The following is a 71,041-nucleotide window of genomic DNA, read 5'->3' as shown; positions in this document are numbered from 1 at the left end:
AGGGCTGAATATCTGAATCAAAGAAATTAGTTTCAGAATCAAAATTGTTAAAAAAATCCCTAAATCTGTTGCAGGTCTTGGTTTGAGTTCATTGTTGTACTGATATCATTATAATGTGGTAGCAGCAACGACTGAATATCGGAAGACGTTGCAGTAATAATTGCATTAAAGTTGTCAAAAAATGAGTTTATCTGTTGCAGGCCTTGTATTGTACCACAATAGTTGATTGTGATATTGGGCAGATCAAACAGTCTTGCACTCTCATCATAGGTTGATTATCCGAAGAAGATGTTGAAGTAGTATTGCATCAAAGGAAAATGATGTATTGTTGGGTAATGATGAAGACGGCGGCCATGGAAGCTGCAAATCATGATAATGATCCTTTAGAGTCGTTGGAGTACTTGTGGAGGCCTCATGATGATCATGATCATCATCATATCGCACTTTCTTCTTCTCAGTACTTGGGCTTTCTTTATTGGATAATGCATACTTTGGTACTTTTCTCAAATATTTAGAGTCGTTTCTTTTGATCTTGCAAATAATATAATCACCATGACCTTCATCTTCTAACCCATTCAAACTCACACCGCCTAAGGAATATTCGTGCATGATCCGTGCCTTCTTGGCATGATTGAGCACTTGTCGTTCTTCACATCTGCTTCAAAAGTCAACATCTTCTTGATATCAATAAGCTGTTTCTATCTATTATAAATTTCTTTAACCTTAGTTTTTCTAGCCCATGTCCCACACCCCGACTCTCCTTATCGCCAATTTTCTTCAACTTGGTAAAAAAGTAGATAACGAATTCCTTCTACTCGTATGCCACCATTGATCTTCTTTTCTAAATGGGGTAAGTGCAAAAGACACCCCTCTATTTTAAAAAAGTTGTAAATAAGGGTTTTTGAACAAGAAAATTGGCATATGCCGTGCATGTGACCAAAAGTTAGCCTTTAATACCAAAACTACCCTTTTGTGCTACCCAAAATGCCCACAGTGGGTTTTTTGCACACTTTTGAAAATACAGGGGGTTTTTTTGGAAACATGAAAATAATTTTTAAATTTTTTTATTCTCTCCTCTCTAAATAATTAATTTCTAAATATTTAATATATATAATAACCAAACTACCCTTTACTCATTTTCTCTCTCATTTCTTTATATAATATATATAATAACCTTATTTAATTAATTTTATTTCTATAAATACTCTATATATAATACACATATATATATATTACTCATTATATTCATATTTCTCTCTCCTATTTATATAGATATATATATATTTTTTCCTTTCTTTAAGTTTTTTTTTTCTTATTTGTATTAATTAATTTTCTTTCTATAAATAATCTATATATAATACACATTATATATGTATAATACTCATTATATTTATATTTCTCTCTCCTATTTATATTATATCCCTCATTTTTATATATAATACTTATATATATATATATATATATATATATATATATATATATATATAATACTCATTGTATTTATATTTCTCTCTCTTATTTATATTATATCCTTTATTTCTATATATAATACTCATATTTATGTATTTTATTTATGTTTTCTTTCCCTGTAATGCTTTTCTTTTTATATTTTTATATTTTATTTATTTTCTTTTCTCAATATAATAAAATTTTTCTTTTCTTTTTTTTATTCTTTTTTTTTTTTTTTTTCTCTCTCTCTCTCTCTCTAAAGATTTTTTCTCTCTCTATTTAACTGTTGAGCGGCGTCATCTCCACCGGTGGCATCGCCCTCTTCCACTAACGCCCACCCAATTCCCCCCACCTCCGCCAAAATTTCGCCGTCGAGCTCAGTTCCATCGCCGCCATCCTCCACTGCTGTTGCCCCACACCTTGTAACTTCTTATATTTGTTCTGACCCACAAAACCCTCCTCTAAAATTCCTCAATCAGAACGGCCAAACAGTATTCGTTGACTAAAACTCATACTTGGTCGAAGAGAAACATCCGAAAATCGAAACCTACTACGTTCAATTCACCACCAAAGTGAGCGATTTATACGACCTTCTTCACCACGCGAGAGAGCAAATTCGAAAGGAGTGTAAGCTCTTTTCGGATTGCAAATTGGGAATTATATTCTGCTTCCCAATCATGTGTACGAAGTGGGTTGGGATGTGATTTTGGTGGATGAGTAAAGTGGGAATTTTTCGGCGGCACGGGGGTGGATGGCCTCGATATTCACCACCGGCATGCTAGCAAGAAACAAGTGAAGAAGCGGCAGAAGAAACACCCATGTGTTTGTGCAGGATGTGAATAGGGAGGTGGAGAGATTGCTTCCTTAGAACAAGACTTCCTGTTTGTTTAAATTCAGTCAGGTGGGTTCTTCCATTATATTCCCACGTAAGAAAATGTTTCAGTTTTGAAAAAGCCCTGAATCAATCCTTCAAATCTTGTTCTGGAAGATTGCTTTGGATGGATGGTTGAATATATACTAGCAGCTTGCCTCAGAATTGGTATATGTAGAAATCTGTCTGACTCTGTTTGTGTTGGTTGTGATCTGTGTTTGGTTGGTTGTGATCTGAGGCTGTGAAGCTGTGGAGGTTGTGTTTGGGAAGAAGAAGTATAGCCCCTATTTGTGTTTAATCACCCAAAACGATACCGTTTACAATTTTGTATACTATTAGTGTTTATTACCCAAAACGACGCGGTTTAGAATTGTGTCTATTTGGGTAATTTCAACTTCTAGCAATTTATTATTATTATTGTATAAAGAATATTGGGGGGTATTTTCGTATATTTACACATCCCTCTGACAAGAACTCCTTATTTGCATAATTATGAAACTACAGGGGTGGCGTTTGAACAATAGGAGTATTATTTGCACATTTTTAAAATAAATGGGTGTTTTTTGCACTTACCCCACGCATGGGGCATTCATGTAAAGATCAATGTCCAATATTATACCCTCAGGCAAGCTCGTTCCCATCACTTTACTTCTCAGGTAATAGAGGATTTCATCTTTTGTGGGAAACATCTCTCTCAACTGGGTTATTCGTTGCCGTGAGAGTTATGTGTTGAAAGAGTGTGAGAGTTGTGTGAATCTCTTGACAAACGGAATGACGCTCTTAGATCACTCTTGAAGGCTTATGATTTAATTCCATTTATAGACTCTCATACTCAATCCATTCCTTGGTGGACAAGGATTACAATTTCTAAAATACTTTCCTTGGTGGAAAATGATTATAATTTCTAACTCTATAAATATAATATTATAACAAAATACTAATTGCACGAATTTAAATTCTAATTACCTATACAATTTGCTTTTAACTTGGGAAAAAATATATACTCCTATATATATATATATAATCTCTCCTTATTAAATTAAAAATTTTACTAAATGACTTATTTTGCTTTTCAAATATCTCAAAAAATTGTATAGAGAAAAAAAAAAAAAAAAAAAAAAAAAAAAGCCAATTTCTTTTCTTTTTCTTCTTTTACCTATAAAGTTTCTAAAACTGATCATATTACATAAATAATATTCTAACACACCATCAATGCATTAATATACATGGGATGTTTACGTTTTCATGTGACAAACGATTTAACCATAACATCTTTATCTCCAATGTCAGTTGTATGTTTTATTGATAGATTTAATATTCCTCAAAGTGACATTTTAGAGCAAGAAGTGATTATTGGTGTGGAGGAGGTAAATACACAAGACTTCAAGTATTGCTTACATTCTATTGATTCTAACAACTACTTCATTATGGGGCTTTAAATTGAGAACTCATTACATTTCTGAAGACATATCAGTGAGAACTTTTATACACAGTTGTTCTTAAGAGTTTAAAATTTTCGAGACAAATGGTTGTCTATAGTTTTAATGTTGAGAGGTGTTGGTTCAATACTCTGTTCATGCTATAGAGGCTCACATGACAATTCATTACATTTACAATACTTGTTACATTTATTAGTTGCTAATGATCCATTGATAATGTGAATTTTTGTTGCAGGCTTGACGTCTATTGGAGGCTACTTTGGTGTCGAAAACTACTCTGATCGACGTTTTCGTACTCAAAAGAAAAAACAAAGTAAAAACTCTGAGGATTCAGACAATAGATCCATGAATGACAAAGACATTCTATGAAAATTCAGTAACGAGTGGACGACTGTGCCAAACTTTTCCTTATATGTCATTTTTATGTCAATTGCTTCTTCTTCTTTTCTTTTTTTAAGGTAATTTTGAGTCTATGTAGATGTTTTCCATTAGACTCAAATATCGGTTTTGAAATTTTGTTTTGGTGGCAATTGTGGTAGTCAAAGGTGGTGTATGCAAAATATGAAAATATCTACACCACAGTATATATTTTCCCATACCTTTGCTGCAAGCCTGCAATACATGCACCCAGTTTAAGCAAATCACAACCAAATTATTCACAAGCCATTGCGGTAAATATCCTTAAATTTATACAAATTGTTTGAATTTCCAGGAAAAAAAAAAAAAAAAAAACACTATTTGGGAGATTTCACTCCCTCACAACCCATTTATTAGTTGTGGAATTGTTAAATGTACTAAATGCATGTCAGGTTTTAATGTAATCAAATCCTTGTATTCATTTTTCGGTGCATATATGTAGCATTTAGGATCAAGCATACGGAAGAAGTGATTTTTTTTTTCACCACATATTGAAGCTACTGTTACTGATACGCAAGAAAAGGGAAAAAATGCAGCATTAAAAACTATAAAAGTAGAAACATATAACAACAATGAACAAAGAAATTATATTGAACCGTAAATCCAACCCGACCGATCAATTTGATCTCTTTTCTTCACGGTTTGATCCGATCCGATTCGATTTCAAATAGTGTGGCTGCCAAACCTAATTCTAAATATATTAAAAGCGCTTATAAATATGATTTGGTTGATTGATTCTGACTACTCTCATCAAATTAAATTCAATCTTAATATTAATCATCTCTATTAGGTCTGAGTTCGTCATTGAATAAGGATATGAAGAATCTCGTAATTGCAGAGTTGAATTGAACCAAATGATTCATTCATAATTAGTTTATTTTAATTTCACGATCCAAATTTAATTATAAAGCTATTAGAATTGATTTGATTTCAAAATACTCCTACACTAATTTAATTCGAACTATGTGCACCCCATTGTCTCATGATTGGGTACGCAAAAAGATTTTGGATTGAAAGTGCTATTAGAACCAGTCCGGTTCTTCTCCTTTGTTCCGGAACTTCCTTGATTCACATCAGAATTTGGGAATTCATTTTTTTTTTTTTTTGTTTCTCGCTAAAGAAATCTGTCATTGTTTATGGGAGGGTTGAGTTTATATTTATATTTTTTTGTTATCAATTTGAGTCGAATACATTGACATAATTCACATTGTTATTCATGGGTATTCAAATAAGATTATAAACATAAGTGAAACTCGAATTTGTTCAAATCTCTCTTTGAAACAAAATCATAAAACTTTCATTTATTCCTTGCATTTAGTAAACCTCAAGAAACCCTCTTAACTTTTCATAAATTCATCAAATTATCCCATTTCCGTTAATTTATCATCAGATGTGTCATTATTTTAAACAATGTTAAAATTTAAATAAAACAGGTAAAATCATAAATAAATAAAAAAATCCAAAATATGCATAGTAATAACATCTTATTTTCGTGAGAATTAACTTTGCATCACACAACCATATTTTACATGCAGAACATAGAAATTATTATTATTATTATTATTATTTCATAGAAATTAAAATCATCTCACTAATGCGTAAATGTCACATGTTTTCTTTGTTGATCCATTTGATGGCCCTGAGTCACGTGATCAATAAATTTTTTTTGATTAAGCCTTGTGCCTAATGATATATTTTCTATGTCGTGAAGATTCAAATCCCACAAGAACAAATAAGTGTGCAAATTTCTTGTCAATAAAAAAAATAAAAATTAAATTAAATGATTTGACTTAGCTGCCCATTGAAAAACTGTTTACGATTGTATGCATGCAGGAAAAACAGTAATATTAAAATAAATAAATAAGTAAAATCTGCTGGCTAGTACATAATGAAGTGTCAAATTGGAAGAGAGAAACAAAACAAAAAGATATAGTCAGACCAGGAAACAATCACAAAATACGCTATATTTCACAAAGGGCATTCGCATAAAATTACATATACAACATTAACCACAACCTATTTTCAAGAATGAATACATTTTACAAATCACAATCAGCGGCAGACTTACAGTTCATGATTGTATATATATGATTCATCTTGTAAGAAAGAGCCCAGCTCCAACCAAACCCAACCATAATGTTAAAGCTACCCAGAATGCTTGGTTCTTCTCCAAATCAGTAGGTGGTCGCCACACCAAAAAGTCCCCTAGATAGTCTCGGCTTGACGGGAGCTGATTCGTCGTCGACCCACTTCGCCTTTCGTCTTTGTCCTTGTATTTATCAGTCCATGTTGCTGCATAGCTGAAACAGCAAAGTTACAGAATCCCATCAACTTAATTAAATTGCTGAAAGTGATAATAATCAGATACCATGAAAAAATGAGAAACACTGGGCCAATACAAGACCTAAACAACACAATTGACAACCAAAATGCATTGTCTAGGTTCAGAACAAGGAAGGAAATATTCAGAAATAACTTTAATGAAGAATGACATCGAGACAGTCTTCTAAATCAAGTTTTAGATGGTAAAAAATCTGAATTAGATGTCAGTTGAAATGACATAGCATTGCAATTATACCTTCTAGTTTTGTCATAACAAAAACCAATATCTGAAATTGTAGTGGTCACTGGAAGTCTTCACTGCACTGGGCATATATATCTCACACAATTATCCTGATCGGCTAGCTAAAGATCCTAATATCTCAAAACCTACCATATTTTAGGACCGTGGCCCCACACAAGTACCATGAAGCTACATCAAATGTTAATATCTATAAGAAATTGCCACATAGGAAGTAACCGACATCTCAGTAATAGTGATACAGCATGTTAATTTCCCAAGAGTGTTCTTATTTCATCATGTGGGATCACAGTTGGACATGAAGTATTGATGGGAGTTCCGGATGGAGGATCTAAAGAAAAAAAGATTAAAACAACAAGAAATATGAGTCATGAAAATTTATGGAGAAACATACTGCTGAACTGGGGGAAAAGAATGGGCCAACATTTGACAGGATGAGCAACAAAATGGCCAAACCAACGGAGTACAATTTTTTTGACCCATTGTAAAAGCTAAACAGTAGGTTATGTAGGCATCCACAGAGATGCAGATTTCGAGGAAGTCCTACATTGTAGTCCAACAACATAATTAAATGTGTAAGAAATGGAAATCAAAGAATATCAAAGAATTCCATTAAAAACACAAGCAAAACCGAAAGAAGGAAGATTGTGCATATCGCTAAAGGAACAACTGATAGATCCCGTGTACCGGTTAAATTAATGTGCTTCCTGTCAGCCTAGGTTTAATGTTTTCAAATAAAAAAAGAAAATTTAAATGAGAGGGCATTGATGACATAAAAATGAAGCTTCTGTCATTTGGTATGTGATATTGATTAGCTATGGCATCAAATATACTTTTACAGTAAGAGCTTAATAAGGTCCGGAGAAGCAAATTATTCTCCATAAAGGAACCTCAAAAGAACAAGGAAAAGCTATTTTCCTACATTTCAGGATTACATAGTAAATTTAGCTGCAGACACAGTAATAGCATGGGTTTTTTTTATTATTTTATTTTATTTTATTTATTTATCTCCCATATGCAATTATCCTAAACAACACTCACTTATAAAACCTTAGTTTGATTAGAAGTAGGTGTAGTTACTGCCAGCATACTAATCTAGCAAAACACATCCCTAGTAAATAAATTAAGGAAAAGGGAGAAAGAACTCCATTTAAGATACACTGCAACTTTGTTGATTGAGGTTGAGAATTCAAAACTTGGAAGTGAGTTCAAAGGAGTTGAAAATACTTGTTTTGAAAATTTTGAGAACACGTAGAACAAAATGGTATTGTATAATCCAGTCATGATACCCTGGTTTTAACATGGGGGCAGACAATAGTCAATTGCCAACATTTGGATGCACTTGGGTACAGGTGCCACATGTAGGTGCACAGTGCACCTGCCCCTGAACCCTATATGTCAGTCCATGTAACATAAATTTATGGAGTGCCTTCAACTTAAACCAAATCATTCTTCCTAACTAGTGCAGTCATTGATCTTAATGGCACAAGGCCATACCATCTTAGCTAGCTTTCTCACATCTTGTCCTTCCTTGGTGCACCTCTAGGTCCTATTGGGTGCAATGAACATCGGGGGTTATAGCTCTTCTACTGAAACATCAGATTCTAAAACACACTTCTAATAGCTCATAATTTTAAAAGTCTGGTTATAAGCAATTCTGTAGTCAACATAAAACTAACCCCTACTCTAGTTTTTTCCAACTAAAATTAGATTATTAACAAATAAGATACGCTATGCGACCTCTTCCTAGATACGCTGACCAGCTCATCTGAATCAATGCAAAAATAAGGACTCAAAGACAACTTTATGTAAACCCATTGTGACTGGTAAAGTTTTTTGTCTCTCCTCAATGTTTTTCTATGCCAAGTATAGCTCTTATTGTTCCCAATTAAATCATTCTTGATTTACATCTAAACCAATGAAGTGCTACGGAAGACCATACTTTTGCTGCTCCTGCTATTAGAGCCAATTGATGCTTATTAAATAGACCTTTATGCTTCAAAGCTGTGAGACATCCTATACATTCGCCAAAGCAGCAAATATCTATAGTTGATATTAATTACACAGGAAAATTAAATAAAAAAAACCCAAAAACTCACCTATCATAGCTAGAACCTATCAGTGGTATGGTTACCATCTCCTCCTGGGATATCTTGAGCTTAGGTGCTTGCAAGATGTAGCGAAGCTCTGAAGCTTGGCGTCGGATGCTGACACTGGGATGCTTCTGTTCTAATTGCTTGTATAAAGCAATGCAATCTGCATGGCGGTTATTGGCTTCATACGCCATAGCAAGCCATATCTGTATCTGAGAACCAGAACCATAGTAGTCACATCAGTCCATAATCAAAAGAGATCTCCAAAAGAGACCCAATTTTTCAATTATCGGACCAACCTCACCACCAAACAAAGTCGGCCTGGGAATGATTGTGAGGGCACCTTCCAGGAACTCAATGGCACGTCCATACATACCCTTCCCATAAGCCCTCTGACCCAAATCGAACATCAACTGAGCTGTCTTTCTCCGCTCCACTTGCTCCTTAGCCACCTGTACTCTCATACAACAAAAGTTCCTATTTTACTACTAGCAACATAAAAATAATGCTAAGTCATACAACAACTTTGTATCTGTGCCACTGAATCTTTTGAGAAAAAACAATGACATCCATGGTTCAGCCATAGTACACCATTACATTAACTTTGACCTCTAAAATGAGGAACACAACATCTACATAACTTCCCATGTAAATAAGTTACTAACAATGTTGTTTGATAATCTAATATTGAAACACATTAGCATAAAAGAAAAGAACAAAAAGAAAATGCAAAAATATTTCTCTTTCCCTGATCGGTTCCTTAGGCCTTGCTTGGAATGTAACTCAAAGAACAGTTTTTAGAGAATTTTCAGTTTTTCAGATTGAAAATCCGCTTGGTTTAGAAAACTAAAAAACAGTTTTGGTTACTCTTGGTTTTCAAGATAAATCACCTAAACTAAGTCAGATATCAGGCTGCTTAGCCAGTTCGAGTTCGAGCTCGAGCTCCAACATTTCTCATTGAACTTGAGCTTGAGCTTGAGCTTGAGCTTGAGCTTGCCTCAATTGACTCGCAATTCTGATCCTGATCGCAAGGTCAAACTAAAGATTGTTAAGGAGAAACTTAAAGTATAAATTTTAAACAATTCTTGATAAAATGAGCCATGTTCAAGAATCTTGCTGAGCTTGTTCATAAGCCTAAAGAGCCAAGCCATGGGTTGTTCAGGCTCAACTAGTTCGTCAAAAAAGACTCGAGCTTGATTAGCAACGAGCACGAGATGAGCTTTGATGAAGCCGAGTCCAAGCAATTCATGAACAACTTGGTTCATTTGGAACCCTAGTCACAGTTATACTAAGTTTTGTTTTTCTATTCTTTCTTCTCACTAATCCAAGTAACAAAAAACCAATTAAGCTTCAAATTGTTTCTTTCTAGCATTTTATCAGCAACCAAACGTAAAATAAGAAAGAAAGCCACTTGCAACGATTTATCAAGTATGTCAACACTAAATAAACAAATACTATCAAACCTTTTCGAGCTCTTTTCTCACTCTCATCCTCTTCTCCTCCTCTGTCTCTTCTTTGAACTCCCCTTCACCATCCTCCATTCGACTCTGCAACTCCTCGGCCTTCCTCTCCAACTCTTTCCTCTCTTCAATCTCCTTCACTCTCTTCCTCATTTCCTTCTCCCAATCAAACCCCTCCTCTTCCTCCTCCTCGTATCCATTCCCGTCGTCGTCGCTCGAACCTTCGGAATCCACCGCGTTAACCTTCGAATTCACCTTCCCTCGAACGCCAACTCTCTGATTCCGAGTCTCCTTATCCGATTCGAAGCTTTTCGTCGCCATAGAAGCGTGCGACGCGTTCGTGTTCGCGATGTGGAACAGGTTCAAGAGGACATCGGCGGGCACCGGGCGGAGCTTGCGGTCCGGTAATACGATCCGAGGCGCTATCACATCGACTAACAGAGCTGTGTTTCCGATCACCACGGCCATCGCGGCGGAGTTTAGAGAGAGAGAGAAAGAGAGGGGAGAGAGAGAGAGAACTGAGAGATATGGAGCTCCCAGCTGCGAAGGATCGGTGGAGATATTTTGTTCGGTGGAATTGAAAAGACTGAAATATCCATAATTTAGGATTTGTTGTGGTAATGAAAATTTGGGATTCGAGCGACGTGATGAGGGTAGAATTGTCTAATGGAATGTAAACGTGTCGCTGTGGGAACTGTTAACAGTCGAGTTTTCTTGCGGGCAAGGGGAGATTGTTGATTGTGGCAGTCAATCACGGCGCTGGAAAATCTCATCCTCACACGGTGTCGTATTATTGGCACTTCAATATGGTGGTGTGCATATTCTTGTGCTTTCCTCAAAAGTGTTTTTTAAGAACATAAAAATAAAATAAAAATAATTAAAAAATGTTGCAATTTTTTTACTTAAAAATTGTTTTTGTTTTATTGGTTAGTTTTAAAATGTCATTTAAAATTTATTATTATTTTCTAACTATTTATCATTACAATAATCATTGTTACAGTGTGCTAAAATGCGTAAAAATATCAAATTTTGGTTTTTATTTTTTGTCACCATTCACAAAAAGTTTTGGCACTATACAAAACCAAACCATTTTTTTTCAAAGTGTTTTTTCTACTGTCATTGCTACATTAATTGACAAAAACAAAAATATCAAAAATAAAACGCGTTAGGGTCGGTGTTTGTACGCGGTATTATTTTTGGTTTGTGTTTATACATGTATTATTTTGTGTGTTTTTGTTTTTATCGGCTACCATGTGGTGAACAGTAGATCAAACGTGTTTAATAAAAATTATTTTATTTTGCATAGTGCTAAAAAGTTTATTGAATAGCTGCCAAAAATAAAAACATCAATTTAATATTTTTATATGTTTCCTTACAACAACTTTTGGTAACAATAATTTTAAATAAATAAACAAACATTTTAAAACTAATCATTATATTTTTTAAACTTACAATTATTTTTTATCAAATATGTCTTTATATTATTATTTTAAAAAATCTTACAACAAATGAATATTAACAAATGATTACTATTTAAAATATTAAATATTATATTTCAAATTAAACAAATTTATTTGTTTGTTTATTTTCTTTCCCCACAATAACTCACACTTCAACTTTTATTTGAGAGAAGTTCAAGAAAATACTCATTATTATTTGAGACGTGCAAGAAATACTACTGGTCCAATTTGTTCGAGTTACTTTTCCAACCCGTCTACAGACCATTAAAATTCCAGGTCCCACTTTATTGGCGCTTTCCCTGGGATGAGTCGTGTAAGTCGCAACTTCTTTACAAACACCGAAATGGTGGCTTCTTCTTCTGGATATCGGTGAGTGTTGTCTGTGCAAGACAACAACTATAATAATCAAGCACCAACCACAACCATACCTTCTCTTCTCTGCAACTACTTGTTAGCTCACCCAACATTCATCCATGGCTCTCACTCTTTCCAATCTTCAACCTCGCTTCTCATCTCCTCTTCACCACACACAAACATCTCTCAACACTCGTCCCAAACTCCTCCATTTACCCCCCAAAACCAAACTCCAATTCTCTCTCTCTTCGTCTAATCGGCGATTGAATTACATTCTTCCCCCAAAATCTGCCTCCATTAATGGGTTTTCTGTGCAAAACAATCCAGAGGGGTCTTCGAGAGACTACGGAGAAGAAAATGTTGAGTTTGGTGAGAGGCTGCGGAGGTGGGCTGGTTTTCTTCGATCAATTTTGCCTGGTGGAAGCTGGTGGAGCTTCTCTGAAGACGTTGAAGTGGGACTTGTTGCAAAACCGGTGACTGTCGTGCGAGCGCTTCAGAGAATGTGGCAACTGATCGCCCAAGATCGTTTGGTTATTATCGCGGCTTTTTCTGCCCTAGTTCTTACAGCGGTATGGCATTATATTTGCTTCTTGTTTGTTGTATGTGTGTATGTATATGTACTATATAGTATAATTTATCTTACTTAGTATGCCATTTGTTTGATAAAATGTCAGCTTAATATCAAATTAGCAAATTTAGTGACAATGTAGTTATATTTGCATGATTATTCGTGGTTATGCAACCATTTCCTTCGCAGTCTTTGTATGGATATGGCCTCCAAAACACTTTAGCAAACAAGTTAGTCGGCACCTTTTACAATATGCATAACTTCTTTCGGAATGACTAATGGTGTTCTTAAAAATGGAAATCGAATGAATTTCTTTTCTTGTTATAAGTATTTAAGGATAAAGAAAATTTTAATGCAAAGTGATCTGAAGAGAGAGAAAGGTGATACTAGAGAGAATTATGATAGCATAGAAGAATTTTGCCCAAGGAAGATCCTCAGCTAGTGACCAACCTCGTTCTTCTAAAAAAGTAAAAATTGACCTAAATTCCATCTCTAAAAATAAATTGAAGACAAATTAGATGTTGTAATACCAATTGGCAAGAATATATTAGGAGAGTGCCATTTCAAACAGGCAAACAGACCTTAGTGAGTTCATCATCCAATGTTGATTTTGTCATTGCAAGATGTTGGGATAGTTAGACTGGATACAGGTTTAATCTTTGATATTCTTTTGTAAAAATAGTTGATTGGAGGGGATGTATCCATGTAGTCGACCCCAACTAGTGGCGATTAAAGTATGTGGTGCAGTGGCTTTTTGAATGATGATTAAAGTGGACAAATAATATAAATTGGTCTTCTAAGAAAAATATATGAACGTAATTCATCGATCTAATATTTCTTTAGATAGCTGGCCATTGATCATGCCTGACATATATATTGCACAGCAGAAATTCAACTCAACAAAACTTAATCCCAACTTATTTGGGTTGACTACATGGATTCATCTTCCCCAGTCGGCTCTTTTTAAAGCCATTGCAGTGGAAAATCATGCATGAAAATTTTCTAAGGTGAAAAAAGCTATCTTGAAGTTAGTTATCTGAACCATTTTCAGTTTTGTAGTTTATCTTAACCATTTTCGGTTTTATAGTTTCTTACTGACACACCTAAATTACACTTTTGTGGTTCAGCTTTCCGAGATTTCCATACCACATTTCTTGACGGCATCAATCTTTTCCGCACAGAGTGGTGAAATCATGGTGTTCCACCGGAATGTGCGCCTTTTAGTTCTACTATGTTTCACTTCTGGAATTTGCAGGTTAAAATCTTGTATGATCAAAGCTCCCTTCTCTTAGAAGCAACTAGTGAATGAACCTTTATCTTATTTTCCCCTTCTGCTTATACCTCAGTCCTAAAAATTTATTCAAAATCATATTTCAGACTCATATTAATTTCTATTGTAGTAATAACAGATTCTATTCTTTTTGTATATTAAAAAATTATTCACAATTTATATAGTTGGCCATTTCATATCTTTCCTGTCTTGCAGCTTACAAACCAAAAAAAAAAACCTAATTTCATTGAAAAGACATTTAAGCAAGTGAACCTATGCGTGCCTAACCTACTTACAATGCTAGGTGATAGGGCTCCTAGGCAACACAAGGTTTTAGACTTTATTAGTTTTTGTAGGTGTAAATTTTTGCTTACTTTTCCATTTAGTGTTACCCGATACCTTACTTTTTAGGTATCAGAATATTGATCTAAAACAAATTTTGTGTTGGAAGTTGGAACTTTCTTTCTCTCTCTTTATATATCTGTGTGTGTGTGTGTGTTCTTCTATGGATTCATTAAACTTTCGATGAAAGAAGATGAATTTCAAATAAATAGGAGTGAAGTGTGATGCATGTGAGAATGTTACAATCTGCCCAGGCATTTTTCTACATTGATGCAAATTCATTTTGATCTCTAAAATGGTGTCAAGGTTTGTGGAGTAGATTCTAAAGTACACTGCTTGTGTTGGCTGGTATGCATTATATTATATATGGATAATCCTGCTAGATCTGTATCATTCCATGGGTTTGATTTAAAAATTTGTTTTCTTGTTTCTACTCTTCTTGAAATTTGTTAGTAGATAATGATCTCAGGAAGCATTTTCATTTTCATACTCTCTCTTTAAAATTTTGTACTTTTGACCATTGCTTGCTTACAAAAGTACAATTAGAAACTGATGTGGTGACAAACGGCACACTATGCGTACAACATGTTTAACATTACAATTGCTTAAGGAAATTACTTAGGTTCCTATGCAACGTGCTCTTTTGTATGCTTGCGTAGGCACTTACAGATGACTGAGCTTTAGCCTATACTTTGTGTTAGGACTTAGTGTCATAGGTTGGCAAATTTCGTAACAAAAACCAGAGTTTGTACTCTTTATTTTATTGGTGAGTCATTTAGATAAAGTTGATTATCTCTTGATCCATTGGAGATGACTCATGAAGATGATCAACAATGATAGAGATGCCAAGGGTAAGAAGGTAATTTGAATAATTTTGTTGATTACTCATAATTAGGGTTTATCATTGAACATTGAGGGCACATTTTTTCATATTTTGATTTGATTGCTTTACAATTAATTTGCATATAGGAAGAGTTCTAATTGTTTTTTAACCTGATCTAGTTGTCCGTGTCCACAACGGTGTGATTGCATAAAAATCAGTTTATTGTGTCAATATGGCAAAAACTGTGTTTTTGTTCGCAGAGGGATTGGTCCCCTGTAGAAGTATCAATCCTTCAACTGCTGAGAGCAAGGGATCAATCCCCCAAACAAGGGTTCTATCTCTGGCTGCTGGAAGTTAGGTTCATTAAACCTATTTCTTAGGACTACTCTTTCAAAAATCTATATATACATTACTAAGTTTTTGGAAAACACAAGAGGACATATATATAAATGATTTTGATGCAAATTATCACATTGAGATTTTTCATATATCAGTATTTTTGTTTGTCGCACATATTTTGAGAGTTCATCTAGTTGTGATAGTATTCATTGTTATTCTTAAGAACCAAAGGAATTTATATGTGGAGAATAATAAAGCTACGAATCCCAAAGTTGTTCGTCAAATTATAATTGGTGGTTGATACGAGGTGTTTGGCATTATACTAGATCAGGTAAATCAACTTAGGTAGTTCTTAGGGGTAAGAATCTGGACCTTGAGGTTGTATTCTCTTTATTCGTAGTGGATTATTTTACATCAGGACACTGTCCTCGTGGGTTACCCATCAAGGTTTTCTACGTAAATTTGGTGTGTTTATGTGATTGTTTTACTTTGATTATCTTCTCGTATTTTAGTAATCGGATACAACAAACAGACACAAAATCGAAGGATTCACACTCATAATTGGTTTAATTAAAACTTAAATTCAAAATTCAGTTACAGGCAGTTAGGGTTTCAAAAAATCTACAAAGACATATTCACCCCTTCTCTAGATCTAGTTGGGCCTTGCACGACTATCTATCAGAGCCTCAGGTTTTGGTCCTGTGATGTGCTTCTCATATATACTGCAAATATATTTATTCAATAATTTTATCAGAATGTCTAGGTTTATTCATTTGTAAAGAAATAATAAGGTGAGCCATTTTGAGTTAGGGTACTTGAAGAGTTCTTCATATTAGCATTCTTCTTTGAGCTGAATATTTTGGTTATATGTATTTTATTATTGGGGGAGAGAATGGAATACAAAAAGCGCTAACCTAGTGGATGAGGGTCGCCATTGCAGCATTTGTGAGGGCAGCCTTACCTTCAAATGCGAAGAGGCTGTTTCCCCTTTCGAACCTGTTGCCTCCAGGTCACAATGGAGCAACCTTACCATTGTGCCAAGGCCCGCCCTCTTATCCGATTCACTATTTCATATTATTATAGCGCCTGAATTAGGTAACATTGTTAAAAATAAGAAATATGATTTATTTGCAAGTATGATGCTGGATAAAAATTTGGTCCTGATCATATTTATGAGGTGGGTTGTTCCAATTAAGGGTGCATTGGAGCATATAGGAGTTACAAATTAGCAGCCGAAGTATAGAAATTTCCTTCCTGAAAAAGGGCAGCCTAGTGCACGAGGCTCCCACCACTGCGGGGTCTGGGAGAGTCAAATGTATGCAGCCTTACCCGTGCATGCAGAGAGGTTGTTTCCCGTTTCGAATGTGCAACCTCCACGTTACAATAGAGCAACCCTATCATTCCTTCCTGTCAAACGCAATTCTTTGACTCAATAAACATGTAAATGTTTTACCTAACGGGAGCCTTGGAAGGTTAGATGTATGCAGCCTTACCTCCACGTGTAGAGAGACTGTTTCTCGTTTCGAACTTGCGACTTTCAGGTTACAATGGAGCATCCTTACCATTCCTTCCTGACAAATGCAATACTTTGGCTTAAAAAAATGTATAAAGCAACTCCCTTTCATTTTGTCAATTGTTTTAAAATTGTGCATTGTATCAAACTTTGTATTATCCACAAGTAGAACGTGAGCTCTATATAAATAATGTGACCATGCTGATGACCTTATGCTCTTTTTATTTGACTTACAGTGGCGTACGAGGTTGCTGTTTTGGCATCGCAAATATGATCCTTGTGAGTTTATATATCATGATTTAACTATTCAAAGAATCTTAAAGGTTTTTGTTCTGGCATTGCTTATATGATGTGTTTCTATCATGACTTAACTTTTAAAAGACACTACCCAGTTGCTTTTCAAAGAATACTTTTGTTTAAGAAAAAGTATAGCAGGTGTAATTTTTGTCGCATCTTGGATAAATGAATGGTGGACGTTATATATGGACTGGCTGTCCTGTTACACCATTCAGTTTTTGGTTGTATGGGTTAAGAAGGAACTTGTAATCCCATGAAAGTTCCTGGACACTTTGACATCTTGGTATATGATTTTGAATATTATTCTAAAGGTATTTGAGTCGTTTCTCATCCAAAAAGTGGGCAACATATGTACTTTCTTGTCTTAAACATGGCTTGGCCATGTGGATGGTTTCAATGAAATGTACAGATCTTTTGTTATTCATGAATCCAAACTTAGTAAATCTTATGAAACACCTTTTTTAGGATATAATTTGAAAATTTTTGGTAGATTAATGGCTTCAATATTGATACCCTTCCACATACAATTTTGCAGGTCAAGCGAATGAGGGAAACCTTATATTCCACTCTTCTTTTTCAGGTTAAATACTTCCATTTCCATGTGCATCCATTACTTGTATACTTCCATTGCCACATGCATTTCAGAGATATACTATCTGGATTCTTGGTGCATTGAATAATTTGTTTTGATTTTACCTCCTTTGTAGGATATTTCCTTTTTTGACTCTGAAACAGTTGGTGATTTGACAAGTAGGCTTGGGGCAGATTGTCAGCAAGTAGCACGTGTTATTGGAAATGATCTTAATTTAATACTACGCAATGGTCTTCAGGTATCTTTGCTAATCAAATAACCAATGTCTGTTCATGAGTTTGTCTAGAAGTTGAGGAGCTCATTCATTATCCTTTTTCAGGCGACAGGTGCAATGATTTACTTGTTGATTTTATCATGGCCACTTGGATTATGTACATTGGCAATATGCACTACTCTATCAACCATAATGCTGTTATATGGCCGGTAAGATTTTATTTTGTTCCCTTTTTGTATGTACTATGGTGTCTTGTCATAATCTCAAATTTGCCTCACTACAGATATATAAACATAAATTTGTGGATGGGAGATGTACTAGAATTGAATGTTTCTAGGATAAGCAACAGTTATACTAGGATTTATGAATGAAACTGAATCTAAGTAATGCTAGGAGTAGAACCAATGGAATATGAGGTATTTTTATAATAAGAAATTTAGAAGATCAAAAGTGGAGTTGTTTGGGCTATCTGGGTCAACTTTCTATTGGAGGTTTTCTGCATGACCACGATGGTCAAATCATTTTCACATTCAAAAAAGAAAGAAAGAAGAAAAGATAAGAAAAAAGAAGAAGAAGAAGAAGCTGATATGTATCAGTTTAATTTTCTTACAGCCTTTTGGAATGGGTAGTGTGAATAAATCCAAGTCTGGGTTCCTCCTTTAGGCTATTTTACACCTTCAAAACTGTAACCATGCCATGCCTTCTGCTCTTTCTAGTTTGTTGTAGTGCTATTAGTTATTCCTTCTACCTGCTTTTTTTATAGGTACCAGAAGAAAACAGCAAAGTTGATTCAAGAGTTCACTGCTTCTGCAAATGAAGTATGATCAGAAGGCTAGTCATGTTTTGAAGATACTATTGCCTAATTATTTTTATGTGAAATATTTTTTCGTTATATAATATAGGTTGCACAAGAGACATTATCTTTGATTAGAACAGTTCGTGTTTATGGAACGGAGAAGCAAGAACTTGGAAGGTAAAAAATGCTAGTATTTATGTCTTTTATCAAAAGTGTATATATCTGCACTACTTTCTTTAACATGATTTGCAGAAGGAAAGGCAAATCAGAACATGTGTATGTCCATACTAAATTTTTTTCGACACATGTATGATTTATCGTGCTTTGGTGGATAGATACAACCATTGGTTGGGAAAATTAGCTGATATAAGTTTGCGACAAAGTGCCGCATATGGATTTTGGAACCTCAGCTTCAACACTCTCTATCACTCAACACAGGTCAAGTTCTTCTTAGTCATCAAATTGATAAGATTTATCCTGTTTTAAGACGAATTTTTTCTTGCAAATTTCTAGACAAGAAGTTTGGTTATTCATCTTGGTTCATTTCTGTTCTCTTTTTTAAGAAAGTCGCTAATTATTCAAGAAAAAATTGTCTGTAACTGAACGACCTAACTTGACATAACTTTATCTCTGATTACCAACCCCAAGACTGTGATAGAATTGGGTTGTGTTGTAAATGTGGGTCACCTGTTCAATATTGGGCCTGAGTTGCCAGCTTTCTGCTGCCCCAGGAAAAGTATGAATCATGCAATTTAAAACTCACCAAATTTACTGGTGCAAGAATATTTACCTGCCAGCTTGTTCAAGATAGTATGAAACTTCACAATGGGTCACCCCATTGATTGAGATATTTACAAGTTGGCCTCCAGCCTTCACAGTTAAAGTTCAGAAAAATGAAAAAAAGGTGTTTTTAGAAAACATATTTGCTCACCATTTCACTTTCCTCTCATGAATTGACTGTCTACTTAAATATATTTTGTCCAGTAATGTTACAATGTGATATTAGCAGCGTATAATGTCTTTTGGGTACTTTATCGACAAAGTAATCTCCTTTAATAAGACCTTTTGCCGAAGCATTCACACACCCCATTGATCATAGCTATATGTTTTGTATATCTTGAACGATTCCTGATTACCCTGTAAAAAATGTATAGTATCAATGGTGGTCACTTTGAGCACGATACAGCTTATCTGAAATTATTTGAATGAACTATTCATAAAAATAATCTGTGTGTGAGATTCCAGTTATTCTATAGCTACTTCCTGCGTCAATGACGAGGGTTCAAAACGTTTCCATTTATAGATGGATGATCTCTCAACTTTTTCACCCTTCTGAAGGATTTTTACCTATTTTCTAAATTGCTGATTCAGTTGATATATTGACACAGTCTTTATTTACCTTTTTGTACTCCCCCCTCCATGCTGTCTACTTTGCGATTCTTCACTGCCTTGTTCCGTCTTCTAGGGATCTGGACGTGAGAGTTTCTTTTCAGAAGATTGGGATCTTTATAGAAGGCTTTATAAAGCTTTCATCGCAATTTATATTAAGCCGTTTTGTAGACTGAGGATGCAGTTCCTCCATTATATCATGTAATTTTAAAAGTCCAAACTTTAGGAAAATAAAGTGGTACTGTTTTGATTATGTTCAGTGAACAAAAGGCCTTTCCTAAGTCTAGGTTTCTTACCCACTGAGAGTTTCTTGACAGAGGATTGTAATCTTTATGGAAGGCTTTATAAAGCTTTCTTCCCAATTCATAATAAGCCGGTTTGTGGACTGAGGATGCAGTTCCTCCATTATATTATAGTAATAAAAGTTTCAGTCCAAGCTCTAGGAAAATAAAGTTGTACTCGTTGGATTATGTTTAGTGAACAAAAGGCATTTCCTAAGTCCAGGTTCTTTACCTACTTAATTTTTTTTTAAATTTCTTCCTTGCTAGATGTAACAATGAGCACACATGAATCGACTAACTACACTAATTACATTGTGAGAGATAAGTGAATTTTTTACAAGGATTGGTAATTTCCTCATTTTTTAACGCACTCACAATCTTCATCAATATTCCGCGGTTCCTTCAATAGGCCTTGAGGGTGACGCCTTTCTAGAATTTGACCACATTGAAGGAATTTTTTTCCCCAAATGGCTAGAAGAAGAAGTGGTTTGGTTCAATTCTTGTAAAATTTTCACGTTTTGGCACAGTCAATAACTGTTCATAAAGTCTCGGTGGTAGGAATGGTAGTGCATTTGCAGTGGTGGCCCTGGTGGGGGTGGTGTGCTGCATTAGGTACTGAGCAATATTTTGAATAGACTTGGAGGGTGTTATTGGACTTGAGAAATGATAGTCTATATTGATACAAAGAATACTTTATAAATATACAATAATCTATAGGGAAGGATTGGTTAGGCCTGGCTTTGTGATCAGAGAAATAGAGAGTAAAGATGATGTGCCTTATGACAAATAAAATGGTGAAGTGCCTTACTAGTGTCCCAATGGAAACTACCTATCTGGGTCTAGCGAAGTAGATATTGTAACCATTTTATCCATAATGCAAGACATGTATGGGAATAATCCAGGAGGTATACCTTTCCTATTAAACAAGTTTGTTTCTTATGTAGAAATAACAAACTATATCCCTATCTTAATTAAATAATGTAATATTTTTAAATTTTAATTGAATAATTTAAGATATAGTTATTTTTTAAATATGTGAATGTTTCCTGGAACGTTGAATTATGCATATTTTATGAGAATTTATTTACGAAGAGAGTCTCCAGATTTGACTGTGTTACTGAAAACCAGAGATATCTGTTACGTGGTTTCATTCAAGGGAAAGGCTAGGTAAATTACTTATATTCTTATATGCAAAGCTATTCTGGAATAATTGTTTTTCTTTCAATTATTTCGGATGCTTTCCAGAATAATTGCTGCTCTTCCAATTATGTCGGATGCTTACAGGTTTCAAGATGGTAATACCTGCTAAAATTCATGAAGCATCTTGAGTTGGTTTTATGCGCGATCTTAATAATTATGTTATTTTAATTTTATAATCTTCCTGTTATTAAAAAATTCAAGTCTTTTACTTCATTGTTTGTGCGGAGTGCATTTGGTGGTTTATTGAATATTTGAGATTTGCGAATGGGTTTATTTCCTCTGCTACAAGCTGTTTGTTCTCTTATCTTAAAAAACTAAGTGAATGTAATTGACCAATTTGTTGCTGTGAAGGTTACAATATGCTGCCTCACACTATACAAGTCAACTTGTTACTTTCAACATGGTTCTAGCCTTAAACTGGAACTTATTACATTATGTCTTCATATACTAGTTACTCGGAATTTCTATATATTTTTGTGAATTTTCATAAGTACTACTTTGTGCATACCTTTGGATTCCTACATGCTCATTTGGAAAGGTGATCTATGAATGGAGCGAAGCTGAAAGCATATGCAATCATTTGTACTTAAAATGACAAAGAATGTTGTTGTTGATGATGATAATGATGAATGACGAAGAATGTTAGTACATGTGTTGTGGTCTTGGGGATTCTATTCTTAGATATAAAATTGGGGAGTGCTAAAGCCAATTTTGGATTAATCCATTGAAATCAAATATTTTTTATTTTATGATCTAGTGAATGACTTTGGCTTTTCACCTGTTTAATTTTATAGGTTATTGCAGTGCTAATAGGAGGAATGTCTATTCTGGCTGGTACCATAACGGCAGAGCAACTTACAAAGTTCCTATTGTACAGTGAATGGCTGATTTATTCGACATGGTTTGTGGGGGACAATTTGTCATCATTGATGCAATCTGTTGGGGCAAGTGAAAAAGTCTTCCAATTGATGGATCTTTTACCTACTGACCAGTTCCAATCTGAAGGCAAGTACTTCTTAACGTCCTAATATAACACTTGTACTTGTGTAGTTATGTTCAAATTGATTCCATGCTTATAATGCTTACTTCCACTTTTTTGCTTCTAATTTGAATAATTTCTATTGTGTTGAAGCTATGCACTGTAATTGAAAACTGTTTCTCTATGTAAAGTTACTTAACAAAATCAAAATCTGTGTGGGTACAGGACTCTCGTGCTCCATGAGTCACCAAAATGGCATTTTTACTTTACAAGTGTTGTCAAGATGGCATCTTACGTGGCATTACTACCCTTACCTCATGTTTTATTCTATGTACATTGACATTGATAATCAAGTGAGGGTAGTGTGAAAGAAGGAACATTCAGTGTCTTCCGATCTCAGCCTTTTATAGCTTGTTTATCTGTCACACCCCAAACCTCAATATTCCCTTCTTCCAAAGCCCAAGGGTGATTAATTAATTTTGAGACCCTAATCTTAAATAAAATTATCTGTGTTAAAGGACAATACATTCGCTAAATTTCTAATTCTGCCAGCTTGATATGCTGTTACTTAAATATTTCTAACTCACTATAGACAGCATCTTTTAAGCAAAAAAGAAAAAATTATTGGAAAACTAGACAAGGCATCCAGCCAGGAAAACTCATAGAGCATGGTGAGAATCTCATATTCACTGAATAAGTCTAGCTTGAAGATTAAAGGCATTTTGATGCAGCTTGTACCACCTGAGTTGGGAAATACGATTTAGGGGACTTCCAGAGCTTGATGTATGGCTGTCATTATGGACATTCGTAGTTCACCGAGTCCTAAGAGGTACTTAGCTTAGTGGTTGAGGTCCATTGTTCGTCAAGGTGATCTCTTTTGGATGTTTGCACATTCCTTAACCTAGCTCAAAGAGAGAGATATCACTTGACTTCCGGATCATAAATGCTCTCATATCGTAACAACACTAGTACCACGCACTCTTTACAGCTATTTTCCAAATTACCATTCTATTAACATGTGGACTCATTCTGTTGGACTACTGTAAGCTTACTGGGGAAGCCTATCACGCCGATGCCACTGGCCACCCTGGTGGTATTCCTATTGTGTCCCTATCAAATAATCCTGGTGCATGTTGAGGCATCTCATTAGATCGCAGGAGAAGTAAGCAACTAAGTATCATGGACTGACACAACCGCCATATTAGCATGAGCAATTCTTTGTTCTTACCCTATTTTGGCGCTTGTGTCCTTGACTGTCAAACTCGCTCTTTGGTGAGTCCGTCTGAATCACGCTATCACTCAACTCAATCCACTTGGGATTTCTTTTGTATCATGTATGATACCTCTACTTTCTACTTACCCAACAGGAACCCACACTATCAAAGAGATTTTTTAGAGATCCCAGTCAAAGGATCTGAAATGTTTTCTTGAATATTCGGTGCAGATCATTTACTAGATTTTAAGTTCTTGCACGATGTCACAAGGATGTGATGACCCCCTAGAGACCTCAACCTTGGCATTTGTTTTTGTATTAGTAAACAAGGGGATCTGGACCCAAATGAGATATGTATTATGTAGAATCATCCAACTTAGGAAATAACTTCAGTCATAGAAATAACTTCAGTCATACTTTTGACCTAAAATATTGACAAAGATGGAGAGATGGTACTCGCATTTGAAGTTTGAACTTTGGAGATACCAAGAATGGTCCGACAAAGGAGAGTGATAGGTGGAAAAGGACACAACTTCTTATTTCAGGCTGAATTCACTGTTCTATACACTCAAATTCAATAGAGGCAAAGAATGACTTCTATTTGTCTTTACAAATGCTTATTTTTCACTTTTGATAATGTTACGAGCACCTTTTTTGTTTGTGCCAGAAGTTTCAGCAGAAATATCTCTCTTTTTTTTCTTTTTTCTTTTTTTGCATATTATTTTCCTTCAAGGATTAATTTCCAGTTATGCTCTGTTTAATCAATTGGATATTGTATGCCAACATGTTGCAGGTTTAAAGTTGCCAAGGCTGTTGGGACATATTGAGTTTGTGAATGTATCGTTTTATTACCCTTCAAGAGCAATGGTGCGTTTCTTATCCTCAAAACTCCAAATCAAGTCTGGCTCTTACTTTGAGACCTTTTTTGATTGGCTACCTCTTGAATAAAACATATGGCAAAGTTATAATCATCCTTAATTGTTTAGTGCCAAACTTGGTTCAGAATCTTCAGATAAGGGTTAATTTGAATTTTCAGTGGCCAATTTAAGAGGGTTGTTAAGTTGGCAGGTTTTTATTTAGGGTTGTCAATGGGTAGGATCAGATCTAATTCAGTTTGAATATGACCTGATTAAAGTTGGATTTCCGTTACCGGTGTAAATCTTGATTTGAATCTGTAACTGATTTAAGAAACCTGATTATAACCAAATGAAACAAGAATCTGTGTAGATCCTATCCAATCCGACCTATTTTATCAAAATTGGATTTTAGTTTGGATTTTGAACCTTGCTGGTTGAACCTTGCTGGTTTCTCTCCTAATCTGACCCATTAATAGCCCATCTTTTATTTAGAGGGTAACATAAATTTTATATCTTTTTCATCTTTCTTTTCACCTACATAAATTTGATTGAATTATAATGAAGATTAGAACCATATCTTACACAAACATTTTCATATGTGAATTTTACGAGCGAGAATATTCAGTCAGGAACTTGATATTTTCATATGTGAATTTTACGAGTCAGAATAAGTGAGAACCAGAACATTTTCCATTCTCAACAGTTCCTTTTACTATATATTTTCATGAGAAGGACCAACACTGGGCAATATGGCAGGAAACATATGATATGGAATATTGTTGCTATGTTACACTAGGAATGGGAATCTCTGTTCATTTTTTATTTATTTTTAAAGTTGATGGGAATTTCTGTTGCATACAAATATTTGTACCACCTTCCATACTGCAGTAAAATTCAACATGCTTTGGTGAAGTATCTTAGTGCTACATATGTAATCTTTAGAGTATCTAATTAGGGTGTGGTACCAATCAAGCATACAGAGCACTTGTATTGTTTGTTTTTGTGGTGGTGGCGGTCATTTGTTTATTTGAATGGGAAACAGAAAGGTGCTTACACTATGTATAAGAGAGTTTATATACAACAATTAACAACAAACAAGACGAGGACTCGAAAACTTGAAGAAAGATCATTCAAACATAGTTACACTTCTGTTCTAAAGTCCTACTTTTGCCAATTCTCAAGTTTTTCTCAGTGGTCCCTTTCCCTTTTTTTTTTTTTTGGGTTCAATGAAAAATAATGACTTGAAAGTTGAAACCTAAGAAAAATTGGTTTGGGGGAGAAAAGGGGTGGCAGCCCTAAAACATGTAAAATCTATGTGTGTTGGAAAATTCAGCATTATCTCTTTGCAATTAACTTGCTTTTGAGAGCCTAGGATTTGTGCTTTGGAGGAGCATGTTTCATAAATCATCTTCTATTGAAGTTTTTCTTTTAAACCACCTTATTACATTTTCACGCTAATTAAGCACCCTATGAAGTTATATAAGCCATCCTGCTGTCCCACCTTTTGAGTAAATGGCAAACTGATCGCCTGTCTTGCTTCCCATTTACAACAGCAATCCATGCCCCAGGTGACACTGGGTTGAATAAAATCCCTAGGATATATGTTGTGTTTTTGTTAAAAAATGGAGAATTCTAGTAAAATGTCTTGCCATAAGCATGTGCAACTTGAAAGAGATGAGATGCATTCTGAAGTTGCTGATTATTATTCTTATAAATATATAAATTATTATCAGATGCTCACTCGTTCTCTCATTAACCGCTGAAGCATTTGTCCTTTTCACAGTGAATTTGTCACTGTTGCTATGCAATTTTTTAGAGAATTTATAAGAATAACTACATTACACTAATTCCTCGAATAATGAAATTGTAGGAAATTTATATCTAAATTCCAGATTATGAAATTCATCTTGTACTAATTTTGATCAGTTTTTATGACCAGACTAATGATTATGATCGCCTTTTCTGACTAATATTCACAAATCTTTTGATGTTACTATGAAAAGAACTAATCTTTTGACATCTGGACAGGTACCTGTACTACAACATGTAAACATTTCAGTGTGTCCTAATGAAGTGGTTGCAATTGTAAGAAAGTGAATGTTCACTTTATCTTTTTTATTATTTCATGCCAACCAGAAGAAATAAATGGCACTTGATTTTATTATTTTTTAGGTCGGTCTTAGTGGTAGTGGAAAAAGCACTCTTGTGAATCTTCTCCTTCATATTTATAAGCCAACAGGTGGTCAGGTAAGCTGCTCTATCCCTGTGTTGGGAACAAACATCATGTAATTGTATAAATATATGGGAGGATCTGGTGTCTGCAATTTAGTGGGAGTTATTGATTCAAACACAAGAAGCCTCAACAGAGGCATTTCTAACTATTGGGGGTTTGGCGAATTGAATAATGTCTTACCATTTTGATTATCTAGCTGTAACTTTGGTTAAAACTACACACTATCATATTGAAAAATATGATTTCAACTGTCTTTTGCTTTTCCTAGTGTAGATCACATCACCCTACTTCATTTCTATGTCTATCTTTTCAAGTGTAATATACTTTATATACTGAATTTTAATCCTAGCTTTCTCTCCTACCACTTAAGTTTCTTATAGACGTGATATTAACCCTCATTCTAATAATAGTGTCTACCTTCCCTCTAACTATCAATGTTCTTATATTATAAATTTGATCTTGGAATAACTTTCCCCACTTTCGTTGAGAACAATGTGGAGATAAAAGAAAAGAGCAGTGTGGGGATAAAAAAAGAAAAAAAGAAGACGAATTAAACCTCTGGTCACCCTTAAAATTACGCTGATAAAACAACAACATCTGAACAATGCACACTCTCCAGACATCTCACATACATGCTGATGATAAGCTTACGCATGAGTTGCTAAAGAAAGAACTGGAACAAGTAATGCTAACGCTCACTCAACTGGCTGTCCTATCACAACTGGGATAATCATCCATTGCCATAACTTAGGTTGGAACTCTATTTCAGTAGGATAAGTTTCACTTTCTTTTGCTTTTTATTTTTGGCACCTGGTCTTATTCTATAATATCATCAACTTTCTTATCATTTTTCGATTGATAAACCTTGCATAATCTTGATATGCATTTTTTCCCCTAGGTAAGTTGAGAATCTTGACCAGGCGTTACATCCTTTCTTGCTTTTATTTAGTTATACAGTGTGTAAAGATAAATTAGTTGAACTTTTCATTAGTAATTGTTTTTCTTATTGTAGATTCTAATTGATGGATTCCCTCTTAAAGACCTAAATATCAAGTGGTTGAGGGAAAGAATTGGATTTGTGGGACAGGTTCTGCTCGTAAACTTCCTGCCAAATAAAATCAAGTGAAACTTTATAAAATACCGTTTCCTTATTGAGTTTTTTGAGTAGGAACCCCGACTTTTCCGGATGGATATTAGTTCAAACATAAGGTATGGATGTACCCGAGATGTGAAGCAGGAGGACGTGGAGTGGGCTGCCAAGCAGGCATATGCTCACGACTTCATCTTATCTCTTCCTAATGGTTACAAAACACTTGTTGATAACAATTTGCTCAGTGGAGGACAAAAGCAACGAATTGCCATTGCTCGGGCCATACTTCGGGACCCAAACATTTTGGTTCTTGATGAAGCCACTAGTGCTCTAGATGCAGAGAGTGAATACAATATCAAGGTAACTAACTAGCATTACTAGAAAAAAGTAACACATGGAACTCTGAATTTGTTGACACAGTGCATTTAACATGTCATTTGCTATTATATGTAGGCTGTTCTTCGTGCTGTTAGAACTGACCTCAAGACGAAGAGAACTGTCATAGTGATTGCACACAGGTGAGTCCTGCAATACTCTCCTTTTGGTGTATCTACTAAATGTTCGAGTACTTAAGAACCTACTTTCTACAGACTTTCCACAATTCAAGCTGCTGACAGAATAGTGGTAATGGATGGTGGTCAAATTGTTGAGGTATGTGGTCTGGCAATCACATTGGGATGCTGTTGTCTATCAGTAACTGTAGTTACTACCATATCAACCACGTAACAAATGCCAATAGCGTCTTTGTATGATTTTTTCTTTATTTTGTCAAGTATTCTTTGGTCTAGAAGCAATGTGGTTTGCACACAAAGAACGTAGTCAATAGGGCATCAGATGTGTCTGCTATGTGAATGAGCTTTCTGGGATTTGTACTGCTATCCTCGTGCTAACACTGCACCATGAAGTCATTAATTTGTAGTTCTTTCTGCTTACTGATTTATTGTTTAGTGGAGATGGAACTTGCTACAGGCCTGTTACAGTTTGCGAGTTTTATATCGTACAACAATCTAAGAAGTTGAATTGGTTAAAACAGAGCAATTAGCAGTCATTCAGTCAAGGAACAATGGAAATGCCTTCCCTTGCAAACTTGAGTAGTCATGATCTTCTTGAGTGCTCAGGCACTCGTTAATTTATCCCACTCTTTGTTGCAAGCTTTAGGCCTAATTTCTGTTCCTACATGCAGATGGGCAACCACATGGAGCTTATCTTGAAAGATGGCCTGTATGCACAATTGACCAGAAGACAGGCTGATGCTGTAGCGTGATCTAGGAGTTGATATACTTGAAATTCCAGTATATTCTTCCTCAACTGCATTTACCGTGTGATTCAATACAGAGGTCCAACAAAAATGTGGACTTTTACGGAAAGAGAAAATGATGGGATACCATTGAAGCAGTTGCAGTGCAGTGCAGCCATCTCTATATGAAGACTGCAAGGCAGCTTCCTGCATAGTCTGCTACATCATGTTTTCCCTTCTTTCTTTGTTTACTTTTTCTTTATTAAAAAGGAAAAAGAAAAAGAAGAAAATCTTAGATGAGGGGCAAATAACTCAAATAACTCAAAAAGCCTGAGTTACTAATTGAGATACATTTCCGCTGTTTTTTTTATCTTATACTAGTAGTCTTCTTCTTCTTCTTCTTCTTTATCTTCTTTTATTTTTAAATAAATATTAGCATCTGTTGAAATAAACAGAGAGAAATAAGCATCCATGAGGAGATTTGGTCAATTATGAGTGTATCTCATCTTTTATTATCCTGAACATTTTTTGTGAGCCTGTTGATATAATTAGTATGTGCAGATGACTACTCTGCCCCTGACTTGGCAAAGAGATTCTAAGCATGCTAAAATTTGCAACAATGGTGGTGTATAGGGCATTCTACAATCTTCAATAAGCATCCCGTCAGCACTAAGAATATTCTTTCTGCTGATAAACTCTATTTGACTTGAATCAAAATGAAATATATACTTGTAACATCCTTGACACCATAGTACCTGAAATGATGCAAATTAGCTGTAGTTGAATTTAGGATAGTATTATATAAAGCCCAGTAGACATACATTTTAGTCAAGTATTGTTGTTTTCTTCTCCTCCAAATTGAACTCCTTCAGTTCCTAAATCAATGGAGGTGTCACAGATCCTACAGGCACCAATGACCTTCAGCTCAAGTACGGATTCCAGTTATTGGACATGCACGAGTCCTCTATTGATGTAACCACTCACTCCAACCACCACATATTTCTCCACTCATGAACCCTGAATTCTCCTGTTTAGTGCCAAAGATGCCTAGTTCAATCCTCATTGGATGCTTCTTGCCATCACTTTCAAGTCTTGCAGAATGATTTTCATGGGAAGATCACTTTTTCCTATCTTCACTAAACTGTATGTACTTTCAGAAACTTGACAAATATTCAAATGAAATGTGATAGTGATAGTTTATACTTTACATTGTTTGTTTCCTGAAAACAGAGAGAAAGAATTTAAAACTGAAGACTTCTTTTTGTTCATTGAAACCAAACAACTCAACCTAAAATGGTTGGAAGTCTCGGTTAGAAACTACTTTTATATTTTCTGATGGTTTCAAATTTCCTTTTAAGCCCTCCTATTTATGAGCAACTGAATGCTATTTTCTAATTCTTTACGTTATTTTTTAAACAGATTCGTTTAACAATACTCGAGGAACAGGATCTTACAGTGCCTTCAAACATTAACATTTATATTTTTCCAGATATGATGTAGGTGACTTGTGAACCTAAAACTTATCATATCCATGGTTGATGATTCAGATATGTATTACTTCTTTTGAAAATTGAGATGTTTTTTTTTTTTTCTTTTCTTTTCTTTTTTTTTTTTTTTTTTGGTTATACATCAAATTGTTTGCTATGTTCGTATTTTGATTGATTTAGGGGTTTGACACTTCCAAATGTGGATAAGTTTTTGGAGAATGTGCTCCTGGGGTTTTTCCATTGGCCCTAGGAGAACCTGAAAGGTTGAATTGTTCACGTGTTTTTGTGTTGTGATCATAATCGAGATCTGAGATGTGCCATTTGTGATCCTTTTCTTGTTGAGGGTTTTGAGAATAGACCAAGTTGCAAGCAATGGACCATCAAATCTTTGTTAGGCTTTGCTCTCACCTAGGTGGATGCCAGTATGCTGAAAAGTGAAAACTCGATAATTTTCAGCCTTTGTCTTGAGGAATCATATTATGTCATTGGTAAGTTTTGAATGCACAATGTTGGTGTGCAGTAGTTCTTTCTCTATTTCCTAACAATATTTTTATTCTCTAGTAAGTTAAATGGAACTAAACAAATTATGTTTGAGATGTACACACTTTCACACTGTGGTGCAGTTTATTGTTTTATGTTGTAGGTATGGTTATGCCACTGCCAATGATGTCCCTGCGTCGCTTAATGAACATATTCCAAAGGAAAAGATCATCAAATAGCTTTTGAGGTTGGTTAATTATAACTCGCGCCTCTTCCTCCTGATGTATAATTAATTTTGAGAAACAGAAAAACCATCATGTTTGAAAGTCATTTTTTGTCATATTTCTTTTGAAGTTATATTTTAAATAAGGAAACATCCTGTGCCATATAAAATTAAGGGCTGGAGTGTTTATCCATACTCACTTAGGAAATCTCAATCGCGCGAGTCCACATAACCATTTTATAACAGCCAGAGGACCTTATAACTGTTATGCTTAACTGGCTTACTGATTGACCTCCTTTAAAAAATTTAAGAATAGGTCTGTTGCCTAATTGATGCTGAATACTGTAGTTCTAATTCTTACTGATGCCACTAAAACATCTTGTTAACAACCATCTTCCAAAATATTGAAAGCTAATGATGGCGTGAAATTCTTTTTGCAGATTAACTAGCTCATCTTCTTGCTGTAGGTCTTCTCAACTTGAGAGTTGTATTATCTGTGTACGGAATTTTCTTTGTTGATTTAGCCTGGCCAGTAGCTTCTTTTGTACAACCATTCTTGCAAGTTATCTTGAAGGTGTAGGACGCCATTACTTTTTGGAACTCTCTTTTTGTCAAAATTTTACCACAACAGATCCCTCATGATTTTCGTACTTCTACTCAACTCAATCAACCCACAAAGTTTTTACTTTTCATATTCCCAGTTGGGATTACCTTGGTATTCATGCTTTTCTATTGATTTCCTTTTTGGTGCATCATTAGTAGTTTTGTTCTTTTTTTAAGTATGCAGCGAGAAAGCTTTATTGCGGGAATTTTTCATTACCTACCCAATGGCTTGCTTGAGGTGTTTGTTATCAGCTCAGTTAGGTGTTTCTGTGCTACATATTTGTTCATCTCATAACCCAACTTTATTTTCTCATGTGATAAAGTAGTATTGCCTAGTTTCTAACTTGAGCAAACTAGTTGATACTTTTCAGACCTGTTTGGTTTTTAAATATTGAAAGTGAGTATTAAACTAGTTTTCTGTTATCAGGATACTATTAAGGAAGCATATTCCTTTTTTATATGTTTTTTAAGATAGATTTGACAGGGTATTTCTTCCCTGGAAATTTTTTGTCCATCGTTGGGTGACACTCGAAACAAATGTTTTTGTTAAGTAGGCAAGTAGCATGAGCACTTCATGATTTGATAAGGAACTTGTTAAGAAACTTGGTTTGTGATTAGGATACTGTTGAGGATGCATATATCTTTTTTATAAACTAGTTTGATGAAATATTCAACAGGGTAATTCTCTTCACTGGAAATTCTCGCCAATCATTGGGTGTTATTCAAACAAATGATTGGCCTTTTTTTCATTTTCTTTCCAAAATCATTAGTTTGCATATAAAGCCACGCACTCATACAATCCATAATAATGTTAACAATAAATTTAATCAATTTGTAGATTATAGGTTATTTGAACTCCTAAACACCTGTCTGTGATTGCTTCGTCTGGCATGCTAGCTATATGAATGTTTTTCTTACGCTTTTATCTGGTTGCTTAAACATGTTTATGCACATCATAAAGCATGGGATCACTAGTATCAGAGAGCTTTCGTTTTTCATCTATAGCTTCCGAACAAATAGCCAATTGCTCCATTTTTGACAATGTGGCATCTGGCATGATTTGTCTGAGGAAATTAATTCTTTTGTAGGTATCAAATGGTGAGGAGAAGAACATCAATGAACCGAAGCTTTAAAAAGACGGTGCTGATGCTATGCCATATTTGAATGAAATTAAATTGGAGAAAGATGAGGAACACTCATAGGAAGCAGCAAGCAACAAGGGCAACATCAAAATTAAGCAAAGTTGTTTTTGTGGTGCTGAAGGGTATCCTGTCATGGGAAGAAAAAGGTTAAAAGAGTACAAAGTTGGTTAAGGAAATTTGAGACAAGGCAGTAGGGCGTGCTCGAGTAAGAAGCTAGTCAGACTGTAAACATAGATAAAGCGGGAGCTAGACCGTGCTCATGCTACTACAGCCAGGGTTGGAGTGACATCTAATTGCATGGCTTACGGCTTTCGCAGAAAGTCGAGCTGAAGTGTGATTACGCTCTTTGTTCATTTCTTTCTTTTTTGGTAGACGGGGACATCAAAACTTCCATTGAGCAATAATTTTTTTGACACTTGATTGTATTACTAAATTGATAAGGGGTGTAAGAACATCTTGATCCTTGAACATTCTCGAGTTGATCCACAGAAAGTTAGAGAGCAGAGCATCCGGTGGATGCTCGATTATGGCGGAAATTTTTGATCTTGGAAGTTTGTGATTCTGCTCAGGTTTGTATGGAGAAGAAACAGTCACAAGCTAAATGCATGCTGTATTGGGATATATTGATTTTGGAACCTTTGGATCAATTTCGTGATTGTTATTGCACTCCCTGAACATACACTGAATGATTTTTTGGCCTTTCTTTTTAACACAAAACCACATATGTAATTTTTAGTTTCTATATTTAATTTTACCATTCCCACAATAAAAGATAATTATCAACTCTTTCTCTATCTCTTTGTGCGTTGAATTTGAATACATGGACAAAAATGTAGACAAATAATTACTTTCTATGGATAAGGTTGTGAGAAAAGCTTTACTCATTTTTTTTGGGTTACCTTGTTGTTTTTGAGGTGGATTCTACAGTCCCACCATAGTTGGTACATCATCATCATTCAATACACAAATTCACAGATTCAATAATAAATTTCACCAAATGCCCAACTTCAAATTGAAATAGAAAGAATTTTTGTTCAAACTTTAAATGAAATTTTCTTCGATTTTAATTCCAATTAATCAATTCAATATTTTAAAATGCAATATTACATTATATTTGTTGGTAAATTTACTTATACTAGAGAAGTATATTAATTTACTTATACTGAGAACAACAAGATGTTTTTTAAGAAAATGATATAATATCATATTGTTGTTGCAAAATTAAAAGATACGGGTATTGTTTTTCTTCAAATAAACATTTAAATAAAAACAATTTTTTAGTAAAATATAGTGGTATTATTTTTTTCAAAAGTTTCTATTTTTATTTTGATAATTACCTTTTATTATTATAGTAGGTGATAATGGTAAAATTAAATATAGAAACTAAAAATAGGATGAAAGTTGTTTTGTGTTAAAAAGAAATACCATAGGTGAGTTTGAAAAATGACCATTAGTTTTTATCTAACGGTATATATAAAAAGTGTGAATTAATTTTCTTACTCCATGGGAGAGATCAAGACTCTCACCCTATTTTTAGTTTCTATATTTTATTTTATCATTACCACTTACGTAACAATAAAAAATAATTATCAACTTTCTCTCCATTTCTTCGTGTGTTGAATTTGAATTCATGGACAAAAGTGTAAACAAATGATTACTCTCCATAGATAAGGTTGTGAGAAAAGCTTCGTCCATTTTTTTAGGAAAATTCTATAATATCATACGGTTGTTACAAAATTGAAAGATACAGGTATTGTTTTACTTTTAAATAAACATCTAAATAAAAACAATTTTTTAGTAAAATATATTGGTATTATTTTTTTTCCAAAGATTTCTATTTTTATTTTGATAATTACCTTTTATTGTTATAATAGGTGATAATGGTAAAATTAAATATAGAAACTAAAAATAGTGTTAAAGTGGTTTTGTGTTAAAAAGAAATACTATAGGTGGGTTTGAAAAATGACCGTTAGATTCTATATAGAAAGTGTGGTATTAATTTTCTATATCAACAGTTTTTGTATGTCACATGATTCACGGATAGAAAATATAGGTGAATACATATATGTTTTATAACTATATATATATCATATTAAAAGAAATCAAGATATACAATTACAATTTGATAAAAATCATTTATATAGGTGAATACATATATGTTTTATAACTATATATATATCATATTAAAAGAAATCAAGATATACAATAAAAATAAAAATTACAAGTTTTTTTTTGTCACATACTAAGGAAAAATAAACGTGCATACTTGAGAAAAGAATGGCCTTCTGCTTATGTAAGAAATTAGAAAATAAATATAAATCATCTAAAAATGAAAATTGTCATCGTTACTATTCTTTACCTTAATTTCATATGGTAGTAATAAAAGTCACTTACATAAATTCACTTTTTCTATATTTTTTATCAGAAGTCATTGCTTCATTAAAATTTAACTTTTTAAAATTAATTTTAATAATCTCACATCATTATAATTTTTGTTATCCTATTTATCTTCTCACCTTTTATGGAAATTAATTTGCTTCTTCTTCCTACAGTTCCTTTCATATGTTCATATCACTTAAGATTAATTTTATTTATTTTATCGTAGTGTCAATCCTTAAGCCGCATAATTATTCTAAATGAGTGCTGTTTTCATCTTTGGTAAGTTTTTATTTTTATTTTCACTATGTGTGACTTAAATTTCGCATAATTATTCTAAATAAGCGTTGTTCTTATGATTCGTAAGTTCTCGTTTTTATTTTTATTACGTGTGACTTATATTTTGTTACTTTCGTTCTACCGTTTATATCATCACGCTACATGAATTTGTTATTTTACTTTCAGTTTTTTATTTCTTCAACACTCTGTACAACGTAAAAAGAATATTTTTAAATAAATTTTATAATAAGATGTGATACATAAATTACGTGCGTGAATTTTAAAGAAAGAATATACCTACCAAAACGAAAAAAGAAACAAAAAAATTTAGAGAAGAGAAAAATATTTAATTAGTTATGTTTTTTAAAAAATAAAGAAAAAGAACATGGGTTATTCACAAGTATTATAATAGACTGTACGATAGTATAGATTAAACGCAACACCCAATTTATGTTGGCTTTTCCCTACTACTTCCACCGCCCCCTTCTCAGCTGAAATTCGCCGTTAAACACCAAAAATATGGACTTTCAACACCCTAACCAGCGCTACATGAGGCCTCCTCCGCCACTCCCACCGCCGTCCATGGCGGATCCCCACCACCAGCCTCCTCCGCCGATGCAGCAACAGCAGCAGCAGCCACATCCTCCCCAGGGCTCCACCTGGTTCTCCACCCAATTCCAGTATCACCATCCCTCGCAGCAGTCTCCGTCTCCCCCGCCGCCTCACAACCAGTGGGGTCCACCTCCTCACTCCGATCATCTCCCCCCTCCTCCTCCTCCTCCACCGCCTTATTCTCACAATCCTTATTCTCTTCACAACCAGTACCCTCCTCTTCCTCTTCCCCCTCGGCCTCACCTACCTCCTCCTCCTCATCCTCATCCTCATTCTCATTCTCAGATCCCCCAATCTTATCCTCACGTCAACCAGGTAATATACAATCAATCATCTCTCGTTCTATTTGTGTTTCGCATTAGGTTTGATGCTTGTTTTGGTTCATCAGCCCCCTAGGGTTCTGATTTTCGTTATTGTATTTTATCTTTGAAAGCTGTTGTTTGTTTTGATAAATTAGTTTTGAGAGGTGATATCAGATTTTGAGAGATTGATTAAGCATTTTTTGAGGTTAGACTGTGGCAAGGGTTGCCATTTTTGCATCAATTTGTTGACAAATATATACCCTTTTTGATAATTTGTTAGTATTTTTTGAATCATTCAGTTGCTTTACCGCATTTAGGCTCCGTTCGGATGGAAATAAACAAGTTTTGGAAAGTGAAAGTAGCATAAAGTGAAGTGAATGAAAGAAAATCAAATTTTCTTAAAAAGATTATGTTAATGGTGATAACCTTAGTATATTAGATCTTTTGAAGTTGTAATTGTTATAGTATTTCTTTTAAGGAAGATGCGATATGTATATATGTTTCTTTTATTTTATGTAAGACGTGCTTTGTATGTACCCTAATCCTTGGTAAATTGGTAATTGATGATGGGCTGCGAAATGCTTCATATGTGAACCAATCATTAATTTGTGAATGCTTATAGGACTGGGGCAATTCAAATTGGGGTCATCATCAAGGCTGGGAGTACCCAGGTAAGTGTAGAAATGTGATTAAGTTTTGGAGAATGCTTTGTCTATATTCTTCTGAAGTTGATAATTTTATTTCCCTTATTCTCATTCTTAATCTTTTTGTTACCAAATATTTGTTCTTATTTTTTACTGCTTGATTAATCTGCCAGTAGATTTATCATACTTCTCCCCTTTTTACCTGTAATTCCTAGGATAGGAACTCACTCACTGTTCAATGTGTGAATTCCAATGCTTTTCCCACAATATATTGTGATTGTGATTCTTCTGAATATAGGTTGATGTAGATTACATACATATTTTTCTAAATTTTCTGGTTCTACATGCCATGTGGAGTCCTACCTACCTTCTAGAATTGTTGTGGGTTGAATATGGTATTGTGTTCAAATTTGAAGGAAGACCCAATTGTATTATATTATTTGGAAATAGCTATTTTGGCCAATTGCAAATTTTGTCAGATGCTTCCTCTTTTAAATACTTCTTTTTTTCCTCCACCATCACTCCATCGCCAACATAAAAAGAGAGGACAAACTAATGGCTTCTTTGAAATAAATTATAGTGTATGAAACCACTAGGACGATCATAAACAGTTCACCCCAATGAAAGGGTGAACTACTCCAAAAGTTGCATCTTTATGGTCAGGCTATGCGCTTCTTGCTTGGAGTCCCTCATAGTAAGAATTATCTAATTGAGAAGTCTCATTTGTATTTGTTGGAGCACTCGTATGAATTTAATATCATGATGCTTCTTATGTCGGCCTCCACCTTCTCTCTGTTTTGATTTTTTTTGTTATTTCCTTAAAGAAAACTGCTATATGCCTGTGCATCCTTTCATCTTGTATTGTAATCACTCTGCTGAGTTTTCAATGATGGCAGCCCAGAACAATGAAGAAGATTGGGCTGCCAAGGCCAGAGCGTGGGCAGCTGCCAAAGTTGCAACAGATACTCATCATCCACAGTCACAGTTCACGCCAAATGGCAGACCGGAAGAACTGAGTCATTATCACGATCAGTATCCACAAAATGTTGATGTTCATTATGCAGATGCTCCTCAGCCGTCCCACCTCGCGTCAAGCTATCAACAGTATCCTGCTCCAGCTGCACCTCCACACAGGCCACCTGACTTTCATGTACATGAGTCTGCATCCATCAGTACCGGTCAATCTTCGTATGTTCCGGATGGGCATTTTCATTTCACCAGTAGAGATGGAACTTTGGCGAGAGATTCAAATGCTGTATATCGTCATCAAGAATTTGGACCTACAAGCCCATTGGTTCACCAGCAGGAGGTACCTTCTAGTTATTCTTCTGTTACAGGTAATAATTCACTTGGCATTTTGTGAAGCTCACGCTCAATAACCGCTTCTATAGAGCTTGACTTTAGTAATGAACTTGATTTATAATTGTGTCCAAAGTTACATATGGGTCTTTATAAACCCTGTAAACTTATTTAAGTTGGCATTTTTGTTGAGCCATTGTGGAGATGCAAGTTTATCATTTTATGAGCTTCAGGCCTCTAGAATATGCACAATACCAGATCTGTTTGTGAATGTCTGGGAAGAAATAATTTACCATTTGGAATTGTCTATTTTCATATTTAAGGCACCTATATTATATAGAAGGTTTTTAAGGTCTGAAAATTGCTCTTTTTTTGCTGTCATCATCTGTGAGATATCTGCTTGTGACAGGTTCTAAGTCTCAACACTGCAGAGACAAGGTTGTTGCTTTCTAGTCGTTCACTTCCTCTGTTGCCTCTCAAAAATGGATGTTTGCTGTTGGCTGCCAAATTTTGAAGCTAAGGTGGCCCAAAACAATTAAGTGCTTTGGAGGTGCTTTGGCCAAAGTAGTCCATCCAATGGCTCAAATGAGTTAATAAATCTTTTGATGAGTGTTAAACAGGCCAGCAATGGCTAGATAACTGGCTTTAGCAAGCATTTCACATTGCTATGAAGAGACGAATGGCCTTTTAAAGGCATGTTGGTGACACATGGTTGCTAACTGTGGTTGGTAATGACAAATAGGCTTGTTGAATGACTGACATGGGCCAAAAAGCCCCATATGATCCTTGAATAATGCCAAACAATCATCACTGTCAAAGGGGACTGTAGTTGCAAGCCCATAGCCATCTAAGTTACCTCATTATAAGGTGGCTAAAACTTAAGCACAGCCAGTTGGTAAAAAAATACGAACTCCATTTTCAGATAAGGATGTTTGAGGGAACGATGTTGTATATATAACCTGGTCAGTCCTTGTATTGTCAATTCCTTCAAAATCTATGTAATTAGAAACATTTTTTCCTTAATTTAAATGAATTGTTGTTATTTTGTTGGGAAGGTGGGGAGAAAAGAGGGGGGAATGCTTCTTTTTACCCATGCAGTGACACACTTGCTAGGAAAGATTGTTGAAAAGGCCTTTTGGAGTGGTTCTCACACATATATGTGACTTCAGAATCCATTCAAGATCCCCTCCTGTTCTGTTTCTCATATGTTTCCTTGACAGATTACTTCATTAATGATATAAATTATTTGAACTGGGAAGGAAGGACTGTGTATCAATGTCCTATCTACTATGATTTTTGATATGTTTTCTGCATATATTACTATTTGTAAGAAATATTTTGCTTCTAAAAAGATTAATATAAGCATAAAATTCTTGGTTATGTAATGAACGCATCTGTGGCTGAAAAGAAGGTACTTTAATTAAATGATGTTCTTTTTGGGTTAGACCAGCTCTGGTTTGTTGAAGCCAAATGTCAAAATGAGCCACAAACAACTTGTGCTTTGAAAGTTGACACCTTATTCAATTTATTTATTTTTGTTCCCTCTCTCTCTCTCTCCCCCCTTCTTCTTCACCACAACAAGCTTCTTTTAAATCAGGGTAACAACACCTATCAACTCTACTGCTACAGTCAGAGCAATTTTTTATTTATTTTTGGATTGTTTGGTTGGTTCTTACAATTAGATACTTTGGCTGTCTACATTTCTTGTGTTCAGAAATTTGTGATAAAAGACAATATTTTATGTATATAAAACACACCCTCTCTCCCCCTCTCTATAAGAGAAACCATAAATTGGAATTTATACTGGTGAAAATAATTTTTATATTATGAAATGATTAGCTGTTTGACTGCTTACTCAAATATCAGGTAAAGAAGAGTCTGGAGATCAAAACGAAAAGTTCTATAAGTCACTGCCTTCGTCTATTGCATCAACTCAAGGACAGCACCATCTGCAGCCACCATTTCCTCCAATTGGTAGATCAGTTTCTATGGAGCAGACTCGTTATGCATTTGGCAGCATGTCAGCTGAGCCCATAACTGATCTTAGTGATCAGCCTTTAGATTTTGCACCGAGGTTTAATCGAGACAATGATCCACATTTGCAACCCAGTTATCCTCATACTGATTCAGTGGGACCCTTAAGAGGAGTAGACCCTGTTGCATCTGTTCCTTCTGTTCATAGTTGGACATCCCCAGTTGCAGCTGGGGCAGTTTATCCACCAGTCCCTCCAGTACACCTATCAGGGCAGCAGGTCTTGATTTTTACTTTGAATATTCATGCGATCTTGAGCCTTGATTTAATATGCTAATATTTGTTTCATTATTCATAGTACGATCCTTCAATAGATGCACCCTCATCAATTCCTGGACATTCTGCACCAATATTTGGAAGGATGCCTGGACCAAGCTTCCCGTCTACAATTCCAACTGTTGGTGCACCCTTTGGCATCGGCACAGGAACTGCACTTCATCCAACAACAGGGTTTCCTGGTGATGTATATGGGGTTTCTAGTGTTTCTGAACGCCCTAAAAAGGTATCTGTAGTTTTATACTCCAGCACTGATGTTTAAACAGTTACATAATTGTTCCAGCATTCTGTATTGTGGAAAATTTTCAGGGCTCAGTTCCTAACTGGCTTAGAGAGGAAATAATTAAGAAGAAAGCTGCTATTGGAAGTTCTGCTCTTGAGCATCCCAAAGAGGAAAGTCAATATATTGAAGATGAAAGTGTTGATAAATCTCTAGGGAAAGGTGATCAGGCAGATAGCAAAAGCATTGATTCTTCCAGGTCAACTGAAGAAGAGGATGATGATGAGGTTTTATTTTTCCTGATGATAATTCATTTTGAATACTTATGTTTATGAACATTAGAAAAAGTTTTCCTCAATTTTTCTTTTCTTTTTTTTTTTTGGTAGGGGAGTCTTTCTATTAACTTGGTTATTTAGTTTTGCAGTTCTCTAATTCAACAGACAGTTTCCTGGGTGCATTTCATTTCATTTTGTGAATTGAGCAGCTGTTTATTTTCTCTGTAGGATTATGTGGAAGTAGCCAGAACTGCAGCAATAAACCAGGAAATAAAGCGTGTTCTGACTGAAGTTCTTTTGAAGGTTGCAGCTGGTTAAAAAAATAAAAATTATAATAATAAAAAAAATGATTGTTATATTATTTATCTTTGTGGTTGTTCTGATTTCATGTATTTGAACAGGTTACTGATGATCTTTTTGATGAAATTGCGACAAAAGTTCTTAGTGAAGATGATCTCTCTGTTGAAGGTTGTTGTTATAAGATGCATAGATTATTAATTTCTTCTTTTTAAAATTTGTGGTGCACCTACTGAAATGCGAATATTTTTCTTCCTTTAAATTCCATGTGTATTGTCACTTTTTGTTGTTGCAGTTAAGCACAATGTTGTTGCCCCACCTCGTAAAGTATCACCATCTACTCCAGCTGTTCCAACTCCCAAGGCTTCTGCAAAGGTTCTAATACCAGCCAAAACCAACGAAATTGATACTGAGGATGTTAGTGGGAAATCTACTTCCAGCTCTCCTGGAGATGTATTAGGTCTCGGTAGCTATGCCTCAGATGATGATGAGGATGATGAAATCCCGACTACTGGTATGCCAAATTCTAATGAAGATACCGTTTCTCAGCGGCAAAGCATTAGAAAGCTTTCAGAAGATGTACATGCATTTGAGAATGGCAGTTCAAAAACAGAAGCTGAAAAGAATGACAAAGGTCATACAAATAAGGAGACTGATCCCACCAGTGGGAGTCCAAATGGGGCCTCAATTCATCACAGTGCTGTGCATAGTGAGTTGAGTACTGATTTGGCAGGTAAAAGACCAGCACATGGTAATGTTCAGTCCAGACATTCTTCTAAGATGGTAGCTGGAGTGAGGGAAGATGAAACTGATGTTGATGGTGAGAAAATGCTATACAGTGCCGATCCTTCCTTGTCAAAGGATAGTGTAGGAGAAAAGACAATTATGCAAACTGAACGACTAGTTGAGAATGTTGATGTCAATAAGTCGAGAACAAATGATTCTCAAGATAGAGAAACCAGAAAAAAACCAGATAAGAACGATAGACGTGAAGCTAAGAGGAGTTCTGCTGGGAAAGACTTTGTTAAGGAGGTCGAGAGTGGCAAAGATGGAAGAGACAATAAGGGTGATGAGACTCATAAGAGGCAGGATGAGAGGCATGCAAGAAAGGAACGGACAGATGACCTGAATGGATCGAAAGAAAGAATGAAAGAGCATGGTGTTAAGTCTGTGGAAAGAGCAAAGGATTATGATTCAAGGAAAAAGTCCTCCCATCCTGATGTTAAGGAGGATAGAAAGGAAAATGAGAGAGATAAAAAAGCTAGTGCTAAAGAAGATAGCGATAGAAAAAGAGCACGAAAGGATGACAAGGGAGAAAGAAAACATGGAAGTGAATCAAGCAGACACAAGAGACATCGTTCCTCTTCGATTGGCAGTAGGGGCAGAAACAGCAAGGACAATTCGGTGGTTAGTTATGCCAATGATTCAAGTGATGAACCCTCGGATGATTCTAAAAGGTTGATCCTCAGATTTCTTGTCTCTTCCTCTTTTTGTTATTATTTCATGGACTTCCTCATGTAGTCATGTTCACTTGTATGCTGCAGGAAACTACATTCAAGAAGACGTAATTTATCACCATCGCCTATCAGGTCTAGGAGAAGGTACTCATTTTATCAGGAAATTATTCATTTTCTTTATGTTTCAGTTTTACTACATATACTTGGACATACTTGTAAAAAACAGAAAAAAACATATACTTGGACATAATGTTATTGCCAAATTCGTTTAACTGTTTGTAGCATAATGAGAATAGAATTGGTTCATTTTGTTTTAGGGTAGGCAATTGAACAAATAAGTTGATAGCGTAATATGTGGATTGAGACAACAATTTTTATACTAAACTGAACTCAACAACAATGCTTTTTTCCCAAGTACTTGGGGTTGGTTACATAAATCCTATTTTCCCATTCCACTCTATTGAAGGCCATAGCCTCAGTCAAATCAGGGGCAGAGCCAGGAATTTGATTCAGGGGAGGCATATCAGACATGAGGGGAAAAAAGAAGAAAAAAAATATAAGAGAAAAGAAAAAGAAAAACAAAGAAGAATATATGAGAGAACTATGAAGAGAAAAAATTAGAAAAAAAGTTTGAAGAAGAAAAAGTAGAGTAAGAAGGAAAAGAATGAAAAAAACTTGAGAGATTTTTAGGGGGATAATTTAAAATTATATACATCTATTTATTTTAACAAAAAAAAAATTTAGTGGGCCAGCATGGGCCCGCTCGGGTGGGGGTCAGCTGCCCCCTCTAGGCCCATCTGGCTCCGCCTGAGTCAGATCACATGTCATCATATCTTTCCTTGCTAACTTTACCCATGTTAATTTTGGTCTTTCGGTCTTTCCATTCTTCTAGCACTACCCTCCATGTGAACCATTCACTCTTTTAAAACTGGTGTACATAGTATGGTGGTCACAACAACTTGCTTAGAAAAAATATATATATTTAAGAATATCCAAGAAAAGAGAAATAGGTTCCTTAATTGTTACAAGAAACAGAATGGGCTTCTTTTGACTCCAGATGCGATGCCCAAAAAACAAAGGAAAATAATAATTGCTGAAATTTTTGTTGGTTCCAATAATTGGTTTCTGCAAATTTATTGGGTTAAACATAGATAATAGTTGATACCTGCAGTCTGTAGGATATATGTGTGGTTGATATATTATATCGATTCATTCCTCATCTTTTCTACTGCAGGATATATGTTTGATTGGTTTAGTTAATATATTGATTCATTTTGTATCTTTTTCAATTTCTGTAGATTTTTCCTTCTTTCTTTCTGGTTACATTTCCTTCGAATTTCTGGCTACTGAGCTTTATAGTCTATAAACATAGATGTTGATGTTGTGTGGATAACTGACCAAGCACTGCAACATTTAGTGCCATACTATAAACCTAGGAAGTGCTACATGTCTATTTCAGGGACATGATAGTGTTCGATATGCGTCTTACAAGACATGCTTTGGAGTTTGGACACACCTATATTGTCAGAAACTTGGAAGCATGCGAAAAACCTGTCCAGTCTTTTAAAAGAGCATTACAGGTTAAACAATCACATAGAAATTCCCCTCCTAGTGAGATATTTGAAATCTTCGTGATTAAGGCTGTGTTTGGTATAGTAGGAGGAAAGAGAATAGAAAGGATAACATTAGTTACGATAGAAAAGAAAAGATAGAGTCAACTTCTTAGTGTGTTTGGCTAATTAATGAAGGAAAAGATGGTATTGACCTTGTATTGTTTTGGAAGAGATAATGGAGAGAGAAGAAATGAAATGATTGTTTTATTTTGTGAGTAATAAGGGCAAGAATGGAATCACTTCTGATAGATAACGGAGGCAAAACAAGTACTCCCTCCATCCCATAATAAGTGTTATGTATTGGGAAACCGCTCTGTCCCATAATAAGTGTCATGTATTGGGGAACCGTGACTCACAATTGTGAGTCACGGTTCCCCAATACATGACACTTATTATGGGACAAAGGGAGTAATTACTATTCTTTCCCTTTGATTCCGTTCATCGTAGGAAGGATAATTTTTTTTTTTCTATACAATGGCTTATTGGGCCCTTTCTCCCTCGAAATCCTTCAATTTCTCTCCATTTTTTCAAAACAAACACGGCATAAGGTTTCCCTTCAAATCATTTTCTTTCTTTTCCTCTTGTTTCCATCAAAGCAAATGGGCCCTAAAGCTTTTTAATTTTGCACCTCTATAATGGCATTTGATTTAGTTCATGCATATGCATATCTAAAGGATTCATGCCCGATGATTTATTTGATCCTCTTAGTTAATACGTCAAAATTTCAATTCTTTATCAAGTTTTTTATTGGCTTTGAGATGTATCTTTTGAATTGTTTCAATTATACATTGATTTAACTTAGTTCATATGCAATTTGGAAGGATTTATGCACGTTATTTAGCTATCCACTGAAATGATATGGTTAAAAATTCCTGCATATTGTAATTTTTATTTTTTTATTTTTATATTTAATATTGTTGAAAAGCATAAAACGGAAGCGAAGAGAAATTAAACGAGTAGAACACACCGATATTACGTGGTTCAGCCACTAGGGCTTACATCCACGGCACAAAGAGCCCAAAGGGCTACATCACTTTTATAATACTCTCTCAAATCATATACAATACAATGGTGGAGGCTCCTTTATATAGGAGAAGAAATTATGACAATGGAAAGAATTAGAAAATAGGAAACAAGGAGGATTTTTCTCCATTGATTCCTCTAGTAACACCAAATCTTCAATAATAGAAAACGACATCAATTACTGAAAGATTTTCCTCCACTGATTCCTCCATTAAATCTTCAATACTCCCCCTCGAGTTGGAGCATGAATGCCCAACTTGCCATTGAGATGACGAGTAACAATAATTGTGAATGATGAAAGGGGAAAGAGAGAACACGAAGAACAATGCTACCGAACACACCGGCAGCCCAAACAAGTCGATCAAAATTGTCTGAGTCACTGCAAAGACGAAGACAATGCTACTGAACACACCTGCAGCCCAACCAAGTTAACAAAAGACTACCAAATACACAGCAAAGGTGAGGACAATGCTACCGAACACATTGGCGGCCCAAACAAGTTGATAAAAACTGTCGGAGACACAACAAAGGCGAAAAACATTATTGCCGAACAAATCGGCAGCCCAAACAAGTCACAAATAGCACCAAGAAACCTTTAGCAACATTTCAGATGCTAAGGGAATATCCTAAAATAGGGTCCGAATCTAGGAAGAAAAATTAGGCTCTGATACCATGTTGAAAAGCATAAAACGGAAACGAAGAGGAATAAACGAGTAGAACACACAGATATTACGTGGTTCAGCCACTAGGGCCTACATCCACGGCACAAAGAGTCCAAAGGGCTACATCACTTTTATAATACTCTCTCAAATCATATACAATACAATGGTGGAGGCTTCTTTATATAGGAGAAGAAATTATGAGAATGGAAAGAATTAGAAAATAGGAAACAAGGAGGATTTTTCTCCATTGATTCCTCTAGTAACACCACCAAATCTTCCATAATAGGAAACGACATCAATCATTGAAAGATTTTCCTCCACTGATTCCTCCATTATATCTTCAATAAATATACATTTTTATCACATGCACAACTTGTTTCGATTAGGTCTTGGCACGGAGACAGAGAGAGAGAGAGAGAGAGGCAGCAAAGTTGTTACTTTTTTAGGAGGAGACATTTGTCGAGTAGGATTTCCTGCTTTTATGCAGACAACACCTGTTTTTTTTTTGGGTTAAACAAGTGAAGTAATACACCTACTCGTATACTTTTCTCTTTTAAATTATAAAAACTTGTTACCTGCACACTTGTACTTATGTTTCTATGATGTATGTATACAAAATATATATTTATTGTTTGCTGTGTTCCTTGCTATGTCCTAATTTTATGAGAATTGTCCTGTGGACTAGACTGTGTCATATTCTTGTTTCTTAGCTGCAAACATAAAGTGACTATGGTTACAAGAATTGTTGTTTGTGTTTGTGTATTTTCGTATGCACTATTTAAGAGGTTCTTTAGATGTTCCTTCAGAGCTTTTGTTTATTTCAATTTCCAATTGAAACACCACATAGCGCAGCCATGCAGCAAGGAATGCTCAGAATTGTCAATTCCTTGTATCATTATGTCGTTGTGGGTATTTAACGATATCTGCTTTACATACACATCATTTATAGAAATTCTTTATTATCCATCTTGTGCTCTTTATAAGTGAATGTTAAATCCTAATCGTGGTAGTTGACCATTTTTGTTCTTGTAATAAATCTATATCTCTGTGTATGATGGCTGTGTCATATTCTTGAGGAAGAAGAATGTCCATGATGCTAACAACTTGCATATGGATTGTTTTGAGAAAAGATGATTGCATATGAGCCTCTTGAACTACACTTCATATGTCATCCTTTGGTGGAGCCCCATTTGAAAATTCAGTCACGTAGGATCAGCAAAACTGTTCATCTGGAGTTTTTAGTGATTGTGACCTCTTGTCCTGTCACTTTGTTGTGGTACACAACAGGAACATATGTCCAACCTGATGGCTGGGGTCTGTTTTGGGGGCTGAATGTTGGCAAAACGGTTGTGACAAACCAAACGCCATCACATGTTTTCTTCCTCAGAAAAACAGTTTCATTGTTAATGATCCAGAGCCACCTGGACTCTTTCAAAAAGAGCATATGGTGGAGGGATTTGTCTTCCATACTTCTATCACATTTTAATTTTTGTATGGATGGAATCGTGTGGTACTGGCCAATGCATGAGCTCGTCTCTCTGCTCTTGCATATGGTTTCATTCTTGATAATTCCTTAATTACAGAGCTTTGTCTAGAATATAAATGATTAGACTTTGAATATGTAACCAAAGAAGTTAAAACATGTAGCCTTTGATATATACAATGACTTAAACTGATCAATAATTAGTCAAATTCTAAAAATGTTCGTAATTCGTCATGAAATTCATGAGTTACTATAGTCTTGTTTGAAAGTTTCCTATAAATTGTTACTAAAATATCCTATAACAGTTTACTTGTGATTTTTGCTCAAATTATTTTCTGATTTTGATTATCCAATGTTCGTGAGTTGTCATGAAATTCATAAGTTCCTATAGTCTTGTTTGAAAGTTTCCTATAAATTGTTACTAAAATATCCTATAACAGTTTACTTGTGATTTTTTTTTTTTTTTTGATAAATACATTTACTTGTGATTTTTGCTCAAATTATTTTCTGATTTTGATTATCCTTGAGGTCATGAACAATTTGCAATATTTACCTTGACTACTTCTTCAGCCCTTGTTAGCAGTGGTTCTTTTTACACTTTGTTGTGAGGCCTCCACTCTAATTCTAGACACACATCTGAAGGATGTTGTAGTATATGCTATTGGATTTATTAATTTATTTTTTCCCTATTTGAAACTCGCACATCCACTTTATTCCTATAGGGACTTGAACCCTCGACCTTCTACTTTGGAAGGTGAAGAAGTGCCACCAGGTTATAGCTTATAACCCTTCTAAAGTGTTGGTATAACACCTAAAAAGAGAGAGTGGGGTTCAGAAAAGGAAAATACTTACTGAAAAATATAAAAGAAAGGAACGTTAGAAATTTATGAAAACTATTTCACTCCAGAGGAACTGTAAGATTCCATTATTTCTTCTTCATCTTGTGACAAATAATTTCTCATTTGATGTCCTGTGGAAGTGAAAAAGGTGAGAAACTCAAGCTGCTCTACATACTAAACTATCAGTTATCAATAGGTTGTGTTTTAAAATTTTACTAGTGCAGGTGCTTAAAACCAGTTTCGTGCATACTTCCTTTTCGACTTGATGTCATTGCTGTATTTTGGTGTGATAGTTAATTCAAATCATTTCTGGCTTGTGTAAGTTTGCACTTGTCGGATGACCACATTAAAGTCGTGATACTTAGACACTGCTGCATGTCTGAAAAGTATATATATATATATAGTTGAATTATGAGAAGGTTATGCTATGCTTCAGGGTATGAAGCTTCACCTGATGATGCATTTTGTCTACTTACGTGCATGTTTTTGAATTTTACTGGATACTAGGCATCATGATTTCATCAATCTTTGAAATCTTTTTTCATTTTGTACTAGTTTCACATTTATAATTGAGAATTCTTTGAATTCTTTATAGTTGAAGTAGTGAATTTGATGGCTTGAGACCTAGACTCATTCATTTGGTTTTCTTTAACTTGATGGCTTGAGACCTAAGTATGCGTTTGGTTATTTTTTAATGCTTTACTTGGTCAAATTACTTTCCATAATATTAATGACATAATGGTAGCGGAGTAAGACATTAAAGGGAACATCCATGATGCATGTGCTCCTTGCCATTCACCTACTGAAGTTCCTCTAATGTTGCTAAGTGGCGTCAATTTTAGGTGAAGACACACCAAAAACACCAAGTGGCGTCTCCTTTTAATATAAAAGAATAGATTTGTTTTGGGTATGATATATTGGTAAAGTGGGTGTATCCAAGTATATTTCAATACCTGTTAAGTCTTTTGATGATTTAGTTGATAATGGCGTGGTTGGGCCATGATACCATTTTCATGTTCTTAAGTTGCTTTGATGATTTTGTGATCTCATTAGCATAATCAATCAAGCTTATGTTCAGTCATATGAAAAGTATTTTTTGTGTTCAGTGATATTTTTATATTCATGCTGACATCTTCTTGTGGATTGATTTTGTATAACTTGAGATTTGATTTGTAATCTCATTGTCCAATCAACTAATCATCTTCCTTTTTCTTCTTTTCTTTTTTTCTTCCTTTTTTTTTGGAAATTTTGTACGTTAATGTATAGTATCTTTCTGAACTCTCTAGTCATCCCAACAGAATCCTTAGCTTCAACGTGCAGCTAATTGCCTGAATTTTTTTTTTTTTTTTTTACTTTCCCTTCTTTGAAGAAATTGTCTTGATTCCTGTGTGTATGTTGATGTTAGTTTGTGGTATTTAGTCATAGATGCTCTTGTATCTTATCAGAAGCAGCGTAATTTATGCCAACAGGCCAGTTCTTATAAAGCTTGACTTTATAGAAGGCTGAGCATTCTTCTCCCAAAATATATAATTTCAACTCATTGGCTTAGTATGGGGTGTTTTCATTTCTAGACAAGTTTCGCGGTCTCCACATAGCAGGCATTCTCAGCGCAGGCATTCTCCCTACTCTTCTCTTGAGACCACCAGGTATGTTGCGACACGGTCTGAAAGATTATGATTATGTTGATGTTTTTGAGACGTAACCATCCATCATCATTACAATAAGAAAGTCAGGTGAAAGCATAAGGTCCTAGATTTTGGCCCACAAATATTTCATATTTTATAGACTGTTCCATTCTAATTGCAGGGGAAGGAGGTCGAGATCCAGGTCACCTGTTCGCCGGCATAGGTGATGGGAAAGAACAGTGTCTTGACATGATGCAAACTTAGAAATGCTAGAGATTCGTTTCTTTGTTGATTGCAACGAAATGGAGGCCTCACATGTGCGCCCCTATAGCATTCGAGTAATAGAGCGATTTCAATGTCAAATTGCTGCTGTTGAGGAAAAGAAGGGTTCGCGGGCATTTTGGTTTTGATGTCAGATTGGTGCTGTTTAGAAAAAGAGGGTCCCGTGTGCATTTTAATTGCAAGGATAAAGGCTTGGAATGTACATTCAAGGCAACGCGATGATGCTTGTAGCTTGTATCTGGACGTTGACATTCTTGTTGAAGTTTGTATGTTCTGCATTGACAGTTCTTTTTTCTTTTTTGGGATTTTCTTTATTTTATTTTATTTTTTGTTCTGTAGTTTCTTCTTTACTTCTCTCGCCAACTTTCTTTCACGTGGTAGTGTGAGAGAGAGAGGGTGTCCTTGTACGGATAAAGTTCAATGTCTTGCAGATATAGTGGCCGCTGTTTGTGTGGAAGGCAAGAAAATGGTTTGAACCAGCAACTCTGGTTCAACTTTTTAAGTTTAGGTGCATAATAAGACTGTACTTCTGAGTTCTTGTTGCCATAAATTCATGCCAGTATATCAGAATTCGATTGGCAGTCCCGACATTTCGTACCTTGACAATCTATGTGCAATTTGATCCGAGGTGGATACTTTAGTTTTCAAGTACCAAAACCCCGAGGAAGAAAAACAGCCGTTTTTGGCTATGCTTAGTTGGACTGCGGTGTGATTTAATTGATATGTGTGTGTATGCATATCTACATATATACATCTACGTATATATATGTTTTGGCATGAAGTTCTTGTTACTACTCGCATAACTGGTGTTTTTGGGAAACTATGAACTTTAGTGTTATGTGAGGGTGCTACAGCCTATTCTTCCTTTACGACGAAGCTGAGAAAAGGTGAAGGTGATCCTGGCACTGCTTCTTGTGAGTAAATAACCAAATGTTAGGCGGAATTTCATGTAACGTGGGTTGTTAAGGTGGTTCTCTGTGTTTTTCATTTTGATTTTATCTCAAGGGGTACTGAATGATAGTTGCACACTCATTCATACAAATTCTTGTGAGCAGGTGATGCTTTCACACTCCCCTGCTCTCGTGCTTCTGCTACTGTTCTCTCATGGTACTTGCTTCCGCTCCGTTCTTACTTTGTATGACTTATTTTTGCCGCCCCTCTAACTGGACGGACACTCTGCCTCTCCTTCTATCTTGGTTTAATTACACGAAATCTGGTGTCAAACATAAAGAAATCAATGTTGACTTGATGCAACATGGTGAGTTGGGGTCTCTTTGTGCCGAAGGCTCGTATCACCAACGTTTCAAGTCTTAGAGCTTGTATCACCAACTTCTCAAGTTTTGGAGTTACATACTACGCCGCAGGAGATGTTACTATTATGATTATTATTATTTGTAAGCGACACGCTTACGTTTTGCTATGCTGAATAGTCCCCAAAAAATAACAAGAAAAAATGATATGTATTTTTGGCAGTCTAAGGTTGATGTCATAATAATACGAGTAAAACAGGGCGTTGTCTGACAATTTTGAGATGACCCTACTCTTCAACTGCAATTCACAATGTATCTCAAAAACTGTACACTCCAAAGAAACACGTCTCTGGGTTCAACCTCATATTATTTCTTCTCTCACAATGTGCGTCGTTCGTATCATAGCTCAAATAAACCATTAAACAACTAGAGTTGTTCGTCTGTCAAACTTAACAATTAGAGTTGTTCGTCTGTCAACACAGTAACTTTTCATAGATGAACTGATCTCACAAAGCAACCAATTTTTTTACTGACATTTCAAAACGGTATTAAAAAAATGTCATTTTTGTACAATTCTCTTTCCTCCACCATTCTGATTTAGAGAGCAATTTTCCATTCATTATTCAAATCTATAAAGAAGTGTTGAAATGGTGACTTCAATGCGCACTGACGTTTGCATGACGCCAAACCTCACATGTCTGACACCCTTCGCGGCGGCGTTCTTTGTGGTGGAGGTGGTGGGGTTGGCACCACGTCTCCCTTACCTACTTTCCGTTAAAGTTCCCCTCTCTCACTTTTAAATATAAATCAAACCCATACTCATTCCATTCTCTCTTTCAGCAAGAGGAAAAAAATGAAAGTTTCTTCTCTATCCTCTCCCTTCTGCTACAACAAAAAGGTCATCATTTCAAACCATTTTCATCTTTTTGGTTATATGTATATAAAATATTCATATTTATTTAGTATTTATATTGTTCTTGATTTACAGGCATTTCAAGCTGTTCTATGGTGGGTTTGGCTAGTTGGGCTTCTCTTGATTGGTGTCTCCTTCTATGCCACTCAGAAGTTGCCTTCTTCTCTTACTGATGATATCAAAAACCCCAAAGCTTTTGAAATTGGTTTTGGTGATTTGGGTAGTCCAAAGATTACCATATTTACAGCTCCCAGACCTTTCACTGGTTCAGATGGGGCAAGGCAGTCTCTGGCTGTGAAATCATGGCTTGGTTTGTCCCCTGATATCACTGTTGTTCTGTTCAGCCAAGACCCCTCTGTTGTTTCTTTTGCAGGTGCTCTTGGTTCTAGGGTTTCGGTCGAACCCAATATCGATTTCACGTAAGGACTTAAGCTTGTTCTTGAATTCTTTGCTAAGCATGTTATGGAGGGTCATTCTTATTTGATAATTTTGATTTTAGACTGTTAGATTAATCTGATTAAAGTTATTGGTTAAAGACAAATGCTTTAATTGTGAGGCTCTTAAATGTGTTGTTTTGATTGAGAAAAAAAAAAAAGGCATATTAGTGCAGTCGTTAAAAATTATGTATAGCATGTCTGTAATACTTTTTACCTGTTGTTCACAAGATTGGGGATTTGCAATCCAGAAAGAGACTACATTTCGTTATTGAAAGACATAATTGAAATTTTCAATTTTGTCACTCGGATAAAAGACAGACTTTAAGGTCGCACCAATGGAAAGGGCTGTGCTGGAACATCCAGCATAATGTCTAAGCAACAAAAACATCTCTGAAAATATCACCAGATAAACATTAGTTTCTTTGATTTTGCTTAATTTGGCAATAAATTTAAATGTTAATAGCAGTTCTCTATACATGACGACTTTCATCTGGTCTTGCATTTGAATGGAAAAGTTGTTGCCTCTACGCTTATAAATATCATGATTTATTTTGTATATGTGATAGTGATAGCGTTCACTTGAATGGAGTCGAACTCACATGATAATGAAAAGTTTGCCCTAGTTGTCAATCTGGTAGCATTTTATACTCAGACCATCAGATGGTCATTGGTCAATCTACCTGATGGTTTAAACATTGTAACTCAATATATGTTAGTATTACCTTTTTCAACTAGCTAATTGGTGGGCCCTTTTTTTTTTTTTTTTTTTTTTCATTTGTCTTTTTATTTGTCCATCAATTAGCAGACAAGAAATTATGATTGATAACTAGTAAATTTTTTAAAAAAAAATCTTTCTAGACCGTGTAGCTCCCTACGCATGGATGAGAGAATGGATGGGCTGATTTTATTTGCTCACAATGTATTGTCATAATTTGAAATAACAGATGATGGTGCATAGAGATTAAGGATGAGGTATTATAAAGCTTGAGAACATAAAGTAGATACGTTTTACAATGATATGAAAGAAGTTGATGAAGAAAGAATTTGAACTAGTGTTATTGAAGAACTATATAGTTACTGCTTAGTAGTATTTTGGAGTTCATTCATCACTGCTTCCACTTGAATATATAGAGATAATTCCTTGTATGCCTTGGTTTAATCTAAAATTTTATTCTGGAAATGTAACCATTGAAGATGTTGGATGAACTGTGCTTGTTACCATGTACATAATGCAAAATCAAAATGTTTGAGAGGCTACATGATCTTAGACCAACTTGACACAACGTCTACTTGAAAGAAGCTGTGATTAAATGTGATGTGTTGCTGCTTTGTTGGTGTCTTATAAAAATAATTAAAATATTTTTGCTGAATTTAAAAGGGGAACCAACTAATCCACAAGTATTCTGATCCATGTCCATTTCTGTTTAGGTTCATGAATACCCCATTTTTTCATTCAATGGTTGCAAGATCACAGGCATCCACATCAGATATTTCTGTTCTGATCGATCCTGAAACCATTCTTTTGGCAGACTTCATTACCACTCTGAATTATGCTTACAAACTTGACAGAGATTGGCTCCTCGTTGCTTCGTCGCGGTCTACTTCCTACTACCCATTTCACTTGGATGCAGATGGGAAACAATGGTTAGCGGAGGATGGTAAACGGATTAAAACCCAGAAGGTATGAAGGAACCTAATAAAGATTTGGAGTAGATGGCTCATTGGACAACATCTATTAAAACTGAACTCTATTCCACCAGTTGCAGGGGATTCTTGCTCACATTTGGCAATGGAAACGTTGTGAAGGGAGGATGCTTATGGCATGGAACAACGGGGATATTCCTTTACATACTGGAGTCCTCCCTCCTTTCTTGTATGGAAAGGGGCTCCACTACCATTGGGTCATTAATGAGGCCTTGTCGTCTGATTATAGGTTTGTATTTGACGCCAGTTTGACCACATCAAATTTCTATCTCCAAGATCTAGATCATGGGTCTCATCAATTGGTTGAAGGTTCTGACATTTCAGATATTGGAAAGACAAACTGGGAGAATGTGGGGAATTCCCATCTGGGGGTGCTGTATGGATCATTGTATTTCCATGAAGCTAATTATTCCAACTTGGTTAAATTCTTTAAGTGCGATGGCCAATATGTTTTTGTGAACACAGCAGAAAACATTGTTTATCCATTGGGATACCAGAAATCAGTTAGCTTAAGGAGTAGAAAAATCTCAGGATTTGGGAGAAGTTTTAGATCACTTAATGGAATTAGAGATTGCTCTGTGAAGGACCAGTTGAAGTCCTCAACATCTTTATCTCTTCCATTCTCTTTAGAGTTGCTCCTTTCAATGCTTGCAGACCAGAATAAGACAATCGTGCTAGCAATTGCTGGATATAGTTACAAGGACATGCTCATGAGCTGGGTTTGCAGACTGCGCCACCTGATGATCTCAAATTTTTTGGTCTGTGCTCTTGACCAGGAAATTTATGATTTCTGTGTCTTGCAGGTAATCTGTTCCAATGGCGTTTCTCGTTCTAAATTTCAATTCATATATCAAAAGCCTTAAGGTCTAGATGGCGAATACCTTATTTATCTTGGTTTTGCTTTTCATTGGTCCATTCTTCTTCAATTTAAATCTCTCTCTCTCTGAACTTGGGGTATATTTTCTGCTAGGGCCTGCCTGTTTTCAAGGATTCATTTGCTCCAACCAACGTCAGCTTTAATGACTGCCACTTTGGAACAAAATGTTTTCAGAGAGTGACCAAAGTAAAGTCCAGAGTGGTTTTGCAGATCCTGAAGCTGGGTTACAATGTGCTTTTGAGTGATGTTGATGTATATTGGTTTAAAAATCCATTGCCACTGCTTTATTCTTACGGTAGTGCGGTTCTCGTGGCACAGTCTGATGAGTACAACACCACAGGTGTTTATTCCAAACCTACATTTAAAAACTAATTATTTTTCTGATGGCATTACTATAGCTTTAGATGACCAATTAATGAAAACGAATGATTAATTAATAGACTGGATGAGTAGGAGCATTAGCTCCATCTCCTTGATTTTGGTTAATCCGTTCTTATTTGATCTTTTTTCCTTTTTGCATAAAAGTAGAACATTAATTGATTAGCTTTAGTTTACAAGCACAGGACAATATTTTTGGAATCCTCCATTTGGTTTTCCTTGATAATATGGGGCTAAACTCTAGAACTCCGGTGCTGAAACTCTTGATATCTCATCTGCAGGACCTATAAACTTACCACGTCGCTTGAATTCTGGCTTCTACTATGTTCATTCAGATGGTTCAACAATTACAGCATTGGAAAAGGTGGTGATGCATGCAGCCACTTCCAATCTTTCAGAGCAGCCAAGCTTTTATGACACATTATGTGGGGAAGGTGGGTCCAATCGTGTGGGTGCTAACAGATGCTTCGAACCTGAAACGAAACTGACTGTTCATTTCCTGGACAGAAACCTCTTCCCGAATGGTGCATACCAAGGCCTGTGGGAGGAAAATGATGTGAAAGAAGCCTGTATGAAGAAGGGATGTTTTATTCTCCATAACAACTGGATCAGTGGGAGAAAGAAGAAGCTGGAACGCCAGGTGTTGTCTGGCCTGTGGGCTTATGATATTAGCACAAGGATGTGTTGGCAAAGCTGGCACAAGAACAAATTCAAAAGTTATTTCTGAAACGTAATCGATGCTAGCTAAATTATTTTTTTATGTTCCCTTCATGGCTCACTTTGGATTCCACGAGGAGTAGAAGAGTACAAAGAAAGATGATTCCTTTAGCTGACATAACCTTCCTGCTAACCTTGGATTTATCACTGGCTTTATGTGGAAATAAGCTGGAAAAAGAGAAAGAGAGCCGGCCATGAAATACAAAAGAAATTTAATGGGAAGTTTAGTATATTGATATAGCTTCATATTCCCCATTCCCCGTGACATTGAATTATAATGCATTGTGGGGGTTTTTGGTTGCTGGCCATGCTAGAGAGATGTGTTCATTTGTTGGGCTAGTCCGGTGCATCAACAGGGAATCCAGAAGAAAGAAAGAGTTTGGAAAGGCTGCCATTTCATTGGACTTTAGCGTACAATTGAAGGATATTACTGTAAGGATAATCCATGCAGGTGGGCGAGAAGAGAAGTATCAAAATGCGATTCCTGCATCTCAATTAATGGAAAAATATCCAGGGATGTTTGTTGCTCGGCCACAAGTCTTCAAGAATCCACATGAAGCTGTTTTGGTGGCAGAAGATATGCTGTTGCCTGGTCACAAATATTTCATAATCCCATCTACTACCGTACAGAAACTGAAGCGCAAACACTCACAGAAGGGGAAAGTAAAAGAATCTGCTGAAGACAAAGAAGCAATGTTTGATCAGAAAACTGATTCGGATGCAAGTGTAGATTGGTCAGATGAGTCTGTTTGTTCAGCAAAGGATTTCTCTGTCTCTAAAGAAATGTGGTCTGAATGCGCAGGCAAAACACACCGAAAAGTGAAGAAGGGATTTACACCCCCCATCCAGAATCCAAGAATGTGGAGGGACTTGAGTTGGGAACCCAGCCTAACTTCCATACAAGAGCTCTCTCCATGACTTTCTCCTTTACACAAGACTTGATGGTTCACACTACTGTATCATCTGGTTTGTAAAAACCTTTATGCAGTTGAACCACTTATCTCTGTTTGTCGATAACAGAGAAACCCACATGGGTAAGTTGCTTGAATAAAACTCCTTTTTCACTCTTTTAATTTTTGTGTTCTATTTATGGCCTTGTATTCTAGATTAGAGGACCCGTTTTAATAATTATTGATTCTTTTGGATTATTTTTAATTGTTGGAATTGATTACTATATTTAACTAGTTTTCATTGTTGACTGTCTCAACTATCTTGAAGTTCTATGATTAGTTAGATATACATGAAAGATCGAGGAAGATTCGTTTTGGTCCTATTTAGTATAGATAAGATGTCTTGTTCATCTATCATCACATGATGATTGATACAGTATATATGATTTCACTCAAATTGGTCGAATAAACCTATGATGTGCTTCTCTGGATCCCTGGAAACTCAGAACTAGCAATCTGCATTTGAACCATTCCTGAACCATGTGACACTAGATGCATCAAATGATCTTAAAGTAGTCTTTTTGGTTTATGCGTTTCAAGGAGATGGTGTTCACCTGCCGAGATATGGCATTGCTGGTTCTGTTCACAATTCTAGTTGCAATCCTGCATTCAGAAGAGCAATTTTCTGTTGTTTTAATCATGAATTGGTGTTTCAGAGGTATCAATTGTGTCTCAACACAATGGAGGCCACAATACGCAAGGCAAGAAAGTCTGCAGTGTTGCAGTAAACTTAGATCCAGCATTTTCCATCTACACTAGCAATTGCAATGTCCTATGGCCTTCTAACATGTACCAGTCCTGTTGTAGTTTAGTTTGATGAGCAATTCTCTATAATTCAAGACCTTATACGAGAACCCATTCGAAGAACCAATCCATTCCTACATCATTCTGAACTTAGCATTTGCTCGGGGCTTTCTAACGTGTACCACATCAAACTCTACATAATGCTATTTCCCTTAATGCTGCTCGGATTGCCAGAAAAATTATTTGGGAAGTCTCTGATATACTGGGATTTCAATTATGGATGGCATGGTTGCTTGAGCTGGTTTTCTCAGTGGTTTTTCCTCCTCAGAATGTTAAGGCTGTGGAGTGGACTTTTTTGGTTTTTCTTATTGTCTTAGTCTGGTCTATTTCCCTTGTATATTTTCTTCCTTGTTGGCTACTTTCTTGAAGTGGTATTTTTATTTCTTTATCTTGTAGTATATTTTCTTCCTTGTTGGCTAGTTTCATGAAATGGTATTTTTAGTTCTTATCTTGTAGTCTGGAAGGTATGCCCTTCTTGTTTATTGTATCTTGTTCTCTGGTTTTAATGATATTCTGCTTAGGTAAATAAATAAATAAATAAATAAATATATATATATATATATATATATATATATATATCAGATGGTGTCCTGACTCCTTACACACACTACATAGTAGTTAAGAGTCTTAGAGAAATCTCTGTAAATGGAATTGCTTTCCTTTCATTAAAGTTTTCCTAGATATATATATATATAGTCTTAACCAGATTAGATCTCCTTAGATGTATTTAGAGTGTATACAATATGAATTTCTAGGGTATAAATTGAGCAGAAAAGAAAGGATTTTAAATTCCACAGAAGCAAGAACAACAATTTTACTTTCTCAGTTTCAAAATACAGTAATTTCCTGTTGTGGAAACCACTCTAGGCGAAGGAAATTTAGTCGTATAACGAAACACTTTACAAAAAGATGAGTGTTCTTTAATTAATTGCATGCATCAAACTGTTTGTCATTCTGATCTATTTAAATGTACTCTCTCACAGTACATATGACAAGAGCTTGGTTAAGATCCATGTGTAGAGAACAGCCAACAAACCACCCACAGGAATTGTCACAGCCCAAGAAGCCACAATCTCCCTCACAGTTTCTGCTCTAACACTGTTGAGTCCTCTGGCAAACCCCACCCCCATGACTGCACCCACCAGCGTGTGGGTTGCCGAGATGGGCAGTCCAAGCTTCGATGCAAACAAAACCACGGAAGCAGCTGCAAACTCGGCTGCAAATCCTCTAGTTGGCGTTAATTCTGTTATCTTCTTTCCGATTGTTGCTATCACTCTGTACCCCCACATTGTAAGCCCTGCAACAATCCCGAATCCTCCCCAGGCAAGAACATCATTGGGAATGACTATCTCAGCTCCACTTGTGCCGCCCTGGAGGATAGACAATGCAGCAGCCAAAGGGCCTATTGCGTTGGAGACGTCGTTTCCACCATGGGCAAAGGACATGAAGCAGGCTGAGAGGACTTGCATGTAGCCGAAGACTCCATAAACTATTTCCAGCTGGGTGCCTTTAGGGCCTGCCACTTCAGTGAGAAACCCGACGTTTTTATTGGACAAGTTATGCTCCTGTTGCTCTGGTTCTGTTGAATTGGCCTTGACAAGGAGGTGACCAAGCTGTTTGTGGATAATTCTGTACACTAGGATTGCACCAACAATGCCACAGCCTAAAGCCTGAGCCGCAGCAATAGGAAGTGTCTTGCTAAGAGGAAAGGCTGCAAAAGAGATTGCGGTAACTCCCACAGAAACTGCAATTGGTGCAGCTGCAGCAGCTGCTTGTCCTGGATTTGGAGCACTGTACACAAACTAGAAATAGTAAAGGATAAGTTAGGGATTAAATTATCGAGTTTATAAAATTTTCGAGTTTAGGACATTCTAAAAGTTGATTATCTTTCATTGTTAGTGCTAAGTAGTTTACTCTCAAATCATGCCACCATACTTATGGCTTGTGATTTTCTAGCCAATTAACATAATTTTCGCCGTTCTTGCATATGCTTCTCACAAGCCATAAGCAGGCAAAGTGTTACAGTTTACCATAAATGTATTGGATTTATGGCAGAACGTACCCTGCGAATGCATTTGTATACAAGAAATGACACCAGTGCTCCTATTAAAGGTGAAATAACCCACGACGAAGTCACCCTTGCCAGTGAAGTCCAGAAGACGGCACCAGCTCCCCCATAGACAAGACCAAATCCAACCATGGATCCTACAATACAGTGAGTAGTGGAGACAGGCCAACCAAAATATGAAGCCACCTGAATAACACATGATAAATCATTAGTGGTTAGTAAAAAAAGAAAAGAGATAATGTAGAATTCAGATTGTTAAGCAAACTATAACAAATGTCAAATCATAAACCTTAGGAGAAAAATTAGATTTAGTTGGTTTCATGTCAAAAGCTATGCATCAAAGAGTCAGATTTCCAACATGAAATTTTCCGTCATGATACAGAGAATCTTCTCCTAGGTAGAACTGTCAACAAATTCTTCCTGTATAATTCAGGACCTTTTCTTATCGATCTTTGTATGTAAGTTAAACATTACATTGCCTATGCCGATGACTAAATAGGAAGATATACAGCCTCCTTTTCTTCAAATATATACCAAGAAAGAGGAGAAGGAAGAGGTTGCTATTAAGCAAACACGAGGTTGTATAGTAAGCATCTGAAGTGAAAAATTCTGCCTTTGTTTTGATGTTGGATAATGGATACCTTAATGCTTCGTTTGGTAGGAAGGAAGAAAATTGAATGGATGGAAGAAAAGAAGAGATGGACGAGACATCCTTGGGGAAAGGATAACGTCCTTCCCTCTTTTTGTTTGGAAAAGGATAACTTCCTTCCTTCTTTTTGTTTGGTTGGATGGAAGAGAAGTGAATGAGGTAACAACTTTACTTTGTTTCTTAAGAGAGAAGAGATGAGAGACATTGTCAATATTGGTTTATCTAATAACTATTAAGGATAATATTTTAATTTAAATTTTTCTTAATAGTCTTGCTTCTCTTTGTTCATAATTGAAGAAATAAAAATTTGTGAAGCAGGAAGGATGACTCATCCATCCTCTTTTCTATTCCCTACTAGTGTCTTCCCTACCAAACGAAGGAAGTTTGTTTCTTCCTTCTTATTTTTCCTCCACCACTTTATTCTTTCCTACCAAACGAACCATAAGAGTATCAGAAGAGATGTGCAAGCATAATTGAACCATGGTTTTTAGCTGTTATTGATGTTCTTTATGCATGTGTAAACTGAACATGCGAATAGGTTAAAACATGATAATGGACATGCTTGGGCAACTTTTTTTTGTCTGATTTCTTGGCAAAGAGGGTGAAAAGACTATAGATTGGTCATGTCTTTGGGAATCTAGATTGTTTGGATCCCCAAAGGACCATTAAAGTCAGAACCATAGAATGAAGAATAAAGAGTATATAAACTAAGAAACTGAAGCACGGACACTCCAAAATAGGCAAAGAATCCGTGTCCGACACGTGTCGGACACGGACACGCGTCGGACACGCCCTGACATGTGTCGGACACGCCAAAAAACGTGTCTGGAATTTTTTTATTTTTTATTTATTTTCGGACACGGCACGGACACTCTGCGGACACGCGTTCGACACGCCAGGGGTGTGTGTCCGACACGCGTGTCTTATTTTTAGGGGTTTAAAAGATAATTTTTGAAAGAAAGTTAGGTTAAAGTATAAATATATGAAGTTATTTAATAAGTTTTACTTACTTATGTGGTCAAAACATAATAATTTTAAACTTTCAAGGTTACTATGCAATTTTAAACAAAAGAAATAGATATTTAAGGCTACTCATTACACTATTACAAGATGAGATTCAAAGGACGGGTTGCTCTCTCTCAAAGTGACGAAGCTTTGCAACTTCCTGCTGCCGATCAAAGCGACTCCCTCCAGCCTCCAGGTCAGTCTCTCTCTCTCTCTCTCTCCTCTTCCTCCTCTTTTCTTCCTCCTCCTTCCTCTTTTCTTTCTTTTTCTTCACAAACCCTAGTTTCTTTCTTTCTTCTTCATCTTTTTTTTTTTTTCGTTTTCCTTTTTCACAAACCCAGATTCTTTCTTTCTTCCTCATCTTGTTTTTTTTCGTTTTCCTTTTTTAAAACCCCAGATTCTTTCTTTTTCTTTTATCTCTCTCCCTCCCCCCCCAACCCTTTTTCACTAACCCCAGTTTCTTTCTTCTTCTTTATTTTTTCATTTTTCACATACCCCAAATTTCTTCTTCTTCTTTCTTTCTTTTTTATTATTATTTTTTTTCACAAACCCGTCTTTCTTTCTTTCTTCTTCTCCGGTGTTTTTCCTTTTTCACAGACCTCAATTTCTTTCCTAAATTCTTTCTTCTTCTTCTTCTCTGTTGTCTTTATTCTTGCTTTAATTTCAGCCGGTGTGAGTCTGTGACTTATTGACCTGTAAATTAATAGGATTTCATCTTTGATTTTATTTCAGCTGTTGCATATGAATTGTGAATCTGTGATCAAATAGGAATTTATTCATTCTTTGCTGACTGTTCTTTCTTTGCTGACTGCTGTAAGTATGGATTTTTTTTTTCTTTTCTTTTTATGTCTAGGAAATTAGACATGTCGATGTCATTGTCTACATCAGTTGCTACTAGTACTCCTCAATTCAAACAAGATGAGAACAAACCACTTTGGAATTATGTCACAATTAGAAAAAATTGGTGGTGGAGGAGGAAATTTTTTATTCAAATGCCACTTTTGTAATAATGAATTCAGGGGGTCTTATACAAGAGTTAAAGCCCACTTGTTGCAGAACACTGGTATGGGTATTCGTATATGCCCAAAAGTCACATCTCAGAATATTGAAGAAATGCAAAAAGCAATTGAAGAAGCCGAATTGAGAATTAAAAATTCTAAACCAAAAAAAGTACTACATCATATATATACTATTCGCCGTGTCCGTGTCCGTGTCTTAATTTTTTTGGATTTGCCGTGTCGCCGTGTCCGTGTCGTGTCGTATCCGTATCCCGTATCCGTGTCCGTGTCCGTGTCCGTGCTTCTTAGGAAACTGCACTATTTATTTGATGTAAGCATTTTCTAGGGTTTTGCATTTGAATTTTTAGGAATGTACTCTCACTGTGGACCATAGCGAATGGTTAATACATGATGCAGTGATCTGGCACAACCTCTCCTAGTTTTAGACGAGACTATGATTCCATACAACTTGATTTTTATTCCAAAAAATTCTCACCATCAAATCCCCGAATATCCCAAGTACAGTGTGTCATAAGACAAGACTTATTGACATTAGCTTCCTCCTTGTCTTATACAAGGTTAGTAATTAATAAATTGAAAAGAACACAGGTTAGAAAACTGGACACGGCACAATTAGCCAATTAAATATCATAATGAGTATCTTATTAAGCCGTTTATAATGAACAAAAAATTTATAATACTGTGGAATAGTAGTCAAGTGAATTCAATGAGAAGTTTATTAGGAAACAACCTAAACATCAGTATAAGCAAAACATTCATCAATTCCATAAAGAGTGCAAACTGTCAAGTGCTTAGGTTGGAGCCAATGATGAGCATCTTTGACTCCCAAGCTATGGAGCGCTACTATCTAAATCTCATTCTTTGAGTCTTGCGAATATTATTGAACCTAGAACAGGAGGATCACATAATTTTTATGATATCAATAGTATGTTATGCCCCGCCTATTTGTAGAGAGGTTGCGCTACGCAGGTGACACACGAGTGCTGAGGAGGACTGTGCATAATGTCTTCATGGCATGAAGAGATTTAAGTTCTAAGACTTCAGGATTTATGTGGAGATTGCGAAGTAGCGTAGAGAAAAATTGGAGAATTCTAGAACATTGTAATATTTGTCGAAGTTGGTAGATTAAAAAATATTCCAGAAGAGTAGGGAGTTATGTTGAGTTTGTAAATATCTAAGATATTTACGTGGAATGTTAAAGAGAATAGAGTCCATTAGGGAGGAGAATGCCTATATATAAGCTTAGATTTTCATTTGTAATGATAAGCTATAAAAGATGAGCCACTAACAAGTAGTGTTAATGTGCATTGCATATTTTTTTTCAATATTCTTTATGTATTACCTTCTATAATTATCTATTATATTTGGGTTGTCTAGCTGATATAACTTCCGTATAGAAAATTGATTGAACAATTTGGTGTTTTCTCAAAAGGTACTCAAACTTACAGTAATCTACCAAAAGTAAGTTTTTAACAATACAGATTTCAATTGCATATTCATGCTCATTAAACAGAGAAGAACTACCGGAATAACCGAAGATCTACCACATTCCAGATTATGGGTTTCACATGTTGAAATTTAAAACATGCTGGAATATGTTAAAAATTTTGAGTGAGTAAGTTTTCTTCTATCCTAACCATTTGAAAAATAAATAAATAAAAAAAATTGTCTTTGTTTCATAAACCTTCGACAAACTGAGGATTTCATTTTTTATTTAAGTATTAGGTACACTATTACCTTAATTATTACTACTTAAGATAAATCCAAAAACAAAAAAAATTTAAATAAACACATAAATTAAAGTTTAGAATTGCATAACAAAAAAATAAAAAAAATAAATTAAAATAAACACAGGAATTAGAAATGCACCTGCAACCAAGTACCAGCAGCAGCAAGAGAAGAGAGCAACCCAGCAAAAAGCAAAGTATCCTTCCCTTGAAAAACATTGACAACAAGAATCCCCTTCTGCATTGTACTGGTCACATGTGTCCCCATCAGCAGTGCACCGGAGAACTCCAGCACCGCCGCTGTCAAGACGGCCTGCCGGATTGTCAAGGCCCCGGAACCCACCGAGGTCCCCATGGCATTGGCAACGTCATTTGCCCCAATATTCCAAGCCATGTAAAACCCCAGCAACAGAGTGGCATAGGACAACAATTTATTCTTCAACCCCAACCCTTGTCCCAAAGACGTCATGAAAAATGGGAAAGTGAGAGCCACAAATGCTATGCATATAGATATAGCAGAGGCAGTGCGAGCAGATATGTGGAAAGCCTGTGCCATTCCTTGCAAGTCATCAGAATTGGCATCTTCTTCTTGTTCTTGTTCTTGTTTGGCTTTGATTTCTTCACCTTCTTCTCCATCAGCTCCGGCAAAAGACGATAAGGCGGCAAAAGGGTGTGTGGATTTAGTGGTCTTTAATCTTAGAAGTGAGAGAGGAGATGGTTTAGATTGTAATGGGTGGGGCCTAAATGTGAGTGAATCTCTCTTGGGGAAGTGGGATTCATGTATTAACAGAGGAGAGCGATAATTGGGGACATAGAGGTGAGAGTTATGGAGGAATGACTGTGGTTTTATTGTGTTTCTTGAAGAAGATAGACAGTAAGAGGTAGTCATGAGTACTAACTAGATTGGAAAATAGGAGAGAGAAGAGTTAGAGAGAGAGAGCGCCGATGGGGTTATTCCAGTATATTCTTGGCCATGGAATGTAGGGTTGGTGGAGAGGGTAGAGGGAGAGGAAGAGGCATGGAGGGAGTGTGCATTTATTTATATTTATTTTTTCTGCTGTTTTTTTGGTGGAAGAGGGAGGATGAGTATGAATTTGGCTGGTAGCTCTGGTCGATTGAAACGAGTGGTTGGTGTTTAATTTCAAGGTCGTTCCATCCAACACCCACTAGTTTAAATTCAAATTTTTTTGAGGAAATACTCTATCCACCACAAAAAAAATCCTATCCCAGAGAAAGAGAAAGAGAAAGAGAAAGGGAGTGTTCCAAAAGTAAACAGAAAAAGTTGCAAAGAAAAGATTTTATTGAGTTGGGCTTAAACTTTGGTTTGCTGAGAACTCGGTTTCTTTATCTAACTTTATTTATATTTTTTATTCTTTTTATCGTGGCAAATGAAAGAGATTCGAACGTGTGCATACCTGGTTGGGAAGCTGGTACTTTACTAATTAGGTCACTTAGTAATGCCCTTTAACATTATTTTTGAAAAGGGAATTTTTTATTTATTTATTGGTTAGGTAAATATTTACAAAACCTGCGAGTTTCCTATAAATATCCACTATTAGACTCGATCCCTTACCTTCTCTTCTAGAAATGAGAGATTATATTAATTAGACTAAGAATAGAGTGATAAAGGAAAATGTATTTGTTTCTTTCACATAATTGAGTTCATAACAATTGTAGTACCACATGTACATGGAAATGCATCAAAATTTCTGATGTTAGGAGCAACATTTAGCTCTGGTCCCTCTAATTAATCCAGTTCTCTTACTCCATTATTATGTGCATTAGAAATTGGTAATTCTTTCATTTAGACAAATTTTTTTCGCAATACTTTAGTTTTAATTGGCTGTAATATTTTAAGGGTGTGTTCGGATGCATGAAATATTGGAGTCTTGATATTGGAATTTGTGAAATTTTATAAAAATAACTAAGAAAATTGAACTAATTTTCTTAAATTTTATAAATTCTAATTTCAAGACTTCAACTCCATGCAACCAATTACACCCTAATGCTTACCCTTTTTACCTAAAAAAAAAATTACACCCTAAGTGTTATTCAATCTTATTTAATATGTATATTATCACTAATTTAGTGCAATTCCAAATTTGAAATAGAAGGACCATTAACCATTAGTATATATTAAAAGAGGCCACTTTTTGTAAATTCATGATGAACCACATAATAGATATCAATGGACCTTTATCCAAGAAGTTGTGGCTAAATCAATTGCATGTCAAATGGACCTTCTCTTTTTTCTTTTCTTTTTTCGTCCCTCTTTTTGGTAACTAATATTCTCATCTTTATTGGATCGGGCAATAGCAGCCCATTAAGTCCGACCATTCCATGAGTCTCTAATAGAACAATGCAGACAATGACTTACTATCTATTACTCTATTAGGCCCACTTAGAATGTTCAAAATTAACACCACTCCCATTAGTCCTATCACTCATATGTTATGATGTTATGGTGGGTTTCATAATTATGTGAGACAGCAGATTAGTTGGGTGTCGTCAATTATGCTATTACGCTTGGTAAAAAATTATATAAAAATATGCCTAGTTAACAATTTTTAAGAATATATTTTGAAACTCAGTTAAATAAAGGTTTATATTTAGATAACTGTCTTTTATAATTTTTTGAAAATAATTTTTGATTTTACGAGTGTTTTTAGAACCATTTTCTTGAATTATAAATTAAACAGACCCTTTTATTATTTGAAAATAAGTGTTGTTTTATTCCCTTATCTCTAGGAAGTTTCTCTTTTCCTCATTAAGAAATCCCTAGAAGTTTGTTGAACATTGCCTTCTATAGCAAAATATGGAAATTTTAACGTCCTCTACATATTCTATTGCTAATTTTCTTTCATTAGAAATAGAATTTTCAATATTTAGAGATTGAAAAAAGGGAGGGAATGAAAGGTCCACATTGATTTAGTTTTTCCTTTCCTTCCCTTCCGTTATCCCCTCCTAATTCTTGGTTACCTAAAAGATTAAAAATATGATCTTAAGACAAATTGTGGTCATGCATATATTGGTAATTGCTTAAACAATTTATTGGACAGAAAGGTGTATGGTCCTATATTGAACTTGAAAATAGTGGACTAGCATAAACATGACCTAAAGTGAGCTAACTAACATGTGGATCATTTAAGATATATTTAAAAATAAAAAATTGTGGCTAGTCAAAATTGATCCATTCAATGTGAAAGCCGTTGATTTTTTTTTTTTTTTAGGTTAAAGTAATTGACTAATGGAATGAGGATTCGAACATGAGCCTTAGCACATATCCTATTACTGAACTATCACACCACATCTATTTGAAAGTGGTTTCGGCAATCAGAAATAAACACAAACATGAAGATGTTTCGTATGTCCCACCATTTGTACCAAATCAATCACCATTTTGCAAGAAAATCAATTTCAACCTCCAGAGGGAGGAATTCTTTTTCCATTCATAGTGACAATTAGGGTCTCCAAACACATTGAATTGTTGATTCAATGAATATTCATAGCAAACAACCAAAAGGAACTGGAATTGGCATTTGGCAAACCAAACACCACACACGTTTCACTTCTCTAGTAGCGTAATGGTTTAATTGCATTTTTTTGTGGGCCCAATTGTTGCTATGTTTCTAATCAAACAGTAATAAATGAAATCAATTTTCTAGATGTTCCTTGACGAATTATTATATACAATCTGCGTTTGAAAGCAATATTTTCTTGTTCGCTCAAATTAATTTACCATATCCAGACATGTTTGATACCATATCATGTGTAATGTTTAGAAACATATCCAAAACATATCCAACTTCCACTACAAAGGAGTAGAAATAACTGAGATAGAATGTCCCTATCAAAAATAATTTTTAGTTCTTTTTTTGAATAATTTTCAGATAATTGTCAAACAAATAAACTTTGAAACTATATATATATATTGGGAACAATATTGAACAATCAATATGGATCCATAAACTTTATGGCTACTAAAATTGCATAAAAACTTGACAACACCTAACTCACACAATTCTTTGAAGCAGGTGCGGCTCTCGCACTTTGTGATGGCTCCCACTCCCACTCCCACTTTGTATGACATAAATTTTGATCCTTTCACACTCTGCTTCCGCGTGCATATAATATAATTACAGTTAATAAACTTGTAAAAAGTTTCACTATGATATTTGTTGCGACACAGTGATATATCATACTTAAACAAAGAACAATCTACTTATTATTAGTAGGATCATAAACTCCATAAAAAAGGTGAATAATGTTCGTGTCAAAGTTGTACTACCTGGCCATTAGACCGATCATGTGCTGCTCTCTGCTTTCAAAAAGAAAGTTGAGATCTCGAACCCTAACAGGACACACAACATATGCGGATGTGTGTGTTTGGTTTCTTCAGAAAAAGAAAAAGAAAATTTGTATGAATGATTCTCACTTTTTGTCCCACCAAATAGAACGCGTTGTAGGCGTGTGCATGCAAGTGGAGGCGTGTTTGGAAGGTAGGAAATTTTCATTGGGAAAGGATTGGGAAAAAGTGTGGTGTATGTAGGCCAACCAGATCCAACGGTTCATATTGCAAGAAAATGGGGAATAAAATCCCCCAAAATATTCAATTCAAAGTTGGAAGTTTCTTTTGCATGAAGGACCAAGAAAAATGAAAAAAATTCTAAAAACTAGAAGCCTTTCACAATTTCAACCTTCACTTGGTCTACTCTTGTTGATTTTCTATTGTTCTTATTCAAACTTTTAACATTCGAACAACCATTTTTTTCATTCACATTGAAAGAGAGAGAATCATTTTAGAATATGAGAGAGTATATTCTCTCAAGACTCCTTCCCATCACTCAATCCAATCCTTGCCAAATATTCAACAGGCGTTGCAAAACCCAACCCCTACTACATCTGTCAGACTATCCAAATGGATGGCACAAGTCATGAGAAATTTGTAAGTGGACTGGGATTACATGGTCCGGCCAATCATGTTAGTAAATATGTTAATTTTATTTTTTTTTTTAATTACATCAACTAGAAAATTGTTACATGATCACAGCCAATTACAATTCGATATAGTCTCGAATTATATAAAAATTTCTGCAATATGGCCTTACACTATTGGCCCACAATTTTGTGGAAGTTACAACCTTTCAATGTCTAATATGCAGACAATCCTTACCCGATGGGCTAGATACCAACTTTCTAGGAATCAGTCTTAGTGTTCCCATTTCATACTCCTAATCCATTGTCAGTTTCTGTGACAAAACAAGGTCTCAATTGGAGTATTGGACCCCACAAAACCTCCCTTAAGAGCTTACCCTTAGATACCAACTTTCTAGGAATCAGTCTTAGTGTTCCCATTTCATCCTCCTAATCCATTGTCAGTTTCTGTGACAAAACAAGGTCTCAATTGGAGTATTGGACCCCACAAAACCTCCCTTAAGAGCTTACCCTTTAACCCCCCAAAAAAAAAAAAAAAAAAAAAAAAACACACACTAACACCTCCCTTAAGTAGCCAAATTGTCAACGAGAAGCCCCACATGTCTCCTCATTATTACTCCTCCATCCCAAAAAAAACATAGGTGTCTCTCTTTTTATTTTTATTCTTTTCAAAATAAGCGTCTGGTTTAAAAGGTTAATATATTAATTTTATAATATTAA

The 71,041-nt window shown here is 35.4% G+C and overlaps 6 protein-coding genes and 1 pseudogene across 13 annotated transcripts; 5 read left to right on the top strand and 2 right to left on the bottom strand.

The window, feature by feature from the left end:
• The first annotated feature begins 338 nt into the window (after positions 1-338).
• Positions 339-2,317, top strand: LOC132305481 (protein IRX15-LIKE-like; annotated as a pseudogene).
• A 3,789-nt stretch (positions 2,318-6,106) lies between these two features.
• LOC132304273 (uncharacterized) lies at positions 6,107-10,853 on the bottom strand. Its single transcript, XM_059801874.1, has 4 exons — positions 10,314-10,853; positions 9,150-9,302; positions 8,857-9,062; positions 6,107-6,476 (listed from the first exon to the last, which is right to left on the bottom strand). Exons 1-4 carry the CDS (start codon positions 10,776-10,778, stop codon positions 6,269-6,271), a joined length of 1,032 nt encoding a protein of 343 aa, XP_059657857.1. The 5' UTR covers positions 10,779-10,853; the 3' UTR covers positions 6,107-6,268.
• Positions 10,854-12,082: 1,229 nt separating this feature from the next.
• LOC132304271 (ABC transporter B family member 26, chloroplastic) lies at positions 12,083-29,846 on the top strand. Of its 4 annotated transcripts, none has more exons than XM_059801871.1 (19): positions 12,554-12,693; positions 13,580-13,699; positions 13,820-13,947; positions 17,216-17,258; positions 17,812-17,856; positions 17,984-18,106; positions 18,188-18,291; positions 18,846-18,900; positions 18,985-19,055; positions 19,214-19,316; positions 22,543-22,753; positions 24,734-24,807; positions 26,826-26,882; positions 26,970-27,044; positions 28,043-28,117; positions 28,199-28,480; positions 28,574-28,638; positions 28,711-28,771; positions 29,304-29,846. In XM_059801871.1, exons 3-19 carry the CDS (start codon positions 13,886-13,888, stop codon positions 29,382-29,384), a joined length of 1,587 nt encoding a protein of 528 aa, XP_059657854.1. In that variant the 5' UTR covers positions 12,554-12,693; positions 13,580-13,699; positions 13,820-13,885; the 3' UTR covers positions 29,385-29,846. The 4 variants fall into 4 exon arrangements, with proteins under 4 accessions (XP_059657853.1, XP_059657856.1, XP_059657854.1 ...); XM_059801872.1 differs by having other exon boundaries at positions 13,820-13,958; XM_059801870.1 differs by lacking the exon at positions 13,580-13,699 and having other exon boundaries at positions 12,083-12,693.
• A 6,384-nt stretch (positions 29,847-36,230) lies between these two features.
• Positions 36,231-51,226, top strand: LOC132304267 (nucleolar protein NET1). Of its 5 annotated transcripts, none has more exons than XR_009481557.1 (12): positions 36,231-36,874; positions 37,484-37,532; positions 38,402-38,842; positions 40,671-41,056; positions 41,135-41,338; positions 41,422-41,619; positions 41,836-41,910; positions 42,009-42,075; positions 42,200-43,361; positions 43,449-43,505; positions 50,427-50,627; positions 50,788-51,226. XR_009481557.1 is itself a non-coding variant. In XM_059801862.1 (12 exons), the coding sequence occupies exons 1-12, from the start codon at positions 36,467-36,469 to the stop codon at positions 50,831-50,833; spliced, it is 3,168 nt and encodes a 1,055-aa protein (XP_059657845.1). In that variant the 5' UTR covers positions 36,234-36,466; the 3' UTR covers positions 50,834-51,226. The 5 variants fall into 5 exon arrangements, 4 of the variants coding, with proteins under 4 accessions (XP_059657846.1, XP_059657847.1, XP_059657848.1 ...); XM_059801862.1 differs by having other exon boundaries at positions 36,234-36,874; positions 50,553-50,627; XM_059801863.1 differs by having other exon boundaries at positions 50,427-51,226.
• A 1,540-nt stretch (positions 51,227-52,766) lies between these two features.
• LOC132304268 (beta-arabinofuranosyltransferase RAY1) lies at positions 52,767-58,319 on the top strand. The gene is made up of 6 exons (XM_059801866.1): positions 52,767-53,036; positions 53,127-53,470; positions 54,917-55,169; positions 55,249-55,995; positions 56,163-56,409; positions 56,729-58,319. Exons 1-6 carry the CDS (start codon positions 52,992-52,994, stop codon positions 57,172-57,174), a joined length of 2,082 nt encoding a protein of 693 aa, XP_059657849.1. The 5' UTR covers positions 52,767-52,991; the 3' UTR covers positions 57,175-58,319.
• LOC132304270 (uncharacterized) lies at positions 57,483-58,319 on the top strand. The gene has a single exon (XM_059801869.1). The coding sequence runs from the start codon at positions 57,483-57,485 to the stop codon at positions 58,080-58,082; it is 600 nt and encodes a 199-aa protein (XP_059657852.1). The 3' UTR covers positions 58,083-58,319.
• A 1,362-nt stretch (positions 58,320-59,681) lies between these two features.
• On the bottom strand, positions 59,682-66,473 carry LOC132304269 (inorganic phosphate transporter 2-1, chloroplastic). The gene is made up of 3 exons (XM_059801868.1): positions 65,529-66,473; positions 60,981-61,172; positions 59,682-60,720 (listed from the first exon to the last, which is right to left on the bottom strand). Exons 1-3 carry the CDS (start codon positions 66,273-66,275, stop codon positions 59,896-59,898), a joined length of 1,764 nt encoding a protein of 587 aa, XP_059657851.1. The 5' UTR covers positions 66,276-66,473; the 3' UTR covers positions 59,682-59,895.
• Positions 66,474-71,041: the final 4,568 nt, after the last annotated feature.

Source organism: Cornus florida, unplaced genomic scaffold (assembly GCF_030987335.1).
Source record: "Cornus florida cultivar Cherokee Brave unplaced genomic scaffold, ASM3098733v1 CherokeeBrave_3.0.0_Hap2_Chr04, whole genome shotgun sequence".
Classification (NCBI taxonomy): Eukaryota; Viridiplantae; Streptophyta; class Magnoliopsida; order Cornales; family Cornaceae; genus Cornus; species Cornus florida.
The sequence above is the reverse complement of the archived record's forward strand: the minus strand, read 5'-3'. Positions and strand labels throughout refer to the sequence as shown.

Coding starts and splice junctions, on each gene's coding strand:
- LOC132304273 (XM_059801874.1), bottom strand. CDS start 10,778: ATGGCCGTGGTGATCGGAAACACAGCTCTGTTAGTCGATGTGATAGCG. Junction 9,063..9,149: donor CGACTTTGTTTGGTGGTGAG/GTTGGTCCGATA, acceptor TCTGGTTCTCAG/ATACAGATATGGCTTGCTAT. Junction 6,477..8,856: donor ATAGGTTCTAGCTATGATAG/GTGAGTTTTTGG, acceptor TTGCTGTTTCAG/CTATGCAGCAACATGGACTG.
- LOC132304271 (XM_059801870.1), top strand. CDS start 12,244: ATGGCTCTCACTCTTTCCAATCTTCAACCTCGCTTCTCATCTCCTCTT. Junction 19,056..19,213: donor GAGAAGCAAGAACTTGGAAG/GTAAAAAATGCT, acceptor TTTGGTGGATAG/ATACAACCATTGGTTGGGAA. Junction 26,883..26,969: donor CTAATGAAGTGGTTGCAATT/GTAAGAAAGTGA, acceptor ATTATTTTTTAG/GTCGGTCTTAGTGGTAGTGG.
- LOC132304267 (XM_059801862.1), top strand. CDS start 36,467: ATGGACTTTCAACACCCTAACCAGCGCTACATGAGGCCTCCTCCGCCA. Junction 41,339..41,421: donor TTTCTGAACGCCCTAAAAAG/GTATCTGTAGTT, acceptor GAAAATTTTCAG/GGCTCAGTTCCTAACTGGCT. Junction 41,620..41,835: donor AAGAAGAGGATGATGATGAG/GTTTTATTTTTC, acceptor TTTTCTCTGTAG/GATTATGTGGAAGTAGCCAG.
- LOC132304268 (XM_059801866.1), top strand. CDS start 52,992: ATGAAAGTTTCTTCTCTATCCTCTCCCTTCTGCTACAACAAAAAG. Junction 53,037..53,126: donor CCTTCTGCTACAACAAAAAG/GTCATCATTTCA, acceptor CTTGATTTACAG/GCATTTCAAGCTGTTCTATG. Junction 55,996..56,162: donor ATGATTTCTGTGTCTTGCAG/GTAATCTGTTCC, acceptor ATTTTCTGCTAG/GGCCTGCCTGTTTTCAAGGA.
- LOC132304270 (XM_059801869.1), top strand. CDS start 57,483: ATGTGTTCATTTGTTGGGCTAGTCCGGTGCATCAACAGGGAATCCAGA.
- LOC132304269 (XM_059801868.1), bottom strand. CDS start 66,275: ATGACTACCTCTTACTGTCTATCTTCTTCAAGAAACACAATAAAACCA. Junction 61,173..65,528: donor CTGCTGGTACTTGGTTGCAG/GTGCATTTCTAA, acceptor TGTGTTATTCAG/GTGGCTTCATATTTTGGTTG. Junction 60,721..60,980: donor TATACAAATGCATTCGCAGG/GTACGTTCTGCC, acceptor TACTATTTCTAG/TTTGTGTACAGTGCTCCAAA.